At 36.3% G+C, this 72,089-nt stretch overlaps 3 protein-coding genes across 4 annotated transcripts; all 3 read right to left on the bottom strand.

Annotated features, from left to right (window-relative positions):
* Window positions 1–1,027: 1,027 nt before the first annotated feature.
* Window positions 1,028–5,904, bottom strand: LOC107806838 (enolase). 2 transcript variants are annotated; one of them, XM_016631090.2, is made up of 17 exons: window positions 5,739–5,903; window positions 5,550–5,613; window positions 4,533–4,597; window positions 4,402–4,449; window positions 4,130–4,216; window positions 3,957–4,037; window positions 3,536–3,637; window positions 3,379–3,459; window positions 3,092–3,166; window positions 2,950–3,012; window positions 2,772–2,849; window positions 2,171–2,365; window positions 1,954–2,004; window positions 1,779–1,867; window positions 1,628–1,679; window positions 1,477–1,533; window positions 1,028–1,358 (listed from the first exon to the last, which is right to left on the bottom strand). In XM_016631090.2, exons 1-17 carry the CDS (start codon window positions 5,802–5,804, stop codon window positions 1,278–1,280), a joined length of 1,335 nt encoding a protein of 444 aa, XP_016486576.1. In that variant the 5' UTR covers window positions 5,805–5,903; the 3' UTR covers window positions 1,028–1,277. The 2 variants fall into 2 exon arrangements, with proteins under 2 accessions (XP_016486576.1, XP_075104494.1); XM_075248393.1 differs by lacking the exon at window positions 4,402–4,449 and having other exon boundaries at window positions 4,130–4,233; window positions 4,514–4,597; window positions 5,739–5,904.
* A 16,803-nt stretch (window positions 5,905–22,707) lies between these two features.
* On the bottom strand, window positions 22,708–23,700 carry LOC107806837 (peroxiredoxin-2B). The gene has a single exon (XM_016631089.2). It carries the CDS (start codon window positions 23,552–23,554, stop codon window positions 22,874–22,876), a length of 681 nt encoding a protein of 226 aa, XP_016486575.1. The 5' UTR covers window positions 23,555–23,700; the 3' UTR covers window positions 22,708–22,873.
* A 974-nt stretch (window positions 23,701–24,674) lies between these two features.
* On the bottom strand, window positions 24,675–30,587 carry LOC107806836 (glucomannan 4-beta-mannosyltransferase 9). The gene is made up of 9 exons (XM_016631088.2): window positions 29,852–30,587; window positions 29,624–29,722; window positions 28,962–29,214; window positions 27,006–27,116; window positions 26,440–26,576; window positions 26,195–26,308; window positions 25,896–26,095; window positions 25,401–25,595; window positions 24,675–25,270 (listed from the first exon to the last, which is right to left on the bottom strand). Exons 1-9 carry the CDS (start codon window positions 30,158–30,160, stop codon window positions 25,108–25,110), a joined length of 1,581 nt encoding a protein of 526 aa, XP_016486574.1. The 5' UTR covers window positions 30,161–30,587; the 3' UTR covers window positions 24,675–25,107.
* Window positions 30,588–72,089: the final 41,502 nt, after the last annotated feature.

The raw sequence follows: 72,089 nt of genomic DNA on the forward strand, positions 1-72,089 counted from the left end.
CTAAACACGCGCGCACACACATGTATTGACTTATAAAATATTGCGTCCATAGCACTAAAGATTGAATTTCTTTCTGCGGAAAAGTATTAGTGGATTGAATTTGTCTTTCATGAGTTACGAAAAAAATCGACAAAATCAAAAAAGAACCAGTGAAGTTGGTTTGGTTTTTTTGGTTAAAATTTGAACCAAATAATCCCTCTCACTAGTAAATTATTACAAAAACAACTTTAAAGATTTTACTTCCGGTTTCACTATTTAACAGTGATACAACCACGGGGGGGGGGGGGGGGGGGGCAACTAATTCTCCTTGGCTGAAAAATTGACTTTGTATATAGGTAAAAATCTATGTATATGTATAAATTATTGAATCCGTAAACTGGACGAACATCTTTTTGAATCTTCATAGTAAAATTCCTACCTCCGCCACCACTTTCATAATACTCAATATTTCTTGTGTTTTACAAATTCTTTATTTTGATTTCCTATAACAATTGTTTTAACATATCTATCATTAATGCAACAAAGTGTGATTACAATGGGAGCAACACTCTTGGCATCCTACCTATCAGCAGCACTCTCCTTTTATTACTAACAGCATATTAAGCATTTTTACCTCAAAATGCTGATAAAAAAAACGCTTGTGAATGGATGCTATATGGTAACAGACAAAAAAAATGACTAGCAGTAATATTAGCCAAAAATTTGAACACAGGTCTAAACTCTTTAACACTGAAATTAGAAGGACCATTCTCCCCAGGCAGATTTCAAACAGTGATTCCTTGATACTAGTCATCAATGTAACTTCCCAAGTCCTAACTGATGAATCTGGATAGTCCTGAGACTGCACCCGAAATGTGCATTAACGAGGGGCATGCAGAGAAGCAATGTAAGTGTGTAGATCGTTTGTTCTTTTAGAGAAACCAACCCTCATTTGAGAAGCTAGATGCCAGATAAAATTTTACGTGGCCTGAGCTTGTTTCTTGATTGATCTGCTAAAGAGAGTTATAACACTAGAGATCTGAAGGTATGCAACACCAAAACTATGAAAACATCAATTTAAGAATTACTATGATCTGTATTCCCCGTTACAAAACCAGCAGCCAAAAAATGAAACATGCTCATAGCCCATAGGAACTGTTTCTCATGAGTTCAGCACTGTTAAACCTCAGAACAAACAACTGTTGAAAAAAGCTGGTCATAGACCATCTAAGATAACTCATATGCATGGCGATTTATTAAGCCAAAGAGAGACTACATCTCACAATACCAGATCAAGTTTAGTAGGGCTCAACAGGTACACGGAAGCTTGCTCCAGCATAAATGGCATCTGACCCAAGTTCCTCTTCAATTCTCAAAAGCTGTGTGAAAAGAATCAAAAATCAGAACTGCTGGTGCAAAGAATATACGGAAAGAAGTGTTGTACAACTCCATGAATGCAATTTGGTGGAGGGAAATAGCTAATGGGATAATTACTACCTGGTTATACTTTGCGAGACGCTCTGACCTGCAGGGAGCTCCAGTCTTGATTTGTCCCTGGAAATTCCCAGGATAATAATAATTAATACCAAGGAGTAACAAATTAAAATACAGACAAAACAATCTTAGAATGTTTTGTTAACAAACTTACAGTTGATAAACCCACAGCAAGATCAGCGATGAAGGTATCCTCTGTCTCTCCACTGAGCAAATAACATAAGTTCATTAACAAGTTTCATATATATAACAAGCATGTTTAATTAAGTTTCTAAGCCCATTTCAGAGAATGATAATCTTCTCACCTGCGGTGACTGGTCATCACCCCCCAACCAGCCCGCTTAGACATTTTTACAGCTTCAATACTCTCAGTCACACTTCCAATTTGGTTAACCTGTACATGAAATGAGGATGCAGTATAATCCCCAAGTCAAAGACGAAACGTTGACAACAACGCTGACATAGATGATTCAATGATACCTTAAGAAGAAGCGCATTGCAAGTCTTCCCCTCGATTGCCTTAGCAACCCTCTGCACATACATAATGAACAAATATCTAAGTCTTAGAAGGCATATGGAAAATAGCTCAACAGGCACAAGAAAGAAGTGCACTATATATTTCCTTTTCAATGGAAGCTCAAAGCACACAGCTCTAAACAAGGAAGCATCAAGTTGCTTTTAGACACTTCAATCTTACCTTAGGATTGGTAACAAGGAGGTCATCTCCCACGATCTGTACTTTCTCCCCAATCTCAGCAGTGAGCTTAGCGTAGGTTTCCCAGTCATCTTGGTCAAATGGATCTTCAATTGAAACAATAGGGTACTCAGACACGAATGACTTGTACAAATCTTTGAGCTGGTCACCTGAGATCTTTTGTGAGCCATTATTGTTCTGCGAAGATGAAAAAAAAGGAGCAAATGTCAATTCAAGTTGAGAATTTACTCTAAATTACCTCCATAAACAAAGTAAAGTCTCTTCTATCTCGTCCTTTGCATATCCATTAGTTATTCATTCCCAGTTAGTGGATAGCACTGACTAAAGCTGATAATATTTTTATGAATGCACAATGAGAGTATTATGTATAAGCCATTTTTTCACCAAAAAAGGTTAGGTTTAACATGTTCATTTTTGCACATAGATATTCGAAAATAATGTAGCTTTACTCATAAATGATATTGTAGAAAAACCAGGTCAGAGTTCTTTCATAGAGATAAAATCCTAGACATAATATTGAAAAGGATGCAACACAAATTTTCCAGTTCCATTCAGTTTTAGGGCCTTGCCGGCAAGAACTTACCTCTTCTTTGAAGTTCAGATCATAAGTTTTGTCCTTTCCATAGAATTCAGATGCGGCAACATCCATGCCAATTACAACCTAAATTAAAAAAAAAAACAAGGAGGAGGAGGAGGAGGAGGAAGAGGAGGAGGGGGAGGGCTGGGTCGGTTGGGGGCTCAAGAAGGAATTGAGAACTCACTTTTCCAGTATAACCTGCTTTATCAATGGCTGTCTTGAGCAATTCAAGGCCCTCCTTGTTCTCCTGAATTTTATAAACAATAATATGTGAAAGAAGGTAAACATTCAACAAATTGTTGTAACCAGCATACGATTATATTCACCTGGATATTAGGAGCGAAACCACCCTCATCACCAACATTAGTGGCATCTTGTCCATACTTTTTCTTAATCACAGCCTATAAAATAGAAGTTTGTTTACAGAAAGATCCAGATCAATGAGGATAAGGAACTTTTTGGGACAATGTTAATACTCCATTGCAAGCCTGAATAGAGCTAATCAATAAAAGAAAATATCACCATCTTTCATGATACGTTGCACATATTGTCAATGGGCTGTTTGATAAAAAAAATTTATGAAGGTAATAGAAGCCGGACAACTGTGTCAAACCTTCAAATGATGATACACTTCACAACCCATCTTCATAGCCTCCTTGAAACTAGAAGCTCCAACTGGAAGAATCATAAATTCCTGCAGATAAATACAAATGAGAATCTTATTACCTAAAAAGACTTAACTACATTATCAACACAGAAATATAACATGCCTGCATAGCAAGTTTGTTTCCAGCATGGGATCCACCATTGATCACATTGAAAGCAGGAACAGGCAATACCAACTTCTTGTTACCGGCTAGGTCAGCAATATGCTGCAAATAGGTAGTTCAAATCGTACGTAACTCATGATCAGAGATGAATCCAATCGCAAGTAAACCCCTAATTGCACTATCCAGGAGAAACATAGTGAGCTAGAGATCTTATCAGTTAAAATGAACTTCAACTGAAGTACTTATCCATGTAAACGAGAATGACAAATTTAAAATATAGAGGTTAGTCCCATGTTGGATAGGGAAATGGAGGTCCTTGGGATCTCAATCTTGCTTATTGAGGCTCCATTTGCAGACTTAAGATGTTGATTACAGGAACAATGAGCATTAGAATCCATGAACTTCATTAGGCAATATGTACCTTATAAAGCGGAATGTTCTTGACAGCAGCACCAGCTTTGCACACTGCAAGTGACACAGCAAGGATGGCATTTGCGCCGAGCTGGAAAAAAGTAAATGCAGGTAAATTGGTGATTGGAGACCTTTTGGAAATAGCAAGTGAAGTTAATGCTTAGATCATATTCTCTCGAATACCTTCTGCTTGCACCAACCCCACTCATTTTGAGTTCCATCAAGCTGATGAACCATGAAGTTATCAATACCAGTCTGGTCTGTTGGGTCCTGCAGAATAATAATAACTTGCATATCAAATACGTTATCCGTACAATATAGCTCCAAAGTTTTCCCTTCACCTAAGCAATGAACCAGCAACAATGTTTTACACAAAAGATACTCCATACACAAAGGAAGTAAATAGTGGAGAAAACAAACGTTGCCAAAGGAAGTAAATAGTGGAGAAAACAAACCTTGCCAACGAGAGATGGAGCAATAATTGAGTTGACATTGTTAACAGCCTACAAGAACATAACATGGCAAATGAGTAATCGGCAGGTAACCACACAATCACAATACAGGCACTTTGCAATGTAATACCTACCTTTGAAACACCCTTTCCCAGGTAGTCAGACCCTCCATCTCTCAACTCGAGGGCCTCATAGATTCCTATTAAATGAAGTAAAAGATTGAATTTAAGAAATTCAAAGAAGAAGAAGAGACAATGTCAATAAATTAAACACTGGTTAACGCAGAAATGAGGTAAGCAAAATTTGTACTCCCACCCAAAGGGACCTAATGTGGTTCTAGGATCAATGTCGCTCAAGAGGATTTATCATTCACCCATCTTAGAAAGATGCAAGAACAATGATGGTCACAAAATTAAGTTGCTGGAAATACATTTGGTCATGCAATTCCTTTTTTTTTTTCTTCTCGATAATGGTGGTGTCCGGGCCTACTTTCAGAAATCTCGACTATACCACTGGGTACCTTGTTATGATAATTGCCTTGCAATTCATTTTTTACACGAGGGATGGTTTAACTCTAGAGATGCATCAGTTAAAGTAATGCTACTAGCACAATGCACCCACTAAAGAAGACCCAGTAACTTACTAATCATCAGCATATCCAAACAAACAATCATAACAAAAAAGGTAAAATCAGTGGAGTTGTGAAAGAAAGAGTTCCACAAAATCTTCTAGCAAGTAAGAAAATCTCATTTCAATGACAAGAATAACATAATCAATTTCAATCAATAAACTACACCTCAATTACAAACTAGTTGGGGTTAGCTAGCTATATAAATTCTCTACATCCATTCCGCTCTATTCATACCCATTTTTATCCAAAATACTAAAATCAATGGGTTGAAAATTCTCTAACCCAATCATGAGGTCTAAGTTAAAATATAATCCCAGCAAAGGCAAAAAAAGAATCAGATGATTCTTCTCATCTGCCTAAGCCTTTGAGGTCAGAGTTATCCGGTACATGTGTAGGTAATTAGTGGAATAGTCGAGATACATGAAAGTAGGCCCGAACATCACCATCATTACAAAAATTTACTGTTAACCCAATATCACAGCTAAAGAGAACAATGCATGAAACAGAGTGTTATCCTTACCAGTGGATGCACCACTAGGAACAGCAGCTCTAGCCCAAACACCATTTGACAAATGGACATCAACCTACACACATATATATATACCCAAGCATAAAAATCAATTATCCTAACCATTTTGTCAATAGAAACTTTTAGCATGCATGGGAATTGGGAAGCATTGAAAAGGGATGAAGTGGAGAGAGAACGAACCTCAACCGTAGGATTACCACGGCTATCGAAGATCTGACGGGCCTTAAGGGATTTGATAGTTGCCATAATATGAGCTTCGGAATTCGGATCTGCTTACTGAAGAAGAGATTGAAGAAAGAAAGGTTCAAAGAGAGCTGCGTAAAAAGAGTCGTTTGAGTTTCTGAGAAGCCATATATCCCATGTATTTATACTTGTGTGGAGAAAACCTGAGTGAATTAGAGCCGTTCGATGGATGGTGAAAAATTGGAATTAATCTTTTTATTTTTATGATTTTTCATTTCATTACAATAATAATTTAATATAGGTTAAGTTGTACTACAATTGAGTATGGAAAATGTGGAACCTAGCTTAAAGGTCATGTTTTTAGCCTTTCTATTTTTTTCAAGTTTGATGATTCTAATATTATAATGTTTCAATTTAAGATGGATTAGTATTTTAAGAAGTGAATGTACAAAGTGGCGTGATTAGTCCTTTATGATTTTAATATATGATAGTAGATAAAGTATGAATAAGACATTAATGTATAGTTTAAAGGAAAAATATGTCAAAATAATTAGGCCAAATACATATACATCCCATTCAACTTGGTCCCATTTTTCATTTTGACACTCTATCTCAACCTTGTTCCATTTTGGCTCTCCAACTCTATTTCTTATGTTTCACTTTAATACAAAAAACTGACACATAGTGTGAGTTGGCTCACTTGGTAGGCGCGTGAGGCAGATTTGTTTTGGCAAAATTCTTTCAACAGTAATAAAATAACTGTTGGCCCCATTTTTAATCTCCAACTTCCTTCCCCCTTATTTTATCTTCATTATTTCCTTCCCCATTCATTGTTGCCCCATATTCATTCTCAAAGTTCCAAAGCTTTCATTTGCCAATTTCATACCTGGCCATCTAGAAAACTTCAAACTTTTGCAATTTTATTATTCGTTTATTTATTCTGATTAATTTTTCTGTGTGAGTTTATTTCATATAAGCTTGAAGTTTGAAGTGAATCCATGTCTCAAAGAAAATTATTTTTTCATAATGGAATGGATATTTGTTCTTCTGGACTTCAAGTTGAACTGAAAGTATCATGGACACCAAGAAATCCAGGTCGTCGCTTTATGGGAGTAAATTTGACAATGTACGTGAACCATTTTCAAATTTCATTTTCAATGTTGTCATTTTCTTGTGTAAATAAGAAGCGGACTTAATTTTACCCAAATACGATTGGGTCGGGTATTTTAGTATTGACCCGTTTGACAAAGATGAAAAAATCAGGTGGTAACATTTAATTGGATATTTATTACACCTCATATTTGTGTATACACACGCGCTATATTTTTTGCACTGGTTTCAGCTTTTGTGTTAAAGTGAAACATAAAAAATAGAGTAGGAGGGCCAAATAGAACAATGCTGAGATAGAGTGCCAAAATAAAAAATGAGACCAAGTTGAATGGGCTGTATATGTATTTGGCCAAATAATTAGGTACATAATAACGTTTTAAGTCAACGATTTGCTTATTATACAATACAATAATATATAGTCAAATACTTAAAATAAAATGTAAAAATAAAATATTTTGCATTTACAAGACGAATAATCAACAGTGCAACGCGTACAATCTTGGGTCGTGGCAAACGGGCAGGTCAGGTCAGATATGGGTTGGTTCGAAAACGGGTAATGCAAAAACGGATAAGTTATACGACCTGATCCATATTTAATAGAGATAAAAAACGGGTTAACCGACAGATAATATAGATATCCATATTATCCATGATTTCTTGAATATGATCACTTTTGGGAGAAATCCTAGCTAGTCTCCCAAACTTGAGAAATCTCCAAATTGAGGGTTTACAAATATAAAAGTTAAACTCATTAGTTTTCCATTGGTTACCCATTTTCTAACTGGATAATATGGTTCTTGTTATGAATAGAATTGTATTTAAGGTGAATGTCTGTATTTTAAAGAGATTTTATAATTTGTTACTTGGTGGCTAAGTCACTTTTTTCCTATAAATAGAGAGATTCTATTCCATTGTAATTGATCCAAAATCAATAAGAATTCTGTCCCACTACTTTTCTCTATAATACTCATCTTCTTTTATTGTTTTATAACACGTTATCAGCACGGGACTCTAACCAATTGAGTATATGCATCTGCTTTGGTCACTAGGCTTTGGAATACATGCATGGTGCTCAACATGTATATAATATTGAGTATAATGATTATCAATTGTTCCATTAACTTCCTTCAGGAATAAATTCTGGATTGAAGGTAAGTATTTTACCTTATTTTTCTCTTCTAAACTCTTGAAATTTTATAATTTAATTTTAAATACAAATAAAGACAACAAAGTTTGATTATAACTCTAATAGAGTTTGTAAGAAATTATAACCACTTGAAGTGATATAATTTCTTTGTCTTGCCATGATCAAATTCATGTATGATTATGAGCACAAAAACGAAATTATTACCGTGAAAGTATCAATGGATATGGACGTGGCAATAAACAAAATCATAATCTTCATCATTATGGTAATGAGAATAATAAGGATTCTCAAAATAATCCTTCACTCTATGAAAGTAATGTTTGTCATCGATTTGACATGAGATTTTATAAAGCACATATAAATGATTATGGTCCATTCATGATGTGAATGTGATAACATGTGATTTATGAATACATTTTTATTCTTGGAAGAATATGAACGTGCTAGTGGTAGTGAATAGACCCCACTCACCTCTAGAAGAAGGTTTGAGACGAAATAAGAAAATAATGTCATTATTATGACATGAATGGTCATTGGTCACGTACCTATTATACGCCAAAATATTTTGGCAATGTTATTATTAAAGGACAACAGTAATGCAAGAAACAAAATTTGCATATAATTTTGACCATGACCATAATGGTATAACTTTCTCTTTAAAAGATATTCATCGCATAGATGTTGATGAATATATGGTAATACAAAATTAATTGAGAGCTCTGGAAGAGCCAATTATTACTATTTCTGAGGAATATAATTGATTATTAATAGGGCATTGTGTTGTAGTAAGTTTCAAAGAAACTTATTGAGTTTCTAAAGTATTCGCGAAAGCGGTTAGTTATATTGAGGCTATAAATAATGAGAAGATTTAATATCTTTATAGGCAAAATGCATAAGTTACCACCTCAACTATGGACCAAATCCCTGTTACACACTTTTTGCAAACAAAAATAACCTTACACACTCAACCTTTTCATAGTGTATCTAATACATACCACTTTTATGTTTAAGCATCTCTAGAAAAAATGAGGCATGTCACACACCAATAATATAGTACCACGTGTCATTATTTTTTAAAATAAAATAATATATAATATAAAATTACAAGTATACCCTTAACTGCTCTCCCTTCCATCTCTTTCTCTTCTCCACCTTATCTCCATTGACATCCACCACCATAAAACAACCCACAATTACCCCCTTCCGTTTACAAACCAAAATTAGGAACCCTAGTACATTAGTCACAAGTTTTCGAGTCCAGATTCAATTCTAACACAAGAAATAGAATGCAAAACTCCATTAAAGTTAGTTATGGTCAGATCTATGACTGCTCAGTTCGCCGTCATCTTCTCCGATAAACGCAAAAATCTTGATGTTTTGGCAGTTGATTATAACCAGAATCCATGGTATTATTCAATGGAAATAAGCAACCAACCCCAGTGATGAAAGCGCAAGCAAACAAAGAACAACTTTACAAAATGGTTTGTAAGTAACAAATTGGCCAAATACCTATGCGGCCCCTTAAACTTGGCTCCAGTTTTCATTTTGACACTTTAACTAAAGTCAAGTACCTATTGAACACTCAAACCCTGTCTTACTTGTGCCTATTAAACACAATAGCTGGCATGGCAAAAAATGTGTATTTCACCACTCTTAAGCGCGTGAATGGATCTGAAATTATATTTTTTCTTCTTTTTTATTTAAATAAAACCCCCTTTTCTAAAGAAACCATATCACCACCTTATTAACTCCATTACTGCCGCTCCTCCGCCATTGGTGCGACCATTTTCTTTCGTTCTTCTTTCTTCGCACACCACCCTCCTCCCTACCCACCACTGCCACCACCAGCCTCGATCCTTTTTCTTCCCTCATTACATGAAACGGAGATTTAAAAATTCAGAGTCAAAGAACAAGTTGACTCAGAAGGTTGAATTGATGAGATAGCTAAAATTGATCAGAAACTGGATCAAAGAAAATTGGTGAAGTATGAGATTGACGAAGAAGACGACGATGGAGAATTTTTCGACCATGAAGCTTTGCAAATTTTTCCTGAACTTCAAATTATTTTGTCTTCAGATATTTATTTTTTAGTCAATGGACCAATCTCATACATCGTCAATCTGCTGCAGAGCTTGAAAGAAATCAGATTCCATAGAAGACTCTCCCCAATACTCCGCGTTTAAGCAGATGGAATGAAACCCGTTTCTCTTTCTCTTTTTTCCTTTCTAGATTTTTTACTCTTCTTTTTCTCTGCTGACTTGTCTTTTTCATATTGGTATCATTTGTTAGGTCAATGGCAAGTAACTTCACGCTTTGAAGTTTGTTGAGGGTTATACAAAATGTGTTTAATAGATATAAGTAAGATAAGGTTTAAGTGTTCAATAGGTATTGGTCTTAGTTAAAGTGTTAAATTGAAAGCCGGAGCCAAGTTTAAGGGGTCGCATAGGTATTTGGCCTAACAAATTAGAGTCGGTCAAATCTCGGCTTCTTTTGGCTCATCTCCGATATCCCCCCACCACCAAATTAATACTCTACCATATTAAATTTGTATTCCTAAATTATTACTACTAATTATGATTCAAACCTAGATCTGTAAAATTCTCTTAGATATAGATTCTTTTTAACTATTTTACATTATTGTTAGTCTAAAAATTGTGGAGAAAGAAGATAGGGAAAAAGTGGTAGGGAAGAAGAGGAAAATGGGGAAGGGGGGAAAGGACATCAACGAAGAAGAATAGGGAGGGGTTTTGGGGAAGAAAAACAGGGAGAGGGAGGGTAAAAGTGAAGGGAAAGGATGGTGTTAAGGGGCCCATTAATTAAAAAAAGAAAGAAGAAATAAATAATTTTGACACGTAGCACTTAAACAGATTGGGAATTATTATTTTTAAATGGTTCAGGCTTTTATATTTTTTTGTCATACAGGCGCGTGCCACGTAGCAAAGGTAGTGTGTCTTAGACACTTTAGAAATGTTGAGTGTGTAAGGTGATTTTTATTCTCAAAAAGTGTGTAACAGGAATTTGGTGTATAGTTCAGGTGACTACTTATGTATTTTGCCTATATTTATATTACTACAACTTTAGTAGGGTAATATGAATATAAAAATTACCCGCTTTATTGCCTAATTTGTACTGCATAAATAAAGTATGGTGAAATTACATGACACGATAAACTGGATGTTTATTGATATATAATACCCATGTCATAGTAAACTGAGAATTTAATTAATAATTGCACATGCCAATATGTAAACCCGAAGTTTACTGATACAGACAATTTTATCAAGCATGACCTATTGAGCAATAATGAGAATTCACACGAGTAAGTGTTGAAGAAGATTCTTCATGAATTCTCATGTGTTGCTTGTTCTCGCGATTATTATTCCAACTAAAATTGAGATTGAATCCCTTGAATTCTAAAATTTATCAAAGGTGAATATGAGTCCATTCACCTGCCATGTAAACCTTATAAAGATGGTTACATGTGCGTTTATTATCAACCCGCAACTTGAATGCCAGGTTTCTTGCTCAATAATTTAATTTAGAGCATAATTTTCAGATTTTCTATTCAAGCTAGTTCATTCTGATAAGTTGGTTTACATCACAGTTGGTTTAGCAGAACGATTTATTGACTACCTCCACTTAATAGCTAAACTATTGCTTATGAGAATAAAGTTATTTATATAAGTTTGATGTACGTTATATACGAAAGTATATTACATTCTTCTATCACAACTGGTTCAGGGTCAGGAACCATATAATTCCATCTTATTATTATTGATGTGCGGTGTATATTTTGATTAACATCATAACACATAAAGATGAGTTCTCAAAGTTGAGGAAGCAAGTTCATTTTTCTAACATGAGGGGGAGAGATGATAAACATTTGAGAAAAAGTTACGTAGAATGAATTATCATTTCTACATCTAGATCCTCGAATAAGATAATATGAACTTGAAGTTTATAAAAAAAAAATTTATCTGCAATATATTACAAAGCACGCCGGACGCATTTGCTGACCCAAAGAAAATAACTATATTCTCACTACAAATGCTCCTATTAGAATAAGTCCTATAAGGACAAAATCTATGGTACGCTTCAAGCGTATAGACAAATCGGTTTCAAATAAAATTCTTGATAAAAAAGATAAACAAATGATCATAATAAGGAAGCAAGTGATCTATAATATCACATGACATAATACTTCATAAAATCTTAGATAGAAAGCGGGTTGTCGGCAAGCGTAAAGAGAGGGCGAGGTTCAAAGGAGGAAAGGCTTAGGGTGGGATACCTAGGAACCCAGAGAGGAGGAAGGGAGAGAGGTTCAGGTACCTGAAAATATAAATGAAGAGATCTCTATGTTATATCTTTATGCATAAAGAAGCCAGAATACATCGACATCCCCTTAAAGTTGTCATCACTTTTTACTTAGATACTCTATCTTAAGTTTATTCCATTTGAATACTTTAACTAAGGCTTTATTGTGTCATTTAGACATAAAATTCGTAGGCAGCCAAACACAAAAGGTGCGTGTAATTCACACGCCAAAGTGATGAATAAAGTGAGGACACGTGGATTTAACTTTTAAAAATTAAAAATAATTTAAAAATAAAATAAAATATAGTAATCTTCCCCAACAGACTAATCATCAACCATGTTTGCTCGATCTCTGAAATTGTCACCAGCTTCCATCTTGAGCAAATTCTGTTCCATCAAAATTCTTTCCCATGTCATTCCCAAAAGCTTGCAAAAGCTCAGATAATTTAATCGTCTCAAATGCCATGAATCTCCCAAAAAAAAAATCCGGCGAACTTAACAAATGGCCATGGAGGCTCCATCCATTATGGGCCAAATTTTGCTCTAAGTGAATCAACTAGTGATCTATTTTTGCTAAGTTCTTTTTTATTAAGGCTATAATGTTCCGAGGACAATCTATATTGGGTAGTGGTAGAAGTGGAGCATGGTAAATCGAGATCTGGTTGTAATTTCTTTTTCAAATTTTAAGAATAAATATAGATAGCTTTTAGATTTGAGAAGAATCTTACTTTTTGTTTGATTTAGAAGAACTAAGTTTAATATATTTTTATCCATGTGAAACAACATGGCTTTGGGAAAGAAAGACACACAGGCACACAAAAAATGAGGGATTGGTTGATCGGGAATCCGACAAAAGAAAAAGGAAGTATGGGGAATTTGGTGAGTCCAGATCATGTTGAGGAAGAAAAGAGAAGTTGGCCGGAAATTTTTTCGGCAGAAGCTGTACATTTCCGGTAAGAAGTATGTGAGTTTGTTTTTTTGGATGACTCCACGCGCTTGAAAATGTGAGAAACACTTATTTTACCATGTCAGCATATTGTGTTAAAATGACACAGTAAAGACCTCGTTAAAGTATTCAAATAAAACAAACTTGAGATAAAGTGCCTAAGTGAAAAGTGAAGACAACTTTAAGGGGTTGTTGATGTATTCTGCCAAAAATAAAGGTTGGAACTGATATAAAATATTCGTCGACGACATCAATGATAGCGCTAAATATATATATGAGGATCTTAAGTCCGGAGAAACGATTCAAGTAGAATTGGTTTCATATGAAAGACATGTAGTTTTGGACATGCAGTTCAAATACTTGAAAATATAAAGTCAATGGTGGGTGCAATCATTTTTATCTATCTTATATGTCTAGCATGACATAAAACTTGATATGCATCCAAAGTCTATTTATATGGCTTATATGACAATTCCTGAAAGATTTAGATCGCTTAAAGCATATACAATTCTTGGTCCTGAAGTACCACATTCTAAATGCAATTTGTGCACATATGTATCTTGTTATAACTATAAACATGATAATATGATAGCGAGAATCTCTATGAATATATTGAAAAGGCCATTCCACGGCATTTTATGAAGACATTACATATCTCTCAAGAATGATGATTTCAAGGTGCAACATATTCATTCAAGTTAATATGGCTAATTTGTTTATCAAATCTTTACCAACAATCTTTTGAAGATGGTGCAGAAGATTGGAATGCGAAGGCTCAAAGATGTGAATTGATGCTCTCATTAGGGGGAGTTAATACGCGTTGTACTCTTTTTTTCTTATAAGGTTTTGTCCCACTGGGTTTTCCTTGCAAGGTTTTTAACGAGGCAACCAAAAGGCGTATTGTTAGATATGTGTACTCTTTTTCCTTCACTATAATTTTTTTTCCACCAGGTTTTATTTTAGTTAAGGTTTAACGAGGCACATTATCTGTTGAATAGACATTCAAGGGGGAGTGTTATAAATAAAATTGTATTTAAGGTGAATGTCTATATTTTAGAGAGATTTTAGGGTTTGTTACTTGGTGGCTAAGTCACCTTTACCCTATAAATAGAGGGGTTCTATTCCATTGTAATTGATCCCAAATCAATAAGAATTCTCCCCCTCTACTTTTCTCTGCAATATTATTTAATTTTTAAAAAGTTCATTATCCAACCCATTTTTAGAGAAAAATATAGTTGGATAATTATTTTCTTTTAATCATGTTGCCACCACTACGGTTATCTCACAGCTCGCAATGAAACCTTTCGTAAGGTGAGTTCCAATTTTACCTTTTAAACATCTAAAATGTATTAGTATTCAACTTCGTGAAATAGAAAATGCTCTCATTAGTAAATACTATTTGCTACTCTATTTCACAATGGTCGTTTTCATATTTCCCTTTTAATATAAAAGGGAGGACGCATGGTCTGAAACTTTGCCTTGAATAAAACATCTCAACAGATATAGAACATGTTCTTTTTTTGAGAAAATATTAAAAAAACAACAATTACTTATGGCCTAAGCAAAGTAAGCAACATTGAGCACGACCACAAAGATGCTTTCAGGCGTGTTTTAGCTCGTCATGCTCCTTTATTATGTGTTTCTGAAAATTCTATAATCCAATGGAAGTTTATTTGTTAGATTGAATGCTACCATAATTTATAAACCTGAAATTTCTATCTTGCAGATGCATCTCCGTATTCCAACTACCTCCTTGACATTAACTATTTCGTTGGGTACTTGCTATCTCTCTCCAGCACATATATCAGATGGCCTAATGTTTATTTTTGGTCTAATTTGAACCTTGAAGGTTCTTACCTATTTCATTGCCGACGGTATGGTGGAGGTCGCTACATCATATGGTGTCGTTACATGTACGACCTCGATTTAATATAAAGGAATAATTTCCTTAAGTTGATTTAGTTCTCAATATCAAAACGAGTCTTCCTATTGTGCTCCACTTATGAGTGAGCTTCATAATTCTATAATCTACTTATGTGTTTACCCCTGTTGGGAGATTTTATGGAGATAACTACGCCTATCATTTCGTGTTGGTCACTAATAAGAGCTGCGAGGCTAAATGTGGCTTTCTGTTACTCATTTCGGTAAATTTTGATGTAAATTCCGATTAATTAATTGCAAATTATGAATTATATGCCCTACCTGTGTGAGGTTCATTATGTGTTGTGATTTGGTGTAACCGAAATTATTTAAAAGGAGAAAATAGAAATTTTCAATTGGCACGATATGCATATTACTTGTGATTCAGAATTGAGGACGAGATCCTCACATTTTTATATAAATTGATATGTTTAAACCGGGCTACGAGTTGCGGTGGAAGTTATATAAGGACGAGATCCTTGTGAGAAAAATTCTTGTGTTTAAGTTCTTCCTTGTGAAATTAAATTTGTACTATAGTACTAATAGGGAGTCATGCCTGTTAGGCTTATTTAAAAATTCTTATATGAAATTCTCTGTGCATAGTTATCAAATTCGTGTTGTAATTATTAATTTTTAACCTACGAGGTAGGTGCCCGCCTAGGTGGCGTTAAATGTGACTCGTTAATTCGGGTAAATAATTATGAAGTCTTCATGCCTCGCATCTAGTTATCAGTATTGTGAAGGTTTGCAACGAGATTTTTGTTAACATGAGGTTAAATGATGATTCTGTAACTGATTATGAACAACTATTAAGACCAAATTGATCCAAGAGGGTGCCCCATTTACAGGGTCAGATGAGTGTGAGTTAAGCTTTCAGAAGCTCAAGATCACTTTGACTCCGACACAAGCGTTGGTATTACTTACATGTTCAAGGTCTTATACTATGTATTGTGACGTGTCACGTATTGGTCTCGGCGCGATGTTGATGCAAGACGGTAGGGTGATTGCCTACGCGTCCAGACAGTTAAAGATACATGAGAAAAAAAAAAATCGGTCCACGGCCTTGAGTTGGCAGCTATTGTTCGTACCTTGAAGAATTTGGCGGCATTATTTGTACGGTATCCATTGTGAGGTCTACATCGATCACCGAAGTCTACAACATCTGTTTAAACAGAAGGATATTAATTTGCGGTAGCGGAGATGGTTGGAGTTGCTTAAGGATTATGATATTACCATTCTCTATCATCTTGGGAAGGCCAATGTAGTGGCCGATGCCTTGAGTCGTAAGGCGGAGAGTTTGGGCAACTTAGCATATTTACCGGTAGCAGAGAGGCATTTGGCCTTGGATATTCAGGCCTTGGCCAACCAGTTTGTCAGATTGGATGTTTCCGAATCGAGTCGAGTTTTGGATTGTGTGGTTTCTCAGTCTTCTCTTTATGATCGTATCAGGGAGCGTCAGTATGATGACCCCCATTTGCTTGTCCTTAAGGATACAGTTGATGCTAAAGAAGTCGCAATTGGAGATGACGATGTATTACGAATGCAGGGCAGGCTATGTGTGCCTAATGTAGATGGTTTTCGTGAATTGATTCTCCATGAGGCTCACAGTTCGCGGTACTCCATATATCCGGGTGCTGCGAAGATGTAGCAGGACTTGAGGCAACATTATTAGTGGAGGAAGATGAAGAAAGACATAGTGGAGTATGTAGCTCGGTGTCTAAATTGTCAACAAGTGAAATATGAGCATCAACGACCGAGTGGATTGCTTCAGAAGTTAGTGATTCCAGAATGGAAATGGGAGATGATCACTATGGATTTCGTTGTTGGGCTCTCACGGACTCAGAGGAAGTTCAATGCAGCTTGGGTGATTGTGGATAGATTGACCAAGTCAGCTCATTGCAATCCTATGATGACTACCTACTCTTCCGAGCAGTTGGCTCGAATCTATATTCGCGAGATTGTCAGATTTCACGGCATACCGGTATCTATCATCTCTGACCGGGGTACGCAGTTTACATCACGGTTTTGGAGGGCAGTACAGCGTGAGTTGGGTACTCGGGTAGAGTTGAGTACAATATTTCACCCTCAGACGGACGGGCAGTCCGAACGCACTATTCAGATACTGGAGGATATGCTTCGTGCGTGTGTGATAGATTTTGGGGGTGCTTGGGATCAGTTCTTACCACTTGCGTAGTTTGCTTACAACAACAGTTGTCAGTCAAGCATTCAGATGGCTCCGTATGAGGCCTTGTATGGTAGGTGGTGCCAGTCCCCAGTGGGTTGGTTCGAACCGGGCGAGGTTAGGCTATTGGGTACATACTTGGTTTAGGATGCCTTGGAAAAGGTTAAGTTGATTCAGGATTGACTTCGTACAGCCCAATCTAGACAGAAGAGTTATGCGAATCGGAAGGTTCGTGATGTTGCATTCATGGTTGGTAAGTGGGTATTGCTCCAGGTTTCGCCTATGAAGGGTGTGATGAGGTTCGGGAAGAAGGGCAATTTGAGCCCTAGGTATATTGGGCCTTTTGAGATTCTTGAGAGAGTTAGAGAGGTGGCTTACAAACTTGCACTACCACCTAGTCTCTTTGCCGGTCATCCGGTATTCCATGTTTTCATGATTCGAAAATATCACGACGATCCGTCTCATGTGTTAGACTTCAGTTCGGTTCAGTTGGACAAGAATCAATCTTATGTTGAGGAACCAATGGCTATTTTGGATAGGCATGTTCGAAAGCTGAGGTCAAAAAACATTGCTTCCGTGAAGGTTCAGTGGAGGGGTCATCCGGTCGAGGAGGCGACTTGGGAGATTGAGCATGATATGCGCAGCTGTTATCCACACTTATTCACCAGCTTATGTACGTTTTCTAACTCCGTTCGAGGACGAACATTTATTTTAGAGGTGGAGAATGTGATGACCCAAAATGTTATCTTTAAATTTAATAATTAATTTTATATTCTAAGACCTTGAAAAGAATTATTTATCATTCCTCGACTTGCGTGCGCAGTCCGTAAAATTTTCCGGAAAGTTTTCAGGTGAAAAATGAATTAAAATGTGAATTAGAGCTTTAAAACTCAACTGAGTTGACTTTGGTCAACATTTTGAGCAAACGGACTCGGATTAGTATTTTTATAGTTTTGGTAGGTCCGTATCGTGATTTGGGACTTAGGCGTATGCCCAAAATCAAATTCCGAGGTCCCTAGCCCGAGATATGGAATTTTGATGAAAAATTAAAAGTTTAAGTTCAAATAGTGACCGGATGTCAAATTATGTGCAAACGATCTCGGAATAGAATTTTGATGATTTCAACAGCTCCGTATGGTAATTTTGGATTTAGGAACATGATCGAAATTTTATTTGGAAGTCCTTAGTGGAATTAGGCTTGAAATGTCAAAAGTTAAATTTTTGGGAAGTTTGACCGAAGGGTTGACTTTTTGATATCGAGGTCGGAATTCGATTATGGAAATTGGAATAGGTCTGTTATGTCATTTATGACTTGTGTGCAAAATTTGAAGTCATTCCGAATTGATTTGATGTGTTTCGGCACAAGATATATAATTTGAAAGTTCAAAGTTCATAGATTTTGATTTGAGGTGCGATTCGTCGTTTTGATGTTGTTTGATGTGGTTTGAAGCCTCGACTAAGTTCGTATTGTATTTTGGGACATGTTGGTATAATTGATTAAGGTTCTGAGGGTCTCGGGTGAATTTCGGAAGGTAAACGGAATGGATTTCGGACAAAGAAGGCTGCTGGAAATCTCTGTTGCAGAAATTTCGTCAGAAATTTCGTTAGAAATTTCTGGTGCGTGGAGCCAAATGTGGAAGCTTATAGCGCGCAATCTATAAGGAATCGAAAAATTTTCAAAACATAAAAGTTGTAGCCCTTAGATTCTAGATTCCAGAAAGTTAAACCATTCATCATTTGGACATTTGTACAGAAAGTTATGATGGATTGAATGAAGGCTGGTAGAGCAGTTTTGCCAGAAATTTCGCCAGAAATTTCTGATGTGTGGAGCCGACTTTGGAAGTTATATCTCGAAATTCATAAGGAATCGGAAAATTTTCAAAACATGAAAGTTGTAGTAGTTTGATTCTAGTTTCCAGAACGTTACACCATTTATCATTTGGACATTTGTACGTAAAGTTATGATCGATTGAAGAAAGGCTGGTAGATCAGTTTCTCATGGACTTTTAGTGACGAAAAATTGACTTTTTAGTGACAAAAAGTGGACTTTTAGTGACGGATTGACAGAAACTTAAGGACCAAAAATAGTCATTTCATTCATTTTGTTTTGAATTTTTGGAGCACGGTTCTTGGGCGATTTTTGGGCGATTTTCACGGGAAAACATTGGGGTAAGTGTTCCTTATCGTATATTGATTATATTTCATGATTCCATACTCATTTACATCATGAATCTGTGAATTTATGGAAGAAAAATCAAGATTTTTGTAAAATCTTCCAAAAACGAAAATTTAAGATTTGGAGGTCGAGTTGTTATCGGAATTTGGTAAAATTGGTATGGGTGGACTCGTAATTGAATGGGTTGTCGAATTTTGTAAGTTTTGCCGGATTCTGAGATGTGGGCCCCACGGGCAAATTTTGAGCTAATTTCGAATTTTATTGAAAATATTATATTTTCTTATGAAATTGATTACTATAATTTTTGTTGACTGTATCGAATTAATTATGACTAGATGAGTCGATCGGAGTCGAAAAATCGAGAAAAAAGCATAATACTTGGTTAAATTGGAGCAAGTCGAGGTAAGTGACTTGTCTAACTTTGTGTGGGGGAAATTCCCCTAGGATTGATAATTGTAATGTGTGAAAAGTCGTGTACACGAGGTGACGAGTGTGTACACGGGCTAAATGTGAAAGATTATGTTTTAAATTGTGTAGATCATTGTTGCGCATTAATTAAATTATTTTATTTTGTTATATTCTTCATTATTGATTTAATATTTATATTTTTTTAAATTTGCTTGACCTTTTCCTGCTAATTATTTTTTTTGTTTACTTGAAACTTGGTTTCTTTTATACTGTGCATTATTTGAAGGTTGATTTTCTTTAAATTAAATATTATTAATATGAAGTATTTGACATTTTTAAATTTGATATTGAAGTAACGTAATAAAAATTTTAAATATTATTTTCCTGAATTATTTATTCTTGAATATTTTCATAAGATTATTTTTTTTGGATTATTCTGGCATGAGCCGTGAGCTCTTTATTATTGAAAACTATTGTTGTTGATTTTTTTGTGGAAAAATTGAAATATTGGGCACTTGAGGTGCAAATTGTGAAATTGATACGCATGCGGTGGTATAAAGTCTGGGTGTTGAAACGCATGCGGTGAGATAAGGGTGACTTGATACGCGTGGCTAGTAGGGGTGACTACTAGAAGTCATGCGGTGTGATAAGGGTGGCTAAAGCGCGGGATACTATTTCGGGAAAAAATATTTTCTTTAAATAAAATGTGAAGGCTCCCGCGGTGATATAAGAAAATGAGATATTGTGAAATTATTTATAACTTGGGACTACAAGGCGGTACCTCGGTAGTGCCCTTGTTGATATTGATTTATGGCCATAGTTGCTTTCGATTAATTGTTGTGATTTTCATAAAGTCGAAGGAAATTCTGTTTTGATTCCAGAAGATATTATTTGCAATTATTTGGTGTCATTAAATGTGACATACTATTTGATTCATTTCCAATGTTATTTTATTTTACTACATTGATAAACATTTTACCATGCCATTATTATATTCCAGTAGGGCCTCACCTGACCTCGTTACTACTCTACCGAGGTTAGGCTTGACACTTACTGGGTACCGCTGTGGTGTACTCATACTACGCTTCTGCACATCTTTTTGTGCAGATCCAGGTACATTTTTACCAGCCTAGACGTCAGTGAGTTACCTGCGCACGGAGACTTCGAGGTATATCTGCCAGCGTCCGCAGACTCCGGAGTCCCCTTCTATCATTTTATGTTGCTTCCTTATATTTTATTTAGACCTTGACATATAAAGACATTGAGAATAAATTCTTAGAAATTTGTGACTTATTTCTACCGGGTTTTAGGAGTTGAAATTGTTTGAATTGTAATTTATTTATTTCAGATATTTATTATTATTCCGCATTGATAGGCTTACCTAGTCTTAGAGACTAGGTGTCATCACAACATCCTACGGAAAGAATTTGGGATCGTGACACATCTTAATCAACTTCGAATCAAGAAAGGTTATAGACAGGTTATAGATAAGCTACTACTCATCCAAAACAGAACAATTACTGAATCTGAACAATCTTTGATCGCAACCATCGTAATAATCCACATCTTTCACCAACTAGTGTCCTACCTACTTTAAACAACATTTTCACCAAAAAGCAAGATTCTAATGGCTGGGCGCTGGCCTATACAGAATGTATATCTACAATATACTCCCATTACTAAAATCTCCAAAATCATTCTGTACTAGTTTGTCTTATATGGTGCAATGAAAAGGCAGCTTTGGAGTAACGGTAAAATTATCTCTGTATAATCTATAGGTCACAGGTTCGAGTCGTGAAAGTAACTACTAATACTTGCATTAAGGTAGACTGTCTACATTACACCCTTGGGGTGCGACCCTTCCTTGGATCCTGCGTGAATGCGGGATGCTTCGTGGACCGGATGCAAAGTTCCTCTCTTGCACTCAAAAGTTGATTTAGATCAATAAAGAGGTTTACCAAACCAAATTAAGTGGAATGGTTAATACTGCTGAAATTCATGGAATAACACTCATAAAAGTTACACACACTACTCATTAGAAAAGAGAACAATTTCAAACATTAAGAAAGCTTTCAGTTGTAGGCATCACAATTCACACAGTATATAATTCTAGAAGTCTTTCCTTAAAATTTCAAAATCAGACTACACTCATCTGTCTTAGAAGTTGCAAAGGTCCTCCCTGTCACTATCAAATTATTTCGTTAAACACAAAAAGACCAAATTTAAACAAAAATAGAAAAAGAAACAAGACCAAAAGATTGACAAAGTCTTCTGGAATCTCAGTTTGCGCATCATTGTTAGGATTAACAAGATAAAGTCATGCAAGACATTATGCCAATTAAAGATTCCAAATATATCTTTTTTTTAAAAAGGGAACAAAAACAATTATTCAAATCTATGTTGCTCGGACTATGCGATATCTTTTTTTTAAAAAAGGGAACAAAAACAACTATCCAAATCTATGTTGCGAAAATGTCACCGGGTGCGTGCCGGATACTCCAATGGGATTCCCAAAATTATTAATAGAAAGTCGACCGCGCAAAGTAGTATATTTTTGGAGGATCCGACACGGGTGCGGCAACATTTTGAAGAGTCCTCGCAACATAGATCCAAACTACAATAACAAATCTAGTATAATATCACAAATGAGGTCTGGAGAGAATAGTGAGTACGCAACCTTACTCGGACCTTGTGCATCCGATAGACCCTCGGCTCAAAGCAGGCATGCATAATCACAATAGGAAAAAGAAAGCAATTCAGTAGTGAAAAAACAACTAACCAAACTAAGCTTCATAATCTCAGAAGACATTCGTATTATTCATCACAAGACTAGTAATCAAAACTTAAAAAGCAAGATTTAGCCTCATGATTATCATAAACATTCCCTCAAAAGAAACAAACAAGAACAAAAAAATGGAAATTAGAACCTCTAAAGGGTCTTGAGAATATCTTCAGCACTGCTAACATTAAAAGCACCACCTTCTTCCAAATTCAACACCTTAACAACTCCATCATCCACAAGCATAGCATATCTTCTAGACCTAACACCTAATCCAATTGGCTTATCACTTAAATCAAGTTCACATCCAATAGCCTTTGTAAACTCCAAATTCCCATCACTCAAAAGCAACACTTCATCATTAATCTTCAAATTCTCCTTCCAAGATTTCATCACAAATGCATCATTGACCGAAATACAAGCAATTGTGTCAACCCCTTTGGACTTTAGCTCCTTCGACTTTTCGACGAAACCAGGAAGGTGTTTTTGTGAACATGTTGGTGTAAATGCACCAGGGACAGCGAAAAGGACAACCTTTTTCCCATTTGTGAGGTCTGAGATTGAAAGGGTCTTGAGTTCATCGGATGAATCGAAGTAGGACAGTGTTGAATTGGGGAGTTTGTCACCTACAGAGATTGTGGCGGAGATTCTTGAAGTGGTTGTGCATTTGAGGGGTTGTACGCTGCGCAGTGGGTGTTGTACCTTGAGTGGAACGACAGAGAAAGAAGAAGAGAGAGTGGGTTTTGGGGAAAGAGGAAAAAGGGGTTTTGGGGTGGTGGAGGATTTGTGGAGCTTTGGGAGAGTGAAAATGGCGGCTGTAGCGGCAGCCATTGTTGTGTTAGCTATGCTAGAAGAAATGAAGAATAACTAGGAGAAGATATGTGCCAAGGGGTGGTCGTTGCTTCTTAGGCTTTTGTGGCTTTTTCGACTCTTTTTAGGGATATTGGACGGAACAAACTATGAGATTTTTAGGGAAGTTGACATTTTCATATTTGGTCCCATCTATTAGTTTATATTACATGAACAACCCACTTAGTTTTATAAGGTGCACTTATGTCGACCTCATTTTGTAACTCCAAACTTTGTCTTGGGAGAGGTATTTCTCGGAATTTGGCGCAGTTGGAGCTTACTGGGTACATGACCCTTGATAAAAGGGTGTGTGTTCTAGAATTATGGTAGAAGGTTAGTAGGTAGGTGAGCATTTCCCTTTGTCTTCCTCGGTTCCGTGTCATTAGTGCTAGTTTGATATCTTTTTGCTCTTCGATTGCTATTATTACTTACCATTTAGTGCTACCTTTGCTTCGATTTTCTTTTATCATGTTCTTGTTTACTACTTGTTGTCATTACTTTTTTTCATCCTTTTTTTAGTCGGGGTCTATCGGAAATAGTCTTTCTGTCCTGTCAGGTAGAGGTAAAGCTGCCTACATCTTACCTTCCCCAAAGCCCACTTGTGAGAATTCACTGGGACTGATGTTATTGTTATAAACTTTTTAAACAAAGTTAGATTGATATTTCCATGGACAGAAGACAAAGCTAGGACTTTGGAGTTTATAAATTTTTAAAAAGGCATCTAATTGGATTTTGGACAAATTATTTATGCATATGAAGTAGATTTTCTTACACAATATATGGTTCAGGCCGGAGTTATTTAGTTTTCTCGAACCCATAAACAGAACAGTAGCTCCATATATGGTGCATAGATAGCTCCATTCCTATCTGTGCAGGAATTAGCTTGTATGGCTAAACTTGTGTTTTTCGAAGCATTCTTGTTAAAATAGCTTGTGGTATTCAATTGTATGCCATAAATAAATGTTTGTTTGGCAATTACTAAATGTAATGAAATAGGCAGTCTCATTCTCCAAAAGTTGGTAAATTTGTTAAATGATCATTATGATTTGTTATCTTTCACCAGCTTTCAAATTCAATCAGCTGAAAGATTATAAGTAAGATATAAAAAGAAAATAGCTTTGTAAAATTCATCTATTTAGAAACCAAACACAACTGAGAATGTAAAGGAAAAACAAGAAAATAAGCTGCAAAATTCAGCAACTACTTGGTGCCTAATAGCACAAGACATTATCCCCATCTTTCCTGGCAGCTGTCTTCTCTATACACATTGTCAAAATAAAATTTTCTTTCTTGTACTGTTTAGCCCTCAACTCTTTGGAATATACACAGAGAACAAAACAGATTCGAGCCATATATCAGCTCGAGTACTTTATGCTTGAACCATAAAGAATGAACAAAACTCTCTTTTTTACGAGTAAAAAAAACACCAAAAAGTAAAAAATAGAGGAGAAACTGTAAAAGGGATGCTCAAAATGCTGCTCCAGTCTTGCTTCCCAGGTGTAAAACATAGCGTTAATCAGCACACGAGCAGTGTGCTAAGAGTTGGGAACAAAAGTGCCAACATGACCAAATCCCATGATCAAGAAGGCAAATGCTTGAATAAAGAGGTAGAGGAAATAGTGATTCTTCCCAAAGGCAATGTCATAACATCCACAAAAGAAGAGGTACGCGCCAGTGGCAAGCTCTAACAAATGAAGTCTGTTGGTAAAAGAACAAAAGAAAACTCCACTTAGTATTGCCAATTGTTCAAGAAAATTTAGTCTAAACTAGTACTTAAGAAAGAATTAGCTGGAGGAAAAAGTAAACTGTTCATGAGTCGATTAATTACCTGTCACCAAACCTAAATCGAGGTTTCTTGAACGCTTTCATGGCTGATTTAATCTTGAAAGCATCCCCTAGTTTCTCAGTGACGATCCATTCATTCACTCGTCCTGCCTCTAACAAGCCAATGAACGTAGCCTTAGTCCGATGTAGAGACATGACATTCTCGAAAAGGATCCAAAATATTATCAAATGGAATGACCTGTTGTCAAATGGGCAAAAGCAAAAACTCAGCATTTTCTTGTTCAAACTCAAAATACTATCTTCATTTACCATCAAATAATAGACTATTTTGTATAGAGGATGCTAATGGCAGAATTATCATTATCTCTTTCCAATAAGTATCCAACATTTGTATTTGAGTATTACTACTTGCTAACAGTGTGTTTTCCTGATTTTTCTTTTCTGTTTATGTTGCTCCTGACTGTTTGAAATAAAATCTTAACATGAAATGATAACAGTAGTTAATTGCGAAACGCAATGCTAGAAAAAGAAAACTGACCTTGGAGTTCCAACAGCATTGAGTAGTGTAATGATGGAAGGAATATAAACAGCTCCCCATTTTGGAACCTCAACTTCAGGTACTAATACAGTGGCAGGCAATACAATACAGTAGAATACAAAAGTGACAATGTGGGCTATGACCTTTCTTACAAAGAAGAAGCTGTAAATCACATGAATCTTCTTCCATAAAGATACTTTCTGCAAAGAAATGAAGACGACGTAAAAGCTTAATAGGGCCTTAGCTCAGTGCTAATTAGTTATCAAATTCACATAACAAGAAGAACTTGAGGGGTTTACCCTATTTCTTATGATCTCTGTAAACATTTTCCTGAAAAGATTGGCAGGGCCACAGGACCAACGATGTTGTTGATAGCGATAGGCCTTGAACGTACTTGGTAATTCATTTTTCACCTATACAAATGAAACAAGAGCATACATATTAACTAGTTGAACACCCCATTACAAGTTCCTCATTTTCTTGACTAATTTGATAATTAGATTTAGAGGTCAAAAATTAGTATGTCATTTTCTTTGAGTATTACCTTGAGAGAAGAAAGGTACAAGAATTTCCAGCCCTTTAGACTAGCGCGAACAGCCAGGTCCATATCCTCAACTGTTGTCCTATCCTTCCAACCTCCAGCCTCGTCTATTGCAGCAATTCTCCAAACACCTGCTGTCCCTGTGTTCGTTTTTTCACGCACACAGTGTAAGCTTTACTTCTATTTGAACAAAACAAGTGTGTTGCAATCCCAAGCAAGCTAGGGTTGGTAATAACAATCCTTACTATCCATGTCGCTCCATTTAAATCCGTTCCAATCCAATATTATTATAACTTTGTTTCTCTAGCATTGGATTTTATTCGACACAATTACTGGAAAAAAATCTCAAAAACAAGCAAAATCAACATTCTTTTGGACCACTTGTATCACTATTATTGTCTTTTAAGTTCCCTCCTCTTTTACTCCAATAATGTAGGGATACGTTCATTCAGTGCTTGGCTCCTTAGAGATTTCAAAAGGGTCAATCTCAAAACATTAATTACAGTATAAAATTAGCTGAAATGAGGAATAATGAGTAACGGGAGAGCAATTCAGCAAATAGTTAATACCATTAAAGCCAAAAAAAGCATAGGTGGAAGAGCCCACTTCTTGCTCAACCGTGAAATGGTAATCCAGGGACATCTCTTGCATTCTTGTCATCAAACATTCATCAGCATTCACTGCAAGATCACATACCAGAAATTCATATCATTCACGCTACTACAAGTGGCGGAGCCAGAATTTTTACCAAGGGAATTCATAATATTAAAAAGTAACGACCAAGCCAAGGGGAATTGAACATCTATTCTTTATGCATAAAAAATAATTTTGATCCTTATATATACATTGTAATTTTTCGGTAAAGAAATTCGGATGAACCCCTTCCGCTACCCTAATAAATTTAAAGGTTGAATTGATCAAATTTAAATCGTGAATTTGTCGGTGAGTTTTATCTTAAAGGGGAGTATTCTGAACTTTTAGAACGTTCACTTATTAGTGTCGGTTAGTAGGAGGGGGCTGAGGTCCACAACTCCTATAGCACATGCAGTTGCTCGCTATATATTACTATACATTTGTCTTCATCAAGACTCCACAACAGCCTTACAATTCAAGAATGTAAAAGATTTTCTGATCCAATTCTATCATTTCCTAATTGGATTACTTTTAGGTAGTTCCAGCCCAAAAGGACAGGTGTATTGATATCCAACTACATATTGAAGTGCCTATCACGAGACCAGAATTACTTTAAAATCACCTTTTTATCACTATTTTCAGACGTATCACTATGCTTTTAAGCGGGGGACTGGTGTAAGTGGCAATCTACTGTCATGCAAATATTATTAGCTACTTCGCGGACCTATTACTAATATTGAGGGGTCACTAAACCCATAAATTTCTACATAAATCTTGTATATATAGTATGTATACCTTGATATGAGTATATAATTAACTTGGCACTATGAACACTAAAATTCTTTAGGGGCACTAGTTGAATAGTTTGCTTTAATTTCTTTACTAGTCTGTTAACCACGGAAAAAATAGTGGTGCCCCCGTTTTAAATCCTGAGTTCGCTTTTGGCTATTTTTATTTCTCGAACCCATGATATATGGATTGTACTATACTAATAAAACCGAATTAAAATAGTAAAGTAACAATTTTTTTTTACCCCATTAAAAAGTATCCCAATTTTAGATTTACATGGTGTTTGATATGCTTTTCTTTTTAGGTCCCACTTACGTGAGCTACCAAAGATAACAGGACTATTACGTGGCCCAACCAAATCAACCTACCAAGATTGTTACCAAAATCTAGTCGTTATTATTATATACATATACAATAAGCAAAATAGCTGTCAAAGCCACCGACAGCAAGAGGGTCTTTTTTTCAGTAGAAGATAATATTTATGCCATAACACATGAATTTTTAAAACAATAATTAGTAACAAAAGCTTTACAGTCACTTTGTTATCATTTAATTTAGACATAGATTATGTTGAAATTAGTAACACGGAATATTAATGCAGAAATTATTAATGTATGAGTTATAATATATTGACTATTTATTGTTAGATGTTTAGTTTAATATATTACAAATTAATATGCATTGTATAATTTATAATATGTGTTTATTTTTTGAACAAATAAACGTTTGTTTACTGTTATGAGCATTAAAATAATAATTACGTTTTAATCTTAAACAAGTTGGGACCGACTATATGAATCCCACTAGTCATGTTTATTTTTAGGATCATGCTTTTAGCTATTTTATTATTTTTTATTCATGTATTATTGATAACCACATTTTTTTTCACATTTATTCTGCATAAAACAATACTAAATTCCTGCATAACTTATGTAAGTAGCATTTATGATGAAAATAAAAGTAGCAACTAAATATTGTATTAATGATGTTGTTCACTACACCAACCAAACGACCCATAGTGTTATAATTCTTGTTACTTCAAGTGTGATTTTTGATTAGTAGAATAATAAAGCAGAGGAAATAAATTAGCAACGAGTAATTACCATATTTCCAACGAGCTTGAACAAGGCCAAGTTCAGGATTGTGAACAAGAAATGGAATAGTACGCCAGAGGAAATCAGGCTCAGGCTGAAAATCAGCATCAAATATAGCAACATAATCACACTGCTTCACATATTGATGTTTCAAGCCTTCCTTCAAAGCCCCTGCTTTGTAACCATTTCTGTTGTCTCTAATTTCATACTTTATATTTATTCCTTTGCTTGCCCATCTCTGGCACTCCATTGACACCAAATTCTGCTCCAATTCCAACACAATTTAAAGAATCACATATGGTCTTTTATACTATCAGTGTAATTTAACTTATTGTAACAAATTAAAGGGTAGCTCGGTGTATAAAGCATCTTGTATTCACGCAAGGTTCAGGGAAGGGCCGCACCCAAGAGGTGTGATGTGTGCAGCCTACCCTGATGCAAGCATCGGTGGCTGATTCCACGACTCGATCGGTGACCTATAGGTCACAGGGAGACAACTTTACCGTTGCTCCAAGACTCCCCATTAACTTATTTGAAACGGATTGTTTGTTTTATTTTCCTGATTACTAATTCCATTCGTTATAGAAAATTGTTTATAATCATTTTTACGTGTGAACATTTCTTTGTACTATCAGTTTATAGAAGTTAAACTCGGATGAAATTATTTATACCTTGATAATAGGATCAGTTGAATCATCAAGAACTTGGACAATAATACGATCAGAAGGCCATGAAAGGCCACATGCAGCTCCAATTGAAAGCTGATAAACCTATGACAAACAAAACAATTTAATCAAGATTTATCAATGTTAAGCAAATGATTATGAAATATAGACATCAACGATAGTTACTGGTACTAAGGTTAAATGAAAAGGAAAAATAACAAAAAAGCTACATACCTCTCTTTCATTATACATTGGGATTTGAACAAGAACCATAGGATAAGATGAATTTCCAAGTTCAACATCATCTTTTAAAGATTCCCATTTGTAACGTTTTTCTGGTTTTTTACCAAAAAACTTCACAAGAATAATAACAATCCCCATGTAAACTCTCTCAATGAACAACATAATTGACATTAAAAGGCACAAGAAAACTGCAATTCTGAGAAGTGGAACAATCAATGGGGCTTTAATCTGTTCCCAAAGTATCGTTAGTTGTACAGTTAAATCATCAGGCAGCAAAGTTGTAGATGGAAAACGATCCATTTTAGAAAACAGAGAAAAACAGTGGAATTTCTGATAAGAAAGTGAGCTCTTTTAACTAAGGCAAAAAAGTGAGAGAATATTTTCTTTTTCTGAGATTTTTTGCTTCTGTTTGAAGCAAGACAATGGTGGAATGTCAGAGAAAAAAAAGAAGAAGAAGCTCAATCTGAACTTATTGTAATGAAAATAAATCAAAATGAGGAGATAAGTTGTTTCGTTTTCATTACTTTTTTAGAGTTAAGAAAGAAATGTAACAAAAATGATGATTTCTGCTTCTGCAATCAATGGGAAAGCAGAAGCAGATGATTGCATTAATGGCTTGAAATGAAGAACAGAAGAAAAAAGAGAGAAGAATAGAAGAGGAGAGTATGGAGAGAGAAAGAGTAAGGGTCTCTTTTTATAGAAGGTCTTATAATTTGGCTTCTGGTTTGGGGCTGGTGGAGTAAAAAGAAATAAATAAAATTGATTGAAAAATGTTTATATATCAACTACTTATATAGTTTAAGCAATTGTATAAATAATTAATTTTTGGTTATAAATTATATGGAGTAACTAATTTGTAATTAATTGATTAACTTGATAGTGTAAGAATTCTTAAACAGGTTGGAAATACAGCATGTCTATGTATGGATATGGAAATTCTGGAACAGATGATACTAATTACAATCACCAAAGAGTGTGGTAAAATGATTGGAATACCCCATCCTTAATTATTGATTTCGAGTTCAAGCTATGAGAATAGAAATCGCAAGTTCTAAAAATGGAGAACCTCATGATGTGGAGCGTTTTACTCCTTAGTGGACCTAGAATACACAAATATGAATAAGTTGGATTAGTGAATTTTAGATCGATACCAAAAGAAAATACAAAATTGGCCGACCGCATTGCTAGCCAAAAAACGTATAAAATATGTATATTTTTGTGTACATATATATGAAAAAATATTTATTATTTTTGAAAACGGCTAAAATATACTATTTCTCAAAAAAATATGGATGCCAGAAAAGGAGAAAACTAACTACACCATAATCTACTCGTGAGACTGTAACTAAGATAAGATGTAGGCAATCAATTGTAAACACAATAGTAATCAACGGTTACATTCCTTAAATTAGATTGGAAGGCAAATTAAGTGGAGTAATTCAAATAATGATATATTGACTAATTTGCCTAGGCTTACTCCGTTAAAAATGAAGAGACTGTGACAGCTCAACTATATACTTGTATATTTTACTAGTAATCTGAACGATTATCATTTCATAGTATATCTAAGTATTAAATATTAAAAATCAAGAAGAGAAAACGAAACTAAAATTTTGCATGTGTCTCTTTGTTAATAACTTAAAAAGGAAATAAAGCATGAATACAAAAGAAAGTTTCTTGTGAAAAATTTAGAGCTTCAATGACAAGTGAATTTTGCACGTTTAAAATTAGAATTCCTAGTTTATGGCTTAAAGGAATTTTGCACTTAAAATATGTGCAAATCTCTCGGAGACGGGCAAATAATAAAATATAACACTCTCCAATGTACGTTAATACTGAAGTATTTTGTAATTTTGAGGTATAATGGTTTGAACTTTATCACAGCTCGATCCTGGAATTATAATTGTCGCAAAAAAACTTTATTGGAGTATTTCTAAGTACTTGAAACATAAAGACATATATTTTATTAGAGAAACAATTTTATGTATATACTAATCTCTTAATTTATACCATTTTCATTTTTACTTGAAAAAAGTAATCTATCTCTGATTGCAGTTGACAAATTAAACTGAATCCTATGATTATGATATTGCTTGGTCACAAATATTGTTTGTGTCTTTTTTTAAAGTTAAGGAACTTAAACTGTTTTATAATCATATAGAATAAATTGTCTCATTTGACGACAAGAAATCTTTGTTCCAATTAAACAATGAATTCTTGTGCCTCAAGAGTCAAATGTTTGTGCAAACGAAAGCGAATTTTTCTTAGATTTTTGGAGTACGTTTATTTTAAGCCACTAGATACAAATGATTTGGTTAGAGTAAACTTTAACATATTCTTGAGCTTTCTCTTATTAATAAAACAAATTAATATAAAACACTCCTGAAGTAGTTGAAAAATTAGAGTCCGTTTGGATGAGCTTATTTTAAATGATTTTTAAGTCAAAATAACTTTTAAGCCAAAACTAGGAATTTTGCACGCTTCAAAATAGTGTTTCCGAGGGAGGGGCAAAACTAAATAAAAGTTATTTTGACTTAGTGTTTCCGAGGGAGGGGCAAAAATAAATAAATAAATAAGCCAAAACTAGGAATTAGAGTCCGTTTGTACTGTTTGGAATTATTTATTTATTTATTTATTTATTTATTTTTACGTATATCTACCGCCTTTCCGAGGGAGGGGAGGACTACTGTTTCAGTGCATTGTATTTTATCTTTATCACTTTTTTATTTTTATTTATTATTTTTTTTATTTTTTGTTTTCGGCAAGCTACACTTTGTAGAGTTTAAGTTTAATTCATTGAAGGCGTAAAAAATATTCAGAACATTAAATTCAACTTCATATATCTATACTAAGCATACCTTCTAAGTTCTAACTTAGAAAAGAGAATGAGTAATATGTTAAAATCAGGAAAATTCTACTATGTAAAGAGTCCAGAAAAAACATGATCATTCAGGAAATAATAAACATATCTTATCAATAAATAAAGATATTTATATTGCTATTTTCCATAGTGCCCATGATTTTAAGAGGGGATTTTCAATTAATTTCCTAAGTTTGGAAAAAACAAGAACTCAAATAGTTCCAAAAAAGCTATAATAGCGAAATATTGCACTCAATTGCAGAATAATGGAAAAGCGCAAGTTTTCTTTCTGTTACATTTGTCATATTCCACTACTAAATAACATAATAATACTTATAATTTGGAGATAACATTTCTTTCTTTTACTTGTGGATCTCTACATAATCACAATTAGTTGTATTTTCTTCTTTCTTCTGGCATGACATCAAAGGATTCGATCCACAAAGTTCACGTAGGATTCGAGGATTCGAGGAAGGGGCACCCTAAGGGTGTGATGTACATAGCTCACCCTAATACAAACATTAGTGGTTGCTTCCACGTCAAGCTCAAGTTTTCTTTTTGTTACATTTCTCCTATTCCACTACATAATATAATAATACTGATATTTTGGAGATAACATTTCTATCTTTTACTTGTGGATCTCTACATAATCACAATTTGTTGTATTATCTTCTTTCTTCTGTTATGGCACTCATGACAAAAAAGTTACCATAAATGGGATCCCTCTATTACAGAGGACACCAAGAATTCGCTAATTGTTATTTTGCAAATAATTTCCTGATGATTAGTTGATTACCATATATTTTTAGCCAGAGTCGCCAATGAACTAATGATGATTGCGGTTTATTGCATAGCTAATATTGGTAAAGTTAATTACCTCGCATTCATTTGATTGGTGACAGGATGTTGTTTCCTTTTTGTTCTCGTTGTTGATAATGACATAAATACATTTAAGCTTGTAATAACGATTAACGATATATAAAGCATTCAATTATTATTTGATTAATTAGTGGTAGTAGTACTGTAGTAGTAATGAAAACAATATCAATTTCTGGACATGTTTGGATCGACTCCGCTAAAGGAAGAGAAAAAAAAGAAGAGAGCTTTCTTTTTAATGGCCGTGTCTGAGATATAGCATGTAATTTGATTATCCCATTATATATTTACTGATATCGAAATTTAGATAGATAAAGAAAAAATCATCTACTTTTTTCTTATGCTTGCATGCATTTTATCTTGGTGTCACATGGTTTTGTTATAGCTTCGTCAACTACTAAACTATACCTTTGGACGTTGCAACCTACGTGTATATGGTCGAAATCGAGCTCGTGGTGTGTCCTAACCTCCGATATGGTAAGCCAGGCTCGAGACATGACAATAAAGGACTGAAAATCGACCCCAAGTCCCACCAGGCTAGAACCCGGAGACAGGACGCCTGCCTTCGAGAATATCGAGACCATGATCCCGGAATCGGTCCTAACCCCGAACGATTTTGAAGAAACATTATCAGCATAGCCAACGGAAGACTGAAATATCCATGACCGGCCGGATATTACGGCGGGAATCTCGGCACGTACCGATAAAGAACCGGCAGTCAGTGAATCAAAAGATTTTTTAACCTTTTATAAAATTGTACCTAATGTAGGACTCCTCTACTATATTGTAATGACTCAACCGGTCGTTTTGAGCATTTACATCCCGTTCAACTATTTGAAGTCTTGAGTAGCTTCATATGATGTATTATGACTAAATTTGAATTTTTGTATTCGACTTCGGATCAGAGTTTTGATGATTCTGTTAGGTCCGAATGGTAATTTTGTACTCTCGTGTATGCCCGGAATTTAATTTGGATATTTCTAGAATGTTTCGACTTCGTTTTTTCAAGAATAAGTGTATCACATTAAGCAAGTGAGCTCCAAATTCAATTTTGATTGAAGCATTAGATTCGTATTGAAATTACGGAGTCATAGTAAAAAGAATCGTCGAATTCGGACATCTTATGAGAGAGTTATGCCAATTTTCGTGTCAGAAAAGATTTTCCGTCGCCAGCGCCCAGGGTATCGTGGGGCGCTAGCCCTGGCACTGGGATTTTTTTTGAGATTCTGGAAATAGCGCCACAGGCAGCACCCCACGTCACATGTGGCGCTACAAACATTAAATCCCTATAAACGGGGGATTTCGCCATTTTTGACATAAACAGAGTTGGGGACCTCAATTTGAGCGATTTTCAGAGGCAAATTTCACCACACAACTTGGAATAAGTATTCTTGAATCCCTTGTGATTATATTTCATGAATTATTCTTCGTTTTTAGCGTTAGATTATTGATTTTTCAAGAGAAATCAGAGGAATTTTCTACAATTCCATAAAATGAATTTTCGAGCTGTGAACATCGATTCGGAGTCGGATTTGAATGAAATTAGTATGGTTGGACTCGTAAGGATAATTTAGAATTTTAATATGGAATTGATTCCTACACCTCGTGTTGATAGTATAGAATTATTTGTGACTAGATACGAGGCATTCAGAGGCCAATTCGCGAGGCAAAGGCCTATTGGAATAAAGAATTGCACGGTTTGAAGTAAGTAACACTTCTAAACTTGGAACTGAGGGTATGAACCCTGATTATATGTGTTATGTGATTTGTTTGGAGGTGACGCACATGCTAGGTGGCGGGCGTGCACCGTAGAAATTGAGACTCAGTCGATTCCATAGAGTTGTATAATCAATTAACTTGTATTTTTCCATGTATTTTTATGTGTTAGAGAAACTGAGTTGTAACTCATGTTAGAAATCATGCTTAGGCAAATGTTGATATTATTGGGACCCACTGAGGTCATTTGTGTTGTCGAATTGTATGTTCAAACTGTAATTTCATACTCAGTCATATTCATTCATTGCATATCATATCTCAGTCTCTATTGTTATTTATTGATACACCATATCATCATTTTTGGCTAATTTCATGACATTGTGAGCCCGAGAGACTGAAGAGATTGATGATTGAGTGAGGTCGAGGGCCAGATTGTGAGAATATTATGGGATCGGGTTGCACGCCGCAGCATATTTTTATTTATTTATTTATTTATTTATTATAGAGCTCGGGCTGAAGGAGCTCCTCCGGAGTCTGCACCCCCCACAGTGAGCGCAGTGGATATTATATTTGGGATGGAGTTCCCTGGGCATGGAGTTGCCATATATATTCACTTATGGGATGGAGTTCCCTGGGCATAAGTTGCCTTATTTATTTATATTTGGGATGGAGTTCCCTGGGCATGGAGTTGCCTTATTTATATTTGGGATGGAGTTCTCTGGGCGTGGAGTTGCCTTATTTATTTATATTTGGGATGGAGTTCCCTGGGCATGGAGTTGCCTTATTTATTTATATTTCGGATGGAGTTCCCTGGGCTGAATTGGCCCTTTACAGTACTGAGTGACTGAATGCCAGTTATTATGTATATATATTTGGGATAGATCTTCCCTGGGCTGGATTGGCCATATACAGTACTGTGAGATTTAGTACTCTGAGAGTGTGAGTACATGAGTTTATCACTGTGCTACATTGCATTAGACATACATACTTGACATGTAGGCAAAGAGAAGTATTTTTCCTCATGCCATCTGATAATGTGATTTCTTATCTGTCGTTAAAGTTTTGAGAAAAATTACAGATTTCAGACTTACTCATATTTTCGGTGACTGTCGGCAAAAGATTTGAGTTTTACTGTTATATTGAAAAGAAAATGTTTATTTTTCAGAAGCTGAGCATTTTATTATTGAGTTATTACTTATGCTGCTTTAAATTATTTTGTTATAAGATGTTATTAGTTATTGGAGTTGGACTCTAACTCTTGTCCCAGCTCGTCACTACTTTCAACCTAAGGTTAGGTTTATTACTTATTGAGTACATAGGGTCGGTCACTCATACTACACTTCTGCACCTTGCGTGCAGATTTATGATGCTGATGTTGCTGCGTACGACGGGAGCTAGATCTGAAGATGTACATGCGTTCTAGTCATTGCTGCCTCTTGTTCATGGTAGCTTTATAATTTTTAATCTATTCATGTATATTTCAAATAAATGATGTATTTTTATTTCACACCAGTTTTGTAATTCTAATCTTAGAAACTCATGATTTGTACTACCAGTCCTTGGAAAGTATATTAGAGTCAGTTAAATATTAATTGAATCGGATTATTATTATTTGGCTTACCTAGCGGGTGAGGTTAGGTGCCATCACGACTAGTTAGATTTTGGGTCGCGACATATATAAAGAGGGTCTAATAATCCATAAAGTAGGTTGTAACACGCATTCCAAGGCAATATAACATTATTTTTTCTGTTATTAGTTCTTCTTCTTTCGTTATTCAGTGCTTGTTGTTATGAGCCCATATCGAGGGCAAATACCTCACTAAGGCTTAAATTGTCTTCCTCGTGTGGTTTGATCTTACTTCATCCTTACTTTTTACTGCTTTGTGTCAAATAAATCTGCGTATCCTTAAAACCACCTACAAATTTAATTGTTATCCGATTTTGAGGGTAAACAATTTGGCGCCCACCGTGGGGCTAAGGATAATAGTGGCTATTTGATACAAATTTTTGTAACACACACTACTTTACGCTCATTCTTTGGAGTGTCTCTAATTTCAGGTTAAATCTAAAAATGTCAAACTCCCAGTCAGGTCCTCTACATATTGGCAATGAGTCTGGTCATCACGGCGAAAATAACAACGTAGTACTCAGTGGCGAGGTACCACCTGTTGATCCAATTGAAATTTCGGTCACTGACCCGATTGACGCCAACTCGCATGTGGCCATCGATAGAAATCTGTCTACTGACCCCGAGAATAGCGTCTGTGGTGAAGCCCGATCAGCAGCCCGAAATACACAAGACATTGGAGGGGACAAGATCAATTTGCGGGTGATCTTCGAAATGTTACAGGCTCAACAAGCGGCGATAGCACAGTTACAGAAACAAAGCCACGCGCCAAGCAGAATTGAACCTGATCCATCCCGGGAAATCACCCGCGAAACGAACCGGTCGCAGGAGGCCAACTGAAAATGAATCGGGGACCAACCCCGAGATCGTGAAGATGCTTGAGGAACTAACAAAACAGGTAGAATCAGGGGAGAAGAAAATCGAAGCTAATGACAAAAAGGTGGAAACCTACAATTCGAGGGTCGACCAAATCCTGGGAGCACCACTGATATTAAAAGGCCTGGATTCCAAGAAGTTAGTTCAAAAACCTTTTCCTCTGAGCGCGGCTCTGAAGCTGATCCCTAAGAAGTTTCGCATGCTCGAGATTCCTAAGTATAACGAAACGACCAACCCAAATGAGCATGTGACCTCCTCTACATGTGCCATCAAAGGGAACGACTTGGAGGATGATGAGATCGAGTCAGTCTTGTTGAAAAGGTTTGGGGAGACCCTGACAAAAGGAGCTATGATATGGTATTACAACTTACCTCCTAATTCCATTGACTCGTTTGCTATGCTTGCAGATTCCTTCGTAAAAGCACACACCGGGGCTATCAACGTCGAGACCAGGAAGTTAGACCTTTTCAAAGTAAAACATAAAGATAATGAGATGCTCAGAGAGTTCGTGTCCCGGTTTCAAATGGAACGGATGGACCTGCCTCTGGTCGCTGATGATTGGGTCGTTCAGGCTTTCACCCAAAGACTCAACATTCAAAGCTCGTTGGCTTCACAACAGTTGAAACAAAACTTGGTAGAATATCTGGCCATCACTTGGGCCGATGTCCATAACGGGTATTAATCCAAAATCAGGGTCGAAGATGATCAGTTTGGGGCCCCTTCCGGGTCTGTATATCTCGTCAAAACCATCGACAGAGTCAAGAGAGACATCGATCATGAACCGAGATCAAACATGGATCAGTATCAGTCGTACAATGGAGACCGAATAAGCAGTGGGTATGGGCGGAACCCTATGAGAAATGAAAGGAGAAATGACCGAGGTCAAAATAACTGGGGAATCATGAGCAAAAACAACTTCGACAGGCCCGTCGGGCCTAATGAAGTACCAAGATTATCATAGTACAACTTCAACGTCGATGCCGCCGCTATCATATCTGCCATCGAACACATCAAAGATACCAGATGGCCTCGACCTTTACAGTCTGATCCAGCCCAAAAGGAGCCTAACCTAATGTGCAAATATCACGGCACTCATGGCCACATAACATAAGAAGACTGACAATTAAGAGAGGAGGTGGTCCGGCTATTCAACGACGGACATCTCTGAGAGTTCCTGACTGATCGAGCCAAGAACCACTTCAGGAATAGGGATTCTAATAAACAGACTGAGTAGGAGGAACCTCAGCACATCATTAACATGATCATCGGTGGGGTCGACATTCCCCAGGAGCAAATGCTGAAGCGCACCAAAGTATCCATCACAAGGGAAAAATGGACTCGGGATTACGTACCGGAAGAAACCTTGTCTTTCAACGATGAAGACGCTGAGGGAATCATGCAGCCCCACCACGATGCACTGGTAATATAGGTACTCATAAATAAATCTCGAGTTAAGCATGTGTTAATTGATCCAGGTAGCTCAGCCAACATCATCAGATCAAGGGTCGTAGAACAATTCGGCCTACAAGATTAGATTGTACTTGCGGTCCGAGTCCTGAACGGGTTCAACATGACATGTGAGACCACTAATGGGAGATAACATTATTGGTGAACATCGCCAGAACCATTCAGGAAGTCAAGTTCTATGTAATCTAAGGAGATATGAGATACAACGCTTTGTTCGGGAGGCCATGGATTCACAATATGAGAGCAATACCCTCAACACTGCACCAGATGCTGAAATTCCCGACACCCGGAGGAATCAAAACAGTTTACGGGAAACAACCGACTGCCAAGGAAATGTTCGTGATCGATGAGGTGATCCCGACATCCACACTCTCGACATCGAAGGCTCCGAATTTGATGGCCAAAGACAAGGCCAAATAGCAACTATCGGTACCAGCTTCTTCATAGCCCCCGATGATTTCGACGCTGCCAAATCAACGGTCGAGAAACTGGAGCAAGTCGTACTAATCGAATATTTGCATGATCGAAAGGTATACTTGAGCACGGGGTTAAGCCCCAAGCTCAAGAAAAAACTCATTCAATTTCTTATTGCTAACGAAGATTGTTTCGCTTGGTCCCACCTTGATATGATAGGGATCCCGCCGGAAATAACCATTCACAAGCTAAGCCTGGACCCAAAGTTCCATCCGGTCAAGCAGAAGAGAAGACCGAGTCTGAGGTCAAACATACTTTTATCAAGGATGAGGTATCTAAACTCTTTAAAATAGGGTCCATTCGGGGGGGTTAAATACCCGGATCGGTTAGCAAACGTACTAGTAGTCCCTAAAAAAGGGAATAAATTAAGAATGTGTGTAGACTATAAAGATTTGAATAAGGCATGTCCCAAGGACTCCTTCCCTCTACCCAACATCGATCACATTATCAATGCAATGGCCGACCACGAGATCCTCAGTTTTCTCGATGCCTATTCTGGGTAAACCAAATACGGATGAACCCGGGCGATCAGGAAAAAGCCTCCTTCATCACTAAGTACGACACCTACTGATATAACGTGATGCCATTCGGACTAAAGAAAATCGGTGCCACTTACCAACGCCTAGTAAACTGGATGTTCGAGGAACAAATAAGAAAATCAATGGAGGTTTACATTGATGATATGTTGGTTAAATCCCTGCGAGCAGAGGACCATTTGAAATATTTGTAGGAAAGCATATTGAAGAAATACAATATGAAGCTGAATCCAGAGAAGTGTGCATTTGGAGTCGGATCCGGTAAATTCCTCGGATTCATGGTATCTAACCGAGGAATCGAGATCAACCCTGATAAGATCAAAGCCATCGAGGATATCACTGTTGTGGACAACATGAAGGCCGTACAAATATTAACTGGATGCAAAGACGCCCTGGGGCAATTCATCTCGAGGTCTTCCGACAAGAGTCACCGGTTCTTCTCACTATTGAAAAATAAGAATAACTTCTCGTATACCCCGGAGTGCCAACGAGCCTTGGAAGAGCTCAAGCAATATTTATCGAGTCCACTACTGCTCCACACGCCGAAGACAGACGATCAGCTATACCTGTACCTGGCAGTATCGGAGATAGCGGTAAGTGGAGTCTTAGTCCGAAAAGAGAAAGGTATGCAATTTCCAATTTACTATGTTAGCAGGACTTTAGGCGAGGCCGAAGCTAGGTACCCTCACATAGAGAAATTGGCGCTCACTTTGATAAGCACCTCTAGGAAGCTGAAACCGTATTTTCAATGTCACCCCATATGTGTTATAACTACTTACCCATTGAAGAATGTAATGCATAAACCCGAGCTCTCGAGATGACTGGCCAAATGGGCCGTGGAGATCAGTGGGTACGATATTGAATATCGGTCCCGAACCGCCATTAAATCCCAAATTTTGGCAAACTTTATGGCCAACTTTACGCCGGCCCTAATACCCGAGGTCTAAAGAGAGTTATTGTTGAACTCGGGGACTTCTTTAGGGATCTGGACCCTCTTTACGGACAGTGCCTCGAACGCAAAAGGGTCCAGACTTGGCACCGTATTGAAGCCATAAACAGGAAATGTAGTTAGACAATCTATTAGGACTGTAAAATTGGCTAACAACGAGGCCGAATGTGAGGCCATGATTGCAGGTCTCGAACTAGCCAAAAGCTTGGGGGCGGAGGTGATCGAAACTAAGTGCGACTCCATCATTGTGGTAAACCAAGTTAATGGGACGTTCGAGGTCAGAGAGGAACATATGCAAAGGTACCTGGATAAGTTGTAGGTGACTTTACACCGGTTCAAAAAGTGAACTCTACAACACACACCTCAGGATCAAAACAGTGAGGCCGATGCCCTTGTTAACTTGGGATCATCGGTCGAATACAATGCGTTCAACTCAGGGGCAGTCGTACAACTCATGAGATTGGTGGTGGAAGAAGGCCATGCCGAGATAAACTCGACGAGCCTAACTTAGGACTGGAGAAACAAATATATAAAATATATGAAAACCAGAAAACTGCCCTCGGATCCAAAGGAATCGAGGGCCCTACATACGAAGGCAACCCGGTTTAGTCTGTCCGAAGACGGAACCTTGTTCAGAAGAATATTTGATGGCCCGCTCGCGATATGTCTAGCACCGGGAGATACTGAGTACATTCTGAGGGAAATTCACGAAGACACCTGCGAAAATCATTCGGGGGTCGAATCATTGGTTCAAAAAATAATTAGAGCCGACTACTACTAGATTGACATAGAAAAGGATGCGAAGGAGTTCGTACGAAAATGTGATGAATGTAAAAGGCATGCTCTGATGATTCATCGAGCCGGGAATCTGCTACCCTCGGTCTTGTCATCTTGGACGTTTATGAAATGGGGGATGGACATCATTGGCCCCCTTCCATGGGCACCCGGTAAGTCTCAATTTATATTATTTATGACTGACTATTTTTCTAAGTGGGTGGAAGCCCAGGCATATGAGAAGGTCAGGGAGAAGAAAGTCATTGATTTCATTTGGGACCACATCATATGTCGGTTCAAAATACCGGCCGAGATCATGTGCGACAATGGGAAACAGTTCATCGAAAGTAAAGTAAGCAAGTTTCTCGAAGACCATAAGATCAAAAGGATCCTATCAACATCCTACCACCCTAGTAGGAACGGACAAGCAGAGTCCACCAACAAAACCATATTCCAAAACCTCAAAAAGATGTTGACCGACGCCAAAGAAAAATGGAAGAAAATCATGTCCGAAGTCCTATGGGCATACCGTACGACCTAGAAGTCCAGTACCGGGGCCACCCCATTCTCACTGATTTTCGGCGCCGAAGCTCTAATACCGGTCGAAGTCGGAGAACTGAGTCTCAGGTTCCGATATGCAACAAAAGAATAAAACGACGAAGCCAAGAATACGAGCTTGGATCTAATAGATGAAAGGCGCGAAGCCTCCCTTGTTAGGTTGGCCGCCCAAAAACAGCGGATCGAGATATATTACAATTGAAGAGCCAACCTTCGACATTTCAATATCGGGGACTTAGTGTTAAGGAATGTCACGCTAAGCACCTGAAACCGAACGAAGGAAAGTTGGGGCCGAATTGGGAAGGTCCTTATCAAATTATCGAGATCACCGGAAAAGGATCATACAAACTCGGAACAATGAACGGTGGGCAACTACCGAACAATTAGAACATAACCCACTTGAAGCGATATTACTGCTAAGGTATGACCTTATTTAGTCCTTTTATTTATTTGCATTTTGAAGTAACACTTGCAGGCGACCGTCGAAGAACAACACAATTTTTAGGCCTGAAAGCACTCGTTGCACTCTTTTTCCCTTGAATCGGTTTTGTCCCAAATGGGTTTTTCGGCAAGGTTTTTAACGAGGCAACAATAAATTGTGCTAACTTAGAATTGAAGGTCGGCTACGAACCGGTGTCGAAGATCATGACAACAACATTCACTGGGGGGCATCACCCTCGGATAATGACTTTAACAAGGAAAGAAACTTTGTGATCGAATGGTCTCAGCTCGATCGATAGGATTTACTGTAAGGGCCAAATGATCAAATGAACCGTACCCACATAGACTGCTCGAGCCCTGACACAAAGCTTGTACACATGTGTAACCATATATATTACGCAATAAAAAGAAGTTTATACCTTGCAGATAAATATCTTATCCCTTCAAAATTTTCTTTTCTTTCTTTTCTTAAGGAATTTCCAACATTCAATCCCCTAAAGATATCGAGCCCAAGGTCCGCCTTTATCCGGGTTCAAAGGATCACTCTCACTCGGGGACTGCCGTTCAAAGACAAACTCGGATAGCCCGGGCTATCAAAACCCGGGGGCACAAGACCTATTAGGCAGTGCCCGAACCTTAAAGGCTACGACCATCCCCATTGGAGGACTGTTATCTTAGGCAAGCCCCGATAACTCAGGGCAACAAGCCCACTGGGCAACACCCGAACTAAAAATGCTACGGTCATACAAAAATGGATCGGAGACGTCCGCTACCGTAACAAAAAACAAGGCCTTCAAAATATCTAAACCAGTTCAAAAGGCTACCCTTGGCAAAATTATCATCTAAAAAGTTCTAAGTGTTTTAGGGAAAGATTCCGGTCATACCAAGCCCCCACAAATCGTGAACAAAATAATATCGAAAGAAGGGCTTGTTCAAACCTCCGGAAAAGACCTAAATATTACATGCTAAGGCATTTCGATATCTTCACAATCATAAAGAAACAAAGTGAAAAAAATCAAGCTTAGAAACTATCAGAGGGAAAAAGAGCCTTATATATATGAAATTATCTTTACAAAGGCCAAATAGCCTCAACAAAAAGCACAAAGGTGCAAAAATAAAGAAAAATTTACAAAGGCCAAACGGCCTCGACAAAAAAAAAAGAAAAGAAAAGTACACAAAGTACTTAAACGGCTTGGCCACCACCGGAGCCCCCCTCGACATTAGGACCATCGGAGTATCCTCCTTCCTCGGACCCGCCCGATACCTTGGAGTCTTCTTCACCCTCGGGATATGCCAACTTCTTGGCCTCAGCCTCAAACCCCTTAGCGGTCATGATCTCGCCTGACACATCAAAACCCCGAGCGTGAACCTCCTCGAGGGCCTCCCTTCGGAACTGCCACTTCGTGTATTCGACCATATCCTTTAAGCGGTCCTGAGCTACCTCGATGTCGGCCTTATACTGGGTCACCATCTCGTCGGCATCAGTTTTGGTCACTTCAATCACCGACTTGGCCGTTTTGAGCTCCTTAGCAAGAGTTTCTCGATTGGAGACGGTCGAGCTTAATTGAGACTGGAGCTCCTCAATTTTTTGGGCCTATACCTCGGCCTTTTCCTTTGTTGCCAAAAGTTGGACCTCTTCCGAGGTCAACTGCGCCTGGGCAGTCTCCTTTTTCGAGGCCAGGCGGTCCATCCTACATCTCCATTCTTCGGCCTCGACCTTGACTACATCCATCTTGGCTCGGAGTTGGTCGATCCGATCGATCTTCTATTGGACCTACGGATTCTGACCGTTAGCCACCGTGTCTAGCTCATCGTCCCTAACTTCAAATATTTATACCTATTCAACCAGGTCGGCGTGTTCCTTCCGAGCCACCTCCAACTCAGCTCGAAGGCTTTTAGCCTCTCCTTCACGTTGCTCGCTGAGGAATTTGTAGGTGTCTCTCTTCTCAGTGAGCCCTTGGACTTCAGCTTCTAGATGGTTCAGCTCATCCTGATACCGAATGAAAGTTTCAAGATGAAGCACTGAACTCTACAAATACAAAGAAAGATGTTAGGATTGTCTATGGATTAGTCTGAGTACAAAAAGAGAAATTGAAGTCATCGAGAGATATCTGAAGTTACCCGGTTCAGCGCATGTTGTGCTTCGTTGAATAGGTAGAGAGCGTCTACCTCATTCATCTTGGCTTGATCTTCCTCGGTCACCAGGCACTGAAGGTAGCTGGCCACCCCTACAGGGGCGGCAAGGACTCGGGCATCATCTGGAACAGAGATGATGATGGATCGCTTCCGGTCAGGATCCACACTCAGAGCTGGGAACCAGTTGATCAGTTTTAGGCTCGAGGAAGACCCGCTTTCTCCCGAAGATGGACTCTTCTTCGGTACCTCTAAGTCACCCAATACAGTGACGTCCTCCGTGGCGGTGGAGTCCATGCGTTCAAAAAAATCGCGGAAGGGATCGTCCACTCCACGGCCCCCCTCGTTGGGATGTTCTTTCACCGTTTGGGCCTCGTTACACATGGACTCAGTAAACGATGGTGATTCGATGATGTCTATCACACCGAGTGCTTCTTTGGGGCACTGCCTGTATCCTGAGAAGCCTCGGCCCTAGCCTCCTCATCGACCTCCTTAGCTTGAGGCAGGTCGGTCTCGAGATTCTCTGGTTCGGAGGTCCCTTGCCCTTCGAGGTGCCATAATACGCGGGCCATCAGGATAAAGGATTCTTCTTCTTCTTCTTATTTGGACTCGTCTCTCAGCTGGTAAAGCGAATCCGAAGGTGGTGCTCGGGCACTGATGTTGTCTTTTGGCTTGCGCACTAGCCTTCTTCTTGTTTTCTTTTTCTCCGAGCTCGGGAAACTCGGAGCCCTCTTTCTTTTCTTCCCTTCGGCCTGTCTCGGAGCAGGGGACTCGGTAGGTAAGTCCTCACTACCGGATGGATGCCTCAGTTTGGCATCCTTGGATAAACAAAAAAAAGTAAAGGGAGTGAGGACTTAATGATAAAAGAAGAATCCAAATATTACCTACTCAGGAAAGGAGTCTCACCATGGAAACATGCCTCCCAACGGCTCTTCGAGAGCTTGCGCCATGAGCGCTCGGAGTAAGGCATCTATGATATGATACCTTCAACCTACTCCTTGAGTCGAGGGACAACATTCGGGACCCGAGCGATGGCTGTGCCGCCACAAAACACCGATAAGAAATAAGGGAATAAGTATAAAATCAACTTTTGAAAATAAAATTGTACTTACGTGATGTATTGCACTTCTCGGGAAATGGCATGCACTCAGCTTGGATCAGGTACGAAGTCTTCACTCGGACAAAACGACCTTGCCAGTCCCGATCCTGGTCTTCATAAATACTCGAGAACGGGGCTTTGCTGGCCCGGTGCGCGAGCTTTATCAGTCCCCCCCGAAAGATTTGGGGACTGTACAAGCGTAGAAGATGGTCGACGGTGAATGAGCACCCATCGATTTTGCTCACGAAGAACCGAAGGTGGATCACGATCCTCCAGAATGAAGGATGAATCTGACCGAGGCATACCTCTTACAGAAATCTATGATGACGGGGTCCATCAGGCCCAATGTAAATGGATAAGTGTAAATATTCTGGTATCCCTCGACATGGGTGGTAATGGCTTCATCAGGGTCAGGGATCACTATGCCCTTGTCGACCCAGTTGCAGTCTTTTCAGACCTTAGGGAGGACTTCTTCAGTGATCGAGCAGAAGTATCTCGAGACCTCCTCACACCGGCTTTATATGGAGGAAGATTTTTTAACCTTGAAATCAGCGTTGACCGAGCATCCTCCAGGGATGAACATTTTCAGAGGGGGTTCCGGTAGTAGTTTATCGACGGCAGTATGCGAAATAGTCTCCCCGGCCTCAGTAGCTGGCCGCGAAGTAGAATGGGTTTCTTTCTGGGGAACGGTTTTGGAAGTCTTTGCCATTTCTTTAAAATGGAGGAAGAATGGATAAAGAAAGGAAGTTGAGGGATTGTACTTGTTGGCTTGAGATAAAGATAAACAAGAGTTCTTGTAAAGGATCTACGATAACCGGAGTGGAAGCACTAGAAAGTATTGAAATCTTAAGGATACGAGGGTAGAAGGTTTTGATGTAAAGTTAAAATGAGCAAAGGAAGAGGTATTTATTCAGTGACGGTTCGCATCCAGGAATGGCCAACCGGCAGCTGACATGCATTTAATGCCATCAAGACTTGACTAACGAGACGTTTCGGTTGTTTTGTCGTTTCTATCATGATGTATCGAAGTAAGAATCGGAAGCTCATGTCGTTTCTCGTCGTCTGCTCTCCAAAAAGCGAGGAGACTATCTGTTTACAGTCGAAATCGAGCTCGTGGTGCATCCTAACCTCCGACATGGTAAGCCAGGCTCGAGACATGACAATAAAGGACTGGAGATTGACCTCAAGTCCTACCGGGCTAGAACGCGGAGACAGGATGCTTGTTTTCGAGAATATTGAGGCCATGATCCCGGAATCGGTCCTAGCCTCGAACGATTTTGAAGAAACATTATCAGCATAGCCAACAGAAGACCGAAATATCCGTGATCGACCGGATATTACAGCGGGAATCTCGACACGTACCGATAAAGAACCAACAGTCAGTGAATCAATTTTTTTTACCTTTTATAGAATTGTACCTAAAGTATGACTCCTCTACTATATAAAGAGGGTGTGATAATCCATAAAGTAGGTTGTAACACGCATTCCAAGGCAATATACCATTATCTTTTCTGTTATTAGTTCTTCTTCTTTCGTTCGTCAGTGCTTGTTGTTACGAGCCCAGATCGAGGGCAAATACCTCACTAAGGCTTAAATTGTCTTTCTCGTGTAGTTTGTTCTTACTTCATCCTTACTTATTTAATTTGTCTTTATTTACTGCTTTGTGTCAAATAAATCCGCGTATCCTTAAAACTACTTACAAATTTATTTTTTATCCAATTTTGAGGGTAAACACTACGTGAATTATTTTAAAAATTAAATTCTTAGATTTCTACTGCTATTTTATATTCTTATTATTTTTCTTTACCTGTTATTCTTCTTAAATTAGTTTTACTGTACGTGTACAACAGTACAAAGGTGTAGTGTACAGGTACAAGTTCAAATTTTGCGGCATAAATTGATGTACAAATGAGTAATAATTTTTAGACGTATACGAAGATGTAATGTTATATTCACATCTACCGAATTTCTAATGAATGGTAATTGTATTTGGGATTTACCTAATAAATGATTATGGATAAAATAGAACCTTCTATTCATCAAGTACCTTTCTTTTTTATTTTTAATACTCTGCTGGTTACCTAGGCGTATCTGGTGTAGAAGTTATGAGTTCAAACTGAACTCATGGCTTTTGGTCATATTCTATATTTTTGTTCAAAATATCATTAAATATATATAAATAATAAATTTTGAACCCATTAAATTATATAAAATGTGATAGAATTGTGAATTTGAACCCATAAAATTTAAATTTCGAATCCGCCTATAATTACCATAATAATTTATAGTCCACACAAAATAACATATTTAAGAGGAGAGCTTCAGGGCACATGCTCGCTTTCTGGTGTTGGGTCCATAAAGCTACACATTTGCATAATTGACAGCTCACTTTTCTTAAATAAATCTGAATTTTGACCATACAATTGAGATGTTAAATCATCCAATACAAAACTGATCAACATATAATTTTTATATGTAAGATTTAACTTATTTACACTACAATGTAAAGAAATTTTACACAAACAGTGTGTATAAATAAGTTATATCAAGTTTTTTGCTGCAATTTTAGGTTACCAAATTATGCTAACTACATATAGTACATGTTGTAAATTATCTTAATCTGATGATGTAAAAAGGTTTGTACTAGAACAAACGTATACTCTCTCTCTCACACACATATAAACAGAGATGTATCTAGAGTAGAAGCTATGGACGTTCAATTGAACTTATAGCTTTCACTCATACTCGGTATTTTTGTCCCAAAAATTATTAAATATGTATAAATAACAAATTTTGAACTCATTAAATTAGATGAGATGTGGTAAAATTGCGAATCTGAACCCATAATACTTAAATCCTGAATGCACTTCCTGTAAAGTGCTTGAAATATATATTATTAACCTCTTATTTCATGCCAGTGGAATTGCTCATATTATTAATTTTTGGGGGCAGATATGGTTTTAGGGAATGTGGTTGGTCGGTTCAAAATGCCCCAAGCAGACATGAAATTGATGCCTCATCTAACTTTGTCTCTTACAAAATTCCCTTGCAAAACTGATGACTTGTTTGAACTGTTTAATTAATTTCAACTTGTTTGAATACATTGCTGCCTTAGCTTGCAGAGTGCAGTGTTTTAGGAATTAAATTGACACCCAACCTTACTCTGTCGACATTTACTCTGATAAGACGCAACGATTAATTAATTAACCTTAACATTTTCATCATAATTAGGTTAACTACTCCCATTTAACTGCGCGCTATAAGGTTTTAATCTCGTTGATGTTGCTAAATCATTTTTTTTTTTTGTTTTTTTGTTTCCATCCAGTACTATCTGCGCGCCCGATGCTCCAATTGGGATCCGACTAAATCCGAATTCACATCGTGTAGCCCATTAAAAGGGAAGGCGCTCCCTACTAAAAGAAATTTCATTCACAGGGCTCGCATGATAATTTATTTGCATGTTTTTAACAGGAATAAGAAATTAAAGAAAACCCCTCCAGAACCATATGACAAATAACTTTCAAATACCATTTTTTAAACTTCAACCAAATATCGTGCATGTGGGGTTGAAGCAGTCGCATAATTTAAAAGTGGCATATATATGGTGAAAGAAATTTTGTCTGTCATAACTTTGAAATTATAAATCTGCATGTCCAAAAATAGCCGATGACTACTTTCAAAACGTGCTCGCTAGCTATAAAACGTCCCAGATAATAAAAAAAACTATTAGTTTCTCTTTCAGAATGACTAAGCCAAAGTTTTGGTTATTAAGTTTAATCAGCTAGGCTAAAGTAGATTTAATTTCCAGTACCTCAAATGATATGGTTAGCTATGTGGATACCATTGTATTACTCTAAGTCTTACTCTTAAACCATTTTCAGATCTAGTCTAAGTTTACAAAGAGCTAGTTCCCATGTCAACCTCAGATAGAAAACATGGAACCTAAACTCAATTATTTTTTCATTGTTAAAGAAGTTTAATTATTCATGAAACAAACAGATAGTCATGTGTTACTAACAACCTGAGTCACAAGCTATATTTTACATATGTCATGCTTGTCTATTTATAAGAAGACCTGTCAATTTTCTTAAATAAGTAGTACTCCAGTAAATAACAGGAAAAATGTACAAAACTTTCATGTATAAGATTTTATCCTTGACCTTTTAGTGTAAATGCTCCGAATTTCAAAACTCAAAAGCATGGTTCGTTGCACCCACTCCCATCTCTGCCCCGACACTCATAAAAGATAAAAAAAACCATTTTCGAATTTCCATGGTTCTATCTGTAGAAGGATTTAACTTATATACGTTATTACAGTGTAAATTTATTTATATTAATGTTGTATTAGTTTAATCCATTGTAACATAGTTATTTGGTCACTTTTCTACCAAAACATGACCAAATAAAAGTCTCAAAAACAGTTCGCAGATGATGCAGATACGTGTTCATTATGGTAGGTTTCTGGCGAAGCTATAGCCTATCAAGGTTTGACCACCCATCGTCAAAATATTATATCGTGTATATAGATAAAATATTAAGTTTTAGAGATATATAGCATATATTGAATAGCCTTTATTAATAAATTATTTTCATTTCTTTCAAGTTTGAACACTCTTTGAAAAATTTCTGGGTCACTCTCTCGACTAAAACCATTTTCAGATCGAGTCTAAGTTTACCAATGAGTTATCACATCAAAATCAGATTGGATATATGGAACCTAAACTTACTTCCTCATTCCTAGAGAAGTTTATACATGAAACAGACGACAGATTCATGTGTTAATTACTTGTTAATAACAACTTGAATCACAAGCCAAAAAGTACATAGATATATTCATGATTTTCTTCTAATCAGAAGACCGGTCATTTTAATTACATCACCGGAAAAAGCTAATATATTATTGTTTCAAGGCATTAGGCCTTGATATATATATAGACCTAAGGTTTTCAACTGCTACTAAATTAATTTCCTTTAATTTGTGTTGATCCAAAATTTGGACATGACCTATTAACAATTTCCATACCTTATCTCAGTTTCGAGTCATGAGAATGAAAAAATTTCTTGTAGAGGTGGTTGTCTTTGAAATAGATCCTATAGCGCTCTAATCTGAATCGTCCGGTCAATGAATACCAGATAGCAGATGATTAAACCAAAAATAAAAAATAAAAAAAGCTTCCAAACCATGTTTAACGAAGCTGTTTAGAGTCTTTGCCCCACCGTCACAAAAAGGACCACATATACTGAAATTAAAGTGGTATTAGCTCGTCCCAGTTCAACATATATATTATTTTCACACTAGTTATCTTATTTTAATAAATATTGATTGTTATTTTATTATTTATAAAATGTAGTATACATAAATATAACAAAATCTATATATTATCAAAGGATACACATCATATAGTAATCAAATAAATTATTTGTTCCTTATTTATTGTTTATTAAGTTAGCAAGTACTTAGTATTATATAATTACTAATATGACGTTTTATTAACTTGTCAATTGGCTTAATATTTTGATACTACTTCTCTTTTAATATAACATAGATATATATTTTTATAACGACCCGACCGGTCGTTTTGAGCTCTAGTGCGTTGTTCAGCGGTTTGAGGCCTTGAGTAGCTTCACTTCGTGTTTTATGACTTGTACGCATAGTGGGAATCGAATTTCGGGAAGTTCAGAGTTGATTCAGATGGAAAATTCTAATTTTGGAAGCTTTAAGTTTGAAGAATTGACTAAGGTTTGACCTTTGAGTAAATGACCTCGGAATCGGGATTTGAAGGTTCCAATAGGTTCGTATGATGATTTTGAACTTAGACGGATATTCGGGTTGAGTATCGGGTGGTCCGGGAGTATTTCGGCGCTTAATATGGAAAGTTGGCATTTTGAAAGTTTAAGAATTTCTTAAGTTTGACTTGAAATGGAGTTTGATGTTATCGATGTTCGTCTGGGATTCCGAGCCTTGGAATAGGTTCGTATTGTGATTTATGACTTGTGCGTAAAGTTTGGCGTCAGTCCGGAATGTTTGAGTATGAATCGGACGCGTTCGTCGAAATTCGAATGTTTGAAAGTTTAAAGAAGGTTTCGATCGTTGGTTCGTAGATTTGATGTTGTCAGGCGTGATTCGAGGCTTCGACTAAGTCCGTATTGTATTTTAGGTTGTATTGGTATGTTTGGATGGGGTCCCGGGGGTCTCAGGTTTGAAATAGATTGAAAACGGATTGAAACTTGGAATTGAGGACCTGCTGGTGCTGCTGAAGTCTAGTGCCATCGCACCTGCGGAAGGAGTGGCCGTAGGTGTGGTCACGCAAGTGCGAAGGGTCGATCACATGTGAGATTTTCATGGAGGAAGTCTGGGAGCGCAAGTGCGAGGAAAATTCCGCACCTACGAAGCCGCATATGCGGAGAAGATATCGCAGAAGCGGAGGTTGGCCAAGAAGGCCTGGGCCGCAGAAGCGGACCTGGTCACGCAGGTGCGTGAGCGTAGAAGCGCTTGAAGCCCGCAGAGGCGGAAGCACATGTGTACTACTTGGGGCACTGAAGCGATTGGCTGCTGGCAATGACCTTCCGCAGGAGCGAGATTTATTCTCGCAGAAGAGAGCTCGCATGCGCGCAAATGGGTCCGTAGATGCGAGGCAGCGTTGGGCAGACTTTATTTTTATACGGGATTTGGCTCATTTTCTTTCATTCTCTCTTGGCTTGGGCTATTTTTGGAGAGCTTCAAGGGGAGATTTTCATCAACCATTTCAAGGTAAGTAATTCCCACGTATTATGTGTTAAATACATGGTTTATATATGGATTTGAACATGGAAATTAGTTAAAATTTAGGATTTTGGTAGAAAACATAGAAAATTGGTATTTTTAGATTTTGACCACGAAATTGGACATAGAATTTAGAATAAATTATATATTTGAGTTCGTGGTGTTATGGGTAAAGTTTATCTTTGAATATTTTTGAAATCCGGGCACGTAGGCCCGATGATCGGCTTTATTGCCTTTTCGAGCGAAGTTGAGAATTGTTATAAATTTTAAATTGTAAGTATTGGAGTATATTTTGATTGATTTACACATTGTTTGACTAGTTTCGGGACGTTTGGCTTTGAGTTGAGGTGTTAGAGAGGCGTTGGAGCTGGTTATGGAATTTTAGAGTGAGGTAAGTCTCCTATCTAACCTTGTGAGGGGGAAACTACCCCCCTAGGCGATATAATTGTTATGTGCTACTAGTTCTGGGTGCTACGTACGCAAGAGGTGACGAGAGTCTGTACGTAGCTAAAGCATGTTTATGTCCGGGTAGACTTAGGACTTTATCATGTAATATTTGAATCATTTGAACCCATTCTGTTGGCTTAATTAATTGAATTTATAATTGAAATTAATTTATACATATATATATACATACATACATTAGGCCGAGCCTTATCACCTAGAGTTATTGGCAAGTTATTTGAGAAACGGTAAAGGTTATAATCACTTTGTGCTCATGTACTATATTGTAAGCACATATCTCGTAATTCGATGATTTCCTTCCTTTCTTATGGAGCGGGCCGAACGCCTTGGCAGTATAATAAATGCATCTATAGTTCGTGCCGCTTGACCCTCGTCAGTGTACATACTATTCTAGATCAGGCCGAACGACTTCGGCATAATCGTGTATTATATCGCTGGTAGTCCGAACATTCACGAGATTATCTTTCCACTGATGCACGAAATTTTATATGATACTTCATATCCGTTTGTTACTAGTACTTGATACATATGAGTTGATGAGGTAGAATATAAGACTGAGAAATTCATACTTTAAAAAAAATATTTGGAAGATTAGGTAACTTACAGACTTACCCCATTATGGTTGTGTGCTTCACATTTGCTTATTGTTTTATTATATTGCTTTGTCGGACCTCTAGTAAGTGTCGATGTCGATCCCTCGTCACTACTTCTCCGGGGTTAGGCTAGATACTTATTGGGTATGCATTGATTTACGTACTCATACTGCACTTCTGCACTAAATGAGCAGGATCGGACAGGTTTGTCTGGTGGTCATCTGGGCGCGTAGGCGTAGTTGCTGAGGAGACTTACTGCATTCCAGGCTACGTATCGCAACCCACAGAGTCTCCGTCGTACTATTTACTCTATCCTGTCTTAATTACATTCTAGACAGATGTGGTATTATTATTGTACCCCTTAGTAAATTCTCATGCACTTGTGACACCGGATTTTGGGATGTTCTAGAAGTTGTTTGTGATTTTGCTTAGCATTTACACACTTTTATTATCTATTATGTTAAAATTGTAAGTTTCCATGATTTTAATGCGTTGATTTCTTTATCTAATAAAATTCACGAATTCGAAAATAATAAAGTTCATAATGAAGTTGGTAGTTCACTAATGGCTTGCCTAACAGCGATGTTGGGCGCCATCACGACCTATAGTGAGTTTTGGGCCGTGCCAATTTTCTTACTCTGAATTTTGTTTTTTAAATTTATGTTATAATGTTCAAAATTCTTCAATTGTCTAAATTTATCAATAATTTTTCTGAGTGTTATTTATTTATAGTTTAATAAAATTATCTTTATCCCATCCTTATCGTACATTCTTTTCTACTGTAATCTTTGATTAATATTTTTATTTTGTATTTTACTGAAAATTTAAATAATGTAATATTTTTTTACTAAATTATAATTTGAATTTATCAAAAGTATAAAATGATAATCCTTTTATTATTTTTATAAAAAAAAACTACCAATATTTTTATAAAGAGATAAGCATTTATATATATAATATACTTATCTTATGTATAATATCCTAATAGTATCTTTATATTTTTGTATTTTTAATTTGAAATTATGAGTTCTATTTAATAAATAAAATTTTCTATATGAGAAATTTGATTAGTAGATATATTTTTTCTCTATCGCTTGATTTATTTAGTGTTCTTCCTTTATGAATATATGTTTATTATGATTTTAGTTATGTGTATATGTATGACTTTTCTCATCATAATTCTAATTATACGTTTTATATGTTTATATATTTTTTTAAAATTATATTTTATTTCTTGTTTGTTCCTTGCTTATCTAATTTTATTATCCATTACTTAATATTAATAAATTATCAGTTTAATATAATACAATCGATATAATTTTGTATTGCTATTAAAATTTAACTTGAATTTATTTTGTATGACTTTCTCATAGTTATTTGGATATTTAAATTTATCAATAATATTTTCAAGTATTATTTATTTATTTAATTTTATCAAATAAATTTAAAGTGTGGATAGAATCACATTAGTTTATGTTCTACAATATTTTAATTTTTTTCAATTAGTGTTTATCTATAGTACAAATATTACTATATTAGTTTTTAAATGGATGGTATTGAATTAGTTCAAAGGTTAAACAGAGAAATTCTTTTATCATATGTCATAATCTACTAATAATTATAATAATAATTATTTTTTGTATTATTTTAATAAAATATTAAATTGAATTCTTCTTTGTACTTAATATGAAAGTTTAATTTTTAAAAATTAAAATTACTTCATAAAAAGTTAAATTATATCGTTATATATTTTATTTATTTCTTGAAATTATTGTTTATATTTTTGTCTTTAGTTTCATCTATTATAATATTTTTAGCTACATGATCTTATCCATATAGCATGACCACATGATTTATCATTTTATAAATCTCTACATTGAAGTTATTTATTTATATATTTTTCTTTCTTTCTAATAGTTTCTTAAAAACTATATAGATATTTAATTATTTTTAATTCAAATTCAAAATGAGTAACTAATCATTAACTAACCTAGCTAATTTTATCCTAAAATTTGATATTTGTTGAATTTTTATTGTGACGCTTGGCATCATCACATTGATTTGCTTCTCCTATTCTATAAAATCAAGCGATGGCGTAAAAATATATATACTAATTAAATTTATCATGTAAAAAATTTTAGTTATGTGTATATGTACGACTTTTCTCATCATAATTCTAATTATAACGTCTTATAGTTTTATATATTATTTCTTGTTTGTTCTTTGCTTATCTAATTGTGTTATCCATTACTTGATATTATTAAATTGACATATGAATTTTTGATAAATTACCAGTTTAATATAATACAATCATTATAATTTTGTATTACTCTTGAAATTTAACTTTACTTTATCTTGTATGACTTTCTCATAATTATTTTAATATTTAAATTTATCAATAATATTTTCGAGTATTATTTATTTACTTAATTTTATCAAATAAATTAAAGTGTAGATAGAATCACATTATATCTATTCTCCTCTTTATACATTACTTTTGTTCTACAATATTTTAAGTTTTTTATTTTGTGTTTATCTATAATATAAATATTATTGTATTATTATTTTTAAATAGATGCTGTTGAATTAGTTCAAAGGTTAAAAAGAGAATTTCTTTTATTATATGTCATAAATCTGCTAATAATTATTATTTTTATATTATTTTCAATAAGAAATTGAATTCTTATTTGTACTCAATATGAACGTTTAATTTTTTTAATATTAAAATTACTACATAATATGTTAACTAATATCTTTATATATTTTATTTATTACTTGAAATTATTGTTTATATTTTTGTCTTTAGTTTCATCTCTTATAATATATTTAGTTACACGATCATATCCATATAGCATGACCACATGATTTATTATTCAAACAAATTCTCATCTAAAAAAATAAATTAGCTTTATCATTTTATATATATCTACGTTGACGTTATTTATTTATATACTTTTCTTTTTATAGTAGTTTCTTAAAAAATATATAGATATTTAATTATTTTTAATTCAAATTAAAAAAGAGTAACTAATCATTAACTAACCTGACTAATTTTGTCCTAAAATATGACACTTATTTGAATTTTTATTGTGACACTTGGTATCATCACATCGATTTGCTTTTCCTATTCTGTATAGATAGATTTGATGCAGGTGAGTAAGAACTAATTTGGTTTGGCCACTCAAAAGAGACATATCCTTCACAAAAAGTAGGAAACAAATGGTATGTATGGTTAATTTCAGACATATATAATATTCGAATTTAGGATTATTGAAGGAAAGTTATAAAATTAATAATTTTTGTAACAAAAAATAAACAAATACAACAACTATTTTCTTATATTTCAATTTCACATAAAAATCGCCAGAAATTCATCAACTTGGTACAAAACCCACATGAGATATTTGTCGAATAAGATTTCCACATCATTAAAGCATAATTAAATCAACTAATAAATGTTGGATTCCAGTCTAGATGAGGTGAGAAATTGGGAAAATATGGGTTCAATTAAATAAGGGTTAAAAATGAGGGAAATAAAAAAGTAATCATACGTGTACTTTGACATCGTTACTAGTTTGTTGTGCTAATGATGTGACATTGCGTATCTCACAACCCAAAACACACATACACACAATTTTAAAATGTAAATGCACTTTCTGTCCCAAAAAGCACGCAAGATCTCAGGTTTAAATTTCTTTTGAGGTTTTTTGACGAATAGATCGAGATGCACGCAAACTTACTTAAACATCACAACTGATCTATAAAAAAAGAAAAGAGATAATGACATTCATATGAATAAGGCCGAGACCATCATTTTCTAAGTACGACAAAGCTTCCTTGTAAACTAAGGCTAAGGCACGTTCGATAGCAAGAAGCTAGTGACTTCTTTCAGGTCATTAACTAGAACTTGCACGAGGTATCACAGTGGGGCCTGTCTTCTGTCCGATTCTTGGGTCCGATCGAGCCTCTTTGAAATTATATCCCTGCCTCTCGTCTAACTCGAGTTGCCCCGCAAGGAGAGATGTAATTCAGGAGGTGTAGTTCATCTAAACATTCATCTATAACAAGAACAATAGATAGAGACAATCTGGAATCAAGGTAACATGTATCATATGAAACTAGTAAGTCTGAATGCACATAAACTTGCCTAAACAAACACGACTTGTTCTATAAAAAGAGAATAACGTTGATATGAATAGGGTGAGTTGTGGGCAAGTAGTGGCAGATATAGTGGCCAACATGCAGGTTCCGGTAACCAAATAGCTTTTGTTGAGTTTGTAAATATATTAAAATATTTATAAATATTAAATTGTGAACCTAATTATTAACTTGAAATCGTTGTAAAAACTCATAAACTTTAAATTTTGAATCCGCCTATGTGAACAAGCACCAAACTTCATTAATTCATAACTTATCAAATCTCACTTAAAATCCTCATAGTTAGTTAATTTGTAACCCAGTTGACTTTCCTATCATAAAAATAGGCTCAGATTTGGTAACTTGTCGGTGCCACACCAAGAACGTTAAAGTCACGAAAACATCTGGAAAACATTAAACATAATTAACATTCTTCTAAAATCCAGCTCCCGTAAACTGGTCACGAGTCACAAAAATAGTTTGTTAATTTGTTATTAATCAAAATGATTAATTGTTCATTGGGTTACATCAAATCTGGCGCTAAACACCTATAATACATATGTTTTATAACAATTATTGTTTACCCGAAAAATGGATAGAGTTGAATTTATACGCAGTTCCGAGGATATGTGGTGCAACTTAACACAAAATGTAAGGATCAATAGAAATATAAATATAGATTGCAGAGAATGCGAAATAGATAAGGTTGTCGGGAACAATGAATCTTAGGATTCAACAAATAGAATCAATCTAAGAAACCTGAAAGAACAATTCTTTATTGTAGAAGAATATGGCACTTTTATTACAATGTAAGCGTGAGAAAAACTTGTCCTACAGAAATGGTAACCAAACCATTTTATAGTGGAGAAATTTGGCTCTAATCATAATAAAATAAACATTCAGTAGGAGACCCATGATAAGTCAGCTTTTCCATAATTTCTGCCAAAATTCTCTCTAGTGGGATTGCAACGGCTTTTGTCTGCGAGCTCGATCTTGTTTAGAACCCTCGATTTTGGTTTGAGCTTGATTTCGGCTCGAACTCGTGATCTTGGTTCGAGCTCGATCCTGGCTCGAGCCCTCGAATTGATTCGAAGTCAATGTGGGTTGGTCTCTGAATTATCAGCATGATAGATCTACTCTGCATCATGGTTCGATTTTGATTCGAGCTCGATAATGATATCGAACTCGACACGGATCGGCCTCCCCAGGTTCGAGGTTAGTTTGTTCCACCTTCGAGATCTTACTTCGATAAATCATCGTTCGAACTCGATCGAACGTGCTAAGGCCGAAATCTATTTCGACCGTATACAATAATTATATAGTCGAAACTAGCTAGTTTATATATTTACGGAAGCATAGTGTTAACGTATATCATCCATCTCTTATTAGTGGAATAAGAGTATTAGAGATTAAATGAGAGTGAAGAACATGGATGAATTTTATACATTTAATGGTCTTGTTAAACATTAAAAATTGCCGGACTTAACTAGCTTAATTAAGTTGTAAAGTTATTCCTAAATAAAATTGGGTGGGGTGGGGTGGGGGGCATGCTAAGCGCTCTACCATCTGAGCTACATCCCCTTGCTTGATATACAACCTACGTTTTGTAATAATATTAAAACACGCGATTTAAACCCATTGCATAATGGAGATATAGACGGAGCCCGTTAAAAGGTTAAACAACACAAATTCAAAAAATCACCTTTTTATATTGTGAAATTTTTGTTAGTAAGTCGCATTAATTTGAAGTGACTGTTATTTTATTTTATTTTTGAAGAAAAATTGGTTTGCCAATGGATGAATATGGTTCTACTTCTCAATTATCAGTTCGATCTAAGGATTGAGTATAGGCTTGCCTGTAAGAGTAGTAGAGACTTGTTCGACGCCTTCCCAGCTTTCAAGTAATCAACTTCTCGCTTATTAGAACTTTGTATTTGATATTTATGGTCTGATTTTAATCATCTTTACGAGCCCCGGGCCGGGTACTATAAAAACGCCTTGAGACTCATGTGTGTGACTTAGTTCTGTAAGGCTTTTGTTTACCGAAAAAATCGGATAACGTTAGATTTGTGGATGGTTCTAAGGATATGCGATATAATTTGATATAAATCGCATAGAGAAATGGAAATATGTGTATTGTTGACTGTAAGAACGAAAATAATAAGCAAAAAGAATGAATAAGTAAAACAAGCACAAGGGGATAACTATCAATATAAGAAGTGATCTTTTTTTTTCCCGCCTCCCTAACAAGGATTCCCCCTTTTATAGAAGAGGGTCATTACCAAAAAACAATAAAATAAAACATGTAGTGGAAGACCCATGATGACTTGTCTCTTCCTTGATTCCCGCCAAGATTCTCTCTCTTGGTGTGGTTGCAACGACTCTTGTCTGTGAGCTCGTTACTAGCTCGAACTCGTTACTAGGTCGGGCCCTTCGGTCTTGGATCGAGTTCGATCTTCGAGATGGGCGTCGTGCATTTCCGACCTCGAAGCAGTGCCTTGCGGATCGATTCGGTCACGGGCTCAATAGGATTATCGAGCTGCCTCCTCGAGCGACCTTCGGGATCGAGGTTCGCTAATACCGACCTCAGAGCTCACTCCCAAAATCTCATTCTGACTTCTTAACACTCGAACTCGATCGAACGTAGGAAGGCCGAAATCTATTTCGACCGTATACAAATAGTCCCCTCGTTTCTCGGAAAAGGATGTGGCGAGAAACGATATGATTTCCCAGCAGCTCGATCAGATATACACTGATGTTTTTATCTAATGATTTTCCAGCAGCTCGATCAGATATACACTGATGTTTTTATCTGATGATTTCCCAGTAGCTCGATCAGATATACACTGATGTTTTTATCGATCCCGACCATGACGTATGTAATGCTCGATCATCTTATGCGTCTCTATAGTCCCCGACTTTATCCAGGATACCCGAATTTTTTCTTCGCCGGTGGGAATTGCCAGTTACCTTCGGTCCTTGGTGACCGGAGAAGATCAATCAGTGATGAATGCGGAGGGGCTTTTTGTCTTTTCAACGAGGCCCAACATGTTCGAATCGGATAACTTCTGATGGCGTTTTCGCCGCTTCTGTACAAAATTTTTGTAAATACAAATCTTTCTTCTTTTTTTGAAGAGAAATGACCTTTCAAACTAAATAGACAGTTTGAATTTAAATCTCTGTTGCCTTCGGGCCTCGTGGGTAGTCCCCTTTGCTTTATCGGGCTCGAGCGTCCTTCAGCTTAAATAGTCAAGTGTTTGTTTTAATTCGAAGAAATGATTAGTTTTGCTCGAAATAATATAGCCCGTAGGCATAATAGTCGAGCGAGTGATGGCTCGAACTCGAAATAAAGGTAACCCGTAGGCTTAGCAGTCAAGTGGATGATTCGAACTTGATGCAATGTAGCCCGTAGGCTTAATGGTCGAGTGAGTGATTTCTCGAACTCGAAATAAAGGTAGCCCGTAGGCTTGGCAGTCGAGCGAATGATTTGAACTCGATGCAATGTAGCCCGTAGGCTTAATGGTCGAGTGAGTGATTGCTCGAACTCGAAATAAAGGTAGCCCGTAGGCTTGGCAGTCAAGCGAATAATTCGAACTCGACGCAATGTAGCCCGTAGGCATAATAGTCAAAGTAGCCCGTAGGCTTAATGGTCGAGTGAGTGATTGCTCGAACTCGAAATAAAGGTAGCCCGTAGGCTTGGCAGTCGAGCGAATGATTCGAACTCGATGCAATATAGCCCGTAGGCGTAATAGTTAAAGTAGCCCGTAGGCTTAATGGTCGAGTAAGTGATTGCTCGAACTTGAAATAAAGGTAGTCCGTAGGCTTGGCAGTCGAGCAAATGATCCAAACTCGATGCAATGTAGCCCATAGGAGTAATAGTCAAAGTAGCCCGTAGGCTTAATGGTCGAGTGAGTGATTGCTCGAACTCGAAATAAAGGTAACCCGTAGGCGTAATAGTCAAAGTAGCCTGTAGGATTAATGGTCGAGTGAGTGATTGCTAGAACTCGAAATAAAGATAGCCCGTAGGCTTGGCAATCGAGTGAATGATTCGAACTCGATGCAATGTAGCCCGTAGGCATAATAGTCAAAGTAGCCCGTAGGCTTAATGATCGAGTGAGTGATTGCTCGAACTCGAAATAAAGGCAGCCCGTAGGCTTGGCAATCGAGTGGATGATTCGAACTCGATGCAATGTAACACGTAGGCGTAATAGTCAAAGTAGTCCGTAGGCTTAATAGTCGAGTGAGTGATTGCTCGAACTCAAAATAAAGGTAGCCCGTAGGCTTGGCAATCGAGTGAATGATTCGAACTCGATCCTGTTTGCATAATAAATCTTGAACATAGAATATCGGTAAAGAAGAGAGCTTTCTTTGCAGGTCATTATACATGGGTTCATATTTTGCGTCAGGGCTCGGGCCAACTATATAAGCATGGTTCGTTTTGACCATTTGGCCCTTACAACGTTTCCCGTTGAGACACTGTTTGTCATGAAATAACGAAGTAACTTCCTTTGCACCGAACTTGATAATCATCACATATGCGTTCAATGATAAAGCCCCCCTGTGTACGAGGTTGATTTTAAAGAGGCCTCGGATACTCAGCAGTAGAATCGTTTCCGCTATATGGCTGGTATCGATCTCTGGTCGACTTTTGCTTTTTCGTAATGGTCCTAGAAGTCAACTGGTCATCTTCGACTCTTATTTTGGATTGATATCGATTGTGCACATCGGTCCAAGTAATAGCTAGGTACTCGATCAGATTTTGCTTCAGCCGCTGCGAAGCCCTCGAGCTCCGCTCATTTAGGCCTTGAGTGAAAGCTTGAACAACCCAATCGTCTGTGACTGGTGGCAGATCCATTCGATCCATTTGAAAACGAGCTACGAACTCCCTTAGCATCTCGTTATCCTTTTGCATTACCTTGAACATGTCCGACTTTCTGGTTTCGACCTTTATGGCTCCGGCATGAGCTTTTACGAAGCAATCTGCAAGCATAGCAAAAGAATCAATGGAGTTAGATGGTAAATTATGATACTATATCATTGCCCCTTTTGACAGGGTTTCACCGAATTTTTTTAATAATACAGATTTGATCTCATCATCTTCCAAATCATTGCCCTTGATGGCATACGTGTAAGAAGTGACGTGCTCGTTGGGGTCAGTCATTCCGTTATATTTGGGTATTTCGGGCATACGGAATTTTTTGGGGATTGGTTTTGGGGCTGCACTCGAGGGAAAAGGCTTTTGAATGAATTTTTTCGAATCTAGCCCTTTTATCATTGGTGGAGCCCCCGGGATCTGGTCGACCCTGGAATTATATGTTTCTACTTTTTTATCGTTGGCTTCGACTCATTTTGTGAGTTCCTCGAGCAATTTAGTAATTTCGGGAGTAGTCCCCGATTCTTGCTCATTTGGTTTCTCTATGGCTGGTTCCGTTCTGTGGGTGACTTCTCGAAGCAGATTGGGCTCCGGCCTGCTTTGTACCTGAGTTTGGCTCTGCAACTGAGCTATCGCTATTTGCTGGGCTTGTAACATCTCGAAGATCTTCCGTAAGCTGGCTCTGCAACTGAGCTACCGCCCTGAATGCTTCTTTCCGATTCGGAACGCTGATTCGCCTCTAGAGCTATTTGTGAATTGACGTCCAATGATACTTCGGCTCGAATTTCGGGTGCTTTGATTCGAGCCTCAGCGCCTTCATCGAGTGGCCTTCCGGCCCCGGGTGCCAAGTTGTTGGTTTCATCTTGAAGGCCGGCTTCGTGGTCGATAGGTGAAGCCATTGCTGATTTGGAATTGCAAACTGGCGTGTACTTTAGGTTTATATAAAACGATCAGTGTTACCCTTATCCCCACGGTGGGCGCCAAACTGTTTACCGAAAAAATCAAATAACGTTAGATTTGTGGATGGTTCTAAGGATATGCGATACAATTTGATATAAATCGCGTAGAGAAATGGAAATATGTGTATTGTTGACTGTAAGAACGAAAATAATAAGCAAAAAGAATGAATAAGTAAAACAAGCACAAGGGGATAACTATCAATATAAGAAGTGATCTTTTTTTTTCCGGCCCCCCTAGCTTACAAGGATTTCCCTTTTATAGAAGAGGGTCATTACCAAAAAATAATAAAATACAACATGTAGTGGAAGACCCATGATAACTAGTCTCTTCCTTGATTCCCGCCAAGATTCTCTCTCTTGGTGTGGTTGCAACGACTCTTGTCTGTGAGCTCGATACTAGCTCGAACTCGTTACTGGGTCGGGCTTTTCGGTCTTGGATCGAGTTCGACCTTCGAGATGGGCGTCGCGCATTTCCGACCTCGAAGCAGTGCCTTGCAGATCGATTCGGTCACGGGCTCGATAGGATTATCGAGCCGCCTCCTCGAGCGACCTTCGGGCTCGAGGTTCGTTAGTACCGACCTCAAAGCTCACTCCCAAAATCTCATTCTGACTTCTTAACACTCGAACTCGATCGAATTTAGGAAGGCCGAAATCCATTTCGACCGTATACAGCTTTACGTCTCCAAGCGTCCGACTGTGCGTCCTAAACACGCATAACGCTCCAAACTCGGGACTCGCCTAACAGTTCTTATGCAAATCATGTGTTAAATTCACTAATTAACACTGCTGACTCTCAATATTCTTTAACAAATAAATTATTAAAGTTCTTTTTATCTATAGGAATATGAAAATTGTGAATAACTCAAATAACGAACCATAATATTATATATTTACTAATTGAGAACATCGAGATGGTGAATATCATTTGAATATTTCTTCTGAAAATAGATAACCAAAATTTATATCTTTACTTGATAGATCTTCATGTCTTAGTTCTATGTCTCTTAAAATTCATACATTTATTATTTTACTATTTAAAAATAACTTTATATTTACTCATGAAGGAGTAATATTTTAAATTATAGTGTTGATAAAATTTATTGAGTTTTTAAAGAGGTAAAATATGTTGTTTGATAATATTTCTTAAGAAATTATAATTTTTAATTGCTTGAAAGTTAAGACGTTGTAGTTAATTTATATTACATAGTAAATTTAACAGTATTGCATTATTTATTCTTGTAAAACATGCTACACATTTTATTTTGTATGAGTTTCTTTAAAAAAATTTAGTTTTCTTGAACTTTTAATATATCTTATATTTTTTTATATGTTATAGTGCTATATTATTAATTCATAAATTTCAAAAAGTAAAAATCTATGGGGCTTCCCCATGTCTCTGTATTACGTAAAACGCTCCGCCTCACGCCCTCGCCTTTTAAAACAATGATGGGTACTTAATAATATAATTGCTGTATTTTTGTGCAGTAAAGACCACGTTCAATCACTAAATTTCACTACATTTCCCCTTGATGATATTGATTTCAGATCACGTTTCCATAAAGATATTTTAGATCTAGCAGCAGATAGTTGCTCAAATGAAGCCACTTCAATATCACAAAGTAAAGATATGTTATTCTCTGTTGTAATCTTACCAGATCAATATCACAAAGTAAAGACATGCTCAAAACGAAGACAGTTTGATATTATCCAACCAGCGGTCAGCTATATATGATATACTCAACTTATTCTTCACCTCCCTATTCATTCAATATCACAACGTAAACTAATCTTACCAGACCCAACGAAGGCTTTGAATCTCTATACCCAGCCTAAAATGCAAATACTATGTCTTGCGTGCATTCTGGTTTGCCTTCGTCTCAACCTTACTGTCATGTATGAGAAGAAGATGTTCTTTTTATTGGTACAGCTTTCAGAGGTTGGACTTTTCTCACTGTTATGCCTATCATCTCTTTTACTAGATAGAAGACTATTGTCCCTATGATATTTCCGTTTCCCCTTCCTAATCAAGATTTATGTAGAAAGAGTAGGAAGATTTTAAAATATTTAAGCCGAAAGAGGAAAAATCTTTTTTCTTGTCCTTCCTGATCAATCAATGGAAACTCTTGATAATCCAATAGTTTTCTTCTCCTTTTTATCCAATAAAACATAGTTTAAGTAGTAACCCTCTTTAACCCGAACCCCCACCTATACCTGAATTTTATCCACTTGGAAATAAATTCACTTTAGAAACTCAATGGAATATTCTTTGCTTGGCTGGATGTCTTTTGCTGCAATTTTCCTAGTTTTCTTACTTTTGGTGTTAATGTTGGTTGGACATATTTAAGAAAATTCATGTTAAAATGGAAAAAAGGAAGAGGTTACTAGTTTTTGAATACTTACCAGTATGAACATATTGATGGATGCTCTGATAGCTTAGCCGGTTCATCTTTTCTATTGCCCTCAAATTCAAGCAACACTTCCAACAAGTCTTTCTCGGGCTCTCCTCCTTTCTTATGCTCTTTCATTTGGTTCTTGACGAATGTGGAAGCAACTTCAATTGCCTTTCCCATGTTACTCTCCATCTTTTGCCTTAAACCTTGTAAGTGAAGCCATCTAAGACATGGAAATATGTCTGAATTATTTGGACGGCCAGCCAACTCCATTATTCCCTTCATGGCTGTGAAGAACTCTGAGGCTGTTTTAGACTCTGGATCTACTAAATCATGAGACAACATAAGGTTCCCCATCATGTTAAATGATGCAAGAAAGAGGAAGCATGCTACCTCAATCATGCTTCCCTTTTTCATGGAGTTTGCTTCCTTTTCAATTCATTGAAGCTTGTATCAACACATTTTTGCCTGACATGCACTGTCTCATTGATTCTTTTGTATGTGAACATTTTCACAGTGCATATCCGCCTTAGCCACGTACACACTATCCTCCCCAGACCCACTTGTGGGATTACAGTGTGTTTGTTGTTGTTGTTGTATATGTTATATAACTGTGTTCAATACCAAAAAATCAGAGAAATAAAGAAATGTTAGTTCAATAAAATAAAACATAAAATAATTTTCGAGCCCACAAGTTGCTTGTGTTCTTATAGAATTTAATCCCCTCACTGTTACACAAGGTTATGGATTATTTCTTTCCAAGATAGAACGGAAAAACTATTCTATAATACTGGCAATAGAAATTACAGAACTTCAGTGAACTCAACAAACAAAGCAAATTACACTCTACATTTTGTTTATTTGAAAAAATAATGCAACAATATAGAAAACAGGGGAGAAGTTTTCAGATTTTTCATGTATGAAAAATGAGGCCAAGATTCTAAATTTATAGACAATAAAAGAGTGAGATGAAAAAGTACAATTTAAAAGGTGCCTCTTTCATTTTTCATTCACACCCATTCACGAAACCTAACAATCCCCCACATGAATGGGAAATGGCAATATGCTTAAAAACATGCTAAAATATTTGTGTGATTCGCAAGTAAGGATTAATCGCATCTGAATAAGTAGGTTTCCGTTTGAACTTTCCGTAGTGAACATATGTCAGATATACTCGGTCAATCGGTAATTTGATATCTTTGAACCGTAGAGCTTTGGTGTATACCTAAACAACCATAACAATCAACCCTTAACCGTCTTTGGTTCTTATTGTTGTGTTCGTTTCAGCCATGAACACCGTCTGGTTTCATAAGTGCATAGAGAATTTTCCTTACAGAACTCTCCTTGAAGCGACTAATACTTCAAACTTACATAGGTGATTCCTAAACGTATTATCCCATATATACACCATTTGACATACCCAATATCAAACTTAGAAACCATTAAAAAGCCTTAACGCTTTATCCTTGGTACTGAACATTGTCTCATCAAGAGAATGGACCAAAAAGAAATTTATTTGACAATGTTGAACCATCATTAATGACTTTGTTTGAGCACCTTGAACCTAGATCTTGGAATCTCCATTCTTCTAGGTAAAGTTACCACCGCAATGAATTGTCCTCGGCTATAGTCTCATTCCCTTCGATGATCTTTCTACTACCTTTCTAGTTAGGCCTTTTGTAAATGGATCCGACACATTATCGCTTGCCTTCACATAGTCAATTATGATAATTCCCCTAGAGAGTAGTTTCCTAACGGTTTTATGTCTTCGTCACATATGACAAGTTTTTTTGTTATACATAATGCTCCCAGGCCTTCCTATTGCCGCTTGACTATCACAATATATATATATATATATATATATATATATATATATATATATACAAAATAAAATATATTTAAGAAATAACCGAGTCATTGCAATGCACGTTTATTTGGATAATTTTCAAGACACCACTCTTCAGCCTCCACCAACAGTAAAAATATATTCCCTTGTGGATTTATAAACAGTTAAATCGGTAATCTAATTTGCATCAGTATACCTCTCTATTATCTCGAGATATTTATTGTAGTGCAAAGCATAATTTTGAGTATATTTCAAATATCTCAAGACTCATTTCATTGTGATGACAGTTCAATGCGAACTTCATTATGTCGTAGACTAATACGTTTCGACTTTCTATTGCATATCAGATTATTAACCACACTTAATATAGCAATAGTATATTATAACAACAGTTGGAGTGATTGGAACCAGTTGTAGCCACAACTTTTTAATATATAACACATTTCACAACCATTCTGCCATTTTCAAGCATTTGAATGCTATTTATTTATACGTCTATATGATATGCATATTGTAACACCTTCATTCATGAAACAAATCTAACTTGCAATGGATTTTGGCCATGTTCATCGGTTGGTTCACCATATTATAGACCAACGTATTAGTACATCCGTTCATGAACATTCATGTCCATTTACAACCTTGTAGATGACTCCCTTTCATAAATATTCTAGAAAGAATACATCCTTTCTCGAAAGGGACGTGAACAACTTCGAATTGGTAGTTTCATCAACTAGTCATCACTAAGATTGAACAAGTAATGAATTCACTAATTATCATATCAATATCCACTAAGGATTGGTGGGGTTCAAAAATTATATCATTTAGACATTCCGTCTAATATTGGCTTTTGTCATGCATAAGCTAAAAGCTCACATATATCATCCACATATAATCAAACAATGACTATATGATTTGAAGTATTCTTAGCGTAAACACATTTATTTACACTCATTAATTTTGAAACCATTTGACAATATTATTTGGTCAAATCTCGCATGTCATTGTTTGGGTACTTGTTTTAGTCTATATAGTGATTTAATAAGTCGCCACACCTTTTTTTTTCTTCAGGAATCAGGAATCCTTCAGGTTGTTCTATGTAAATTTCTTTCTCGAAATCTCCATCTAATAAGGCTGTCTTCATATCCATCTGATGGATTTGAAGGCCATACACGATGGCTAACACTATTAACACCTTGATAGATGTAATTCTTGTTAGAGGCGAGTATGTGTCAAAGTAATCAAGACCTTCTCATTGTCTAAATCCTTTAACAACTAATCTTGCCTTATATTTGGCAATAATACCATCAGCTTTCATTTTCCTTTTGAAAATCCACTTAGAACCCAAAGGTTTATTTCCTAGAGGAAGATCAACCAATTCTCATGTATGGTTGTTCAGTATGGATTCTATTTCACTATTGACTGCCTCTTTCCAAAATAATGATTCAGAAGAAGACATAACTTTTTTAAATGTTCGAGGCTCATTTTACCAATAAGAAAGTCACAAAAGCTGGTTTCAAATGAAATAGACGCTCTTTGACATTTACTATGTCTTGGACCCTCTTGATTAGACGTACTTTCTTTTGTTTCTTCCCGAGGTCGTTTAGATCCTTCACCAATAGATTCATATTTTTTATGCGGATATATATATTTTCGAAGGATTCATCATTATCTGATTCTATAACCGTATTATTATGAATGTCGGGATTTTCTGATTTATGAACCAGAAATCGATATGATTTACTATTGGTTGCATATCCTATAAATACATAATCAACGATTTTCGATCATATCTTTACCTTTTGGGGTTTAAGAACTTGCACTTTTGCCAAACACCCACACACTTTAAAATAATTCAACTTGGGTTTCCTTCTTTTCCATTTTTCATAAGAAATAAATTGCATTTTTCTATGGGGAACTCGATTGAGTATTCGATTAGTTGTAAGCATAGCTTCTCCCCACAAGTTTGGGGTAAACAAAACTTATCAACTAGGCATTCATCATCTCCTTTGACATTCTATTTTTTTTTCCCGCAATTCCATTAGATTGCGGTGACTAAGGGGTAATCGTTTGGTGAATAATTTCATATTCCAAACATATTTTCTTCAAAATGAGATTCATATTTGCCCCCCCTATTACTTTGTAGAGCCAACCACAAGAACTGTTGTTTGTGTCACGACAGAGACAGAATTAATAAATGGTGAAGTTTTTAATCTTCAAACCGAGTAATATCTGATACAAATAAATCTAATAAACAGAGAAGTTTTTAATCTTCAAACCGAGTAATATGCGACACAATCAAATTTAATAAACGATGAAGTTTTTAATCTTCAAATCGAATAATGAATTGGAGTAGAAAATCACTAAGATTTTAATCTCCAAAATGAGTATAAAGTCACTTAGACTTTAATTTTCGAAAAATGAATAGAAAGTCACAAAGACTTTAATCTCAACGAACGAGTAAAAAATCACGCAGATTTTAATCTTGAAGCAAGTATAGAAAATCACGAAGATTTTAGTCTTCATAACATGTGTAAAAAATTACGAGAATTTTAATTCCCTTTTCAAATAGTTTTCCAACTAAACCATTATAACACTTTAAACGGTTTGACCTCTTTCTCTAATCAAACACATATATGTTTAGCTTTACATATATTATATTTATGATCTCAAGAACATTTTCAAGTATCAATGTAAGCCTAATTCATATCTTACAACATTGAAAATAATCTTCCACATAATTTATGCATGTTACCAAATTCTATATCAACTACTAATAGTCACATAGTCAAAGGAATAACAAATTAACTGTAAATACATGTTATTCCTACTCATGCATATATTCTAAATATGTAATATGAGATCATCACATAATAAATATCTACCCTAAATTATAAGGGTTAAAATCATTTACACCCCCTAACTTTGCTTTAAAAATCAAATTCCCTCATCAACTTTGAACAATAGTAATTTTCCCTCCTTTATCCTGCAAAATACCTATTTTGCCCTTGAATTTTCAATTCCCTCCTCTATATAATACTTTTTTATTCTATGATATTTTCTATGGTTTTATCTTTAATTTAAATTATGTTATACCTTATAATAAATGTATTTTAAAATATAAATTTAGAATTTAGTTCATTAATGGCAATCAAAATCCAAAAATATATATCTACAATAGAGAATAAGAGATAAAGTTAATGGGCGAAGGAAGTAAGAGGATTCAATTGAATCCCCTCACCAGGATATTAGACTGCGCAAATATGACAAAAGTAAATTTTTTAGATGTATATAAAATTTTGAATCTCTTTGACACAAGAAGATGATATTAAAGTGGTATAGAGATTCAAAAGTTATCTTAGGCCACAAGTTCAAATCCTAAATATGATATTTTAGGCTTTTTTTTCAATCCTCTTATATGAATTTCTGGGCGCTATGAAAATATAACTTAAATATATAGTTAATATGCATTACACTAAAATAACAATCATAAAGATAATAGTAAATTTATAACATTTATAAAAGGATTATTCTAATTATAATTTTAATGAACTTAAATTACAATTTATAATAGGTATAACATAATTTAAATTATAGCTAAAACCATAAAAAAAATATCATATAATAAAAAAGTATTACATAGAGGAGGAAATTGAAAATTCAAGGGAAAAAAAGTATTGTATAGGATAAAATGGAGAGAAGGACTATTGTTCAAAGTTGATGGAGGAGTTTGATTTTTAGCGCAAAGTTTGGGAGCATAAATATTTTTCACCCAAATCATAAAGGGAAAAATTAAAATTAAATAGAGCAAAACTCG

Source organism: Nicotiana tabacum, chromosome 24 (assembly GCF_000715075.1).
Source record: "Nicotiana tabacum cultivar K326 chromosome 24, ASM71507v2, whole genome shotgun sequence".
NCBI lineage: Eukaryota > Viridiplantae > Streptophyta > Magnoliopsida > Solanales > Solanaceae > Nicotiana > Nicotiana tabacum.

Bases quoted from the DNA above. Each gene is read 5' to 3' on its own strand.
- LOC107806838 (XM_016631090.2), bottom strand. From the start codon at position 5,804: ATGGCAACTATCAAATCCCTTAAGGCCCGTCAGATCTTCGATAGCCGT. The intron at 4,038-4,129 runs GTATTCGAGAGA...ACTTTTTTCCAG, and splicing joins GGGGTTGGTGCAAGCAGAAG to CTCGGCGCAAATGCCATCCT. The intron at 1,680-1,778 runs GTGAGAAGATTA...TTATTTGCTCAG, and splicing joins GTGATGACCAGTCACCGCAG to TGGAGAGACAGAGGATACCT.
- LOC107806837 (XM_016631089.2), bottom strand. From the start codon at position 23,554: ATGGCTGCCGCTACAGCCGCCATTTTCACTCTCCCAAAGCTCCACAAA.
- LOC107806836 (XM_016631088.2), bottom strand. From the start codon at position 30,160: ATGGATCGTTTTCCATCTACAACTTTGCTGCCTGATGATTTAACTGTA. The intron at 26,577-27,005 runs GTATTAACTATT...AAACGAACACAG, and splicing joins TGCTTTTTTTGGCTTTAATG to GGACAGCAGGTGTTTGGAGA. The intron at 26,309-26,439 runs GTAATACTCAAA...TCATTTGTATAG, and splicing joins TGTACCTTTCTTCTCTCAAG to GTGAAAAATGAATTACCAAG.